Here is a 72,089-nt window from a genome sequence, read left to right as displayed (position 1 = left end):
AGCATATTGTTGGGTTTGCGAACAGCTCTGCCCAAATTTCAAACAATAATAGATGTAGCCTAGTCCATCACACAGACCAGACTTCCCACCATTTACTCCATCTACCTACCTTTCCTGCTCCCTTGGAAAATCAGCCAGTATAATCAAAGACCTGTTCTACCCTGGTCATTCCTTCTTTTTCCTGTTCCCATCAGGCAGAAGGTACAGAAGCTAGAAAGTGCGTACCACCAGACTCAAGAACCAGTTCTTCCCCTCTGTTCACAGACTTCTGAATGGTTCTTCCATAAGCAAGGGTAAGGTTCACCTCTACCCCATTGAGGACATTGGACTTTGTCTATGGAACTGATGCTGATAACTATATACTGCATTCTGTATCTTTCCCTTTGCTCGACCTATTGTACTTGACTATGAATTGATTGTATTTATAACATAGAACAAAGGACATAGAACAGTACAGTATGTAGGAAGAAACTGCAGATGCTAGTTTATACCGAAGATAGGCACAAAATGCTGGAGTAACTCAGCGGGTCAGCCAACATTTCTGGAGGAAAAAATAAGGTGACATTTCGGGTCAGAACCCTTCTGCAATACAGCGCTTCCGTTCACAATGTCTGTGCAGAACATGATGCATGTCCAACTCTTATCTGCCTGCACTTAATCCACATCCCACCATTCCTTGCATGTCCATATGCCTATCCAAAAGTCTCTTAAATGCCTCTATCGTATTTGTCTCAACCACCACCCTGGCAGCATGTTTCAGGCACACTACTCTGTGTAAGAGACATGGCACATCTCCTTTAAACTTTGCCTCTCTCACCTTATAAATATACCCTCTACATTAGACTTCATGGAGACAGTGCGAAATAGGCCCTTCGGCCCACCGAGTCCACGCCAACCAACAATCACACCGTACACTAACCTACGCAAACTAGGGACTATTGTTTACAATTTACCAAAGCTACTTAACCTACAAACCTGTATATCTTTGAGGTGTGGGAGGAAACTGGAGAAAATCCACCCAGTCAGAGGGAGAATGTACAAATAGCACCCATAGTCAGGATCGAACCCGGGTTTCTGGCACCATAAGGCAGTGACTACGATTGTGCCACTGTGCAGCCTAGTATTTGATTTCAATAGCCTTTCAAATGCCTCCATATCCTTCCTATAATGGGGCGGCCTATACTCCAAATGTGGCCTAAACAAAGTCCTTTAAAGCTGCATATTGACTTCCTGACATACTCAATGCCTGTCCTATGAAAGTAAGCATACCATATGCCTTCTTTACCACTCTATCTACTTGTGTTGGCTCTTGTCCACTTGTTATGGATTTGCACCTCAAGATCCCTCAATGCTTTCTAGGAACGGCACAGTGGCACAGTGGTAGCTTTGCTGCCTTACAGCGCCAAGGCCTGGGTTCGGTCCTGACCATGGGTGTTATCTGTACAGAGTTTGTATGTTCTCCCTGTGACCGCGTGGGCTTTCTATGGCTTCTCCAGTTTCTTATCACACCCCAAAGACATATTAGTTTTGTAGGATATTTGGCTACGGTAAAAATTGTAAATTGTCCCTTGTTTGCAGAATAGTGCTAGTGTACGTGGATCACTGGTCAGCGCAGACTCGGTGGTCCTAAGGGCCAGGTTACGCATTGTATCCCTAAACTAAACTAAACTAAATTGTATATTTTACCCTTCCACTGTCATTTTACCGCCCATATTTATGCACAGTACTACCTGATCTATTTGGTTAGCATGCAAAACACTTCACTGTATCTTGGAATACATGACAATAATATGCATAAACCTAAATCTAAAGTGTTGCATCAGTATCTTTCAATTGATATGGTTCAGGTGCTTGTAAAGGAACCCACTGTTCAGTTGAAGAGCAGTGGTTCAATAGCTCAATGTTTTTTTATTGTCACGTATGCACAGCACAGTGAAATTATTTCATACATCCCACAAATGCACAGTCGACATATTTTAGCATCGTTTGCAAAGAAAAGTCAAAGTCCTGTCTGCATGCTGGAAGTACTGGAGCACCCCCGATCCAGGTAAGTCCAGGTAAGCCGCAGGCTGCTGCAGACACTCGACCCGATATCACTCTCCTCGTCGGCCACCTCTGCGTCCCAAGTGGCACCTCCTGCAGTCGACTTTGAAGGCGATGGAGGCAATATCCCGGTCCCTCTCCTACCGGCCCACTCTTCATGTCTGTAGTCAACAGTAGCTCCCTCCTGGACTCTCCAATCTACAGGCCTTCTGAACTTTTCCCTGCAGGCAGTGGCCCGCTGGTCCCCCTGGCCTGCCGCCACACGTGGCCACATGCAGCCCGCCGGATCTTTGTTGTCGTCGGCCGCCAAATCTGTCATTGCATGGCTGCACGACAGCCGCCATGTCCGTCACAGTGTTGTGCCCAGTATTTTGTGCTTCAGCCAACATTGTTAAAAATAAATTATCTGATCATTATTTTACTTCTGTGTGCGTGGCTTGCTATACCCTGTTTAACTATTGCATTTCCTTTATTGCATCTGCAAAAACTGGTTTATGGACATCCTGAGATTATGAAAATCATAGGGTGAATGCTAATTCTTTCTTTCTCTTTCTCACACCGTGAAATGGATAAAAGGATGTTTTCGTCAGTTTATTATGTTCAATTTATGAAACTTACAACAACAAATTTAGATTGTTTTCTCTGGAACGTCGTAAGTTGATGGGATACCTGATAGAAGTATATGAGAGTCACAGGTACACAGGCTGGTAGACAGCCAGGCCCTGTTTCCCAGGGTGGGCATTTCAAAGACGGGGGGGCATAGCTTTAGAGTAAGAGGGGCAAAGTTTGAAGGGGATGTGCGGGCCAATTGTTTTACTCAGAGAGTGGCGTGTACATGGACCACGCTGCTAACAGTGGTAGTGGAGGCAAATACAATAATGGTATTTAAGAGGCTTTTAGATAGACACATGGGTGTGCAGAAAATGGAGAAATATTGATCACATGCAGGCAGAGAAGATTAGTTTCAACTTGGCATCATGTTCGACATGGATATTGTGGGCCGTAAGAGCCTGTACTATGTTTATGTTCTATGTTCTTAACACATGAGCATTCAACCCACTGGGTCTATTCCACCTTGTAAGAAAGCAAACGTATTAATCCATTTGTCCTTCTGTATTTACCTGTACCCTGACATATTATACTCTCGCAGATGCCCATAATTTCCACTTTTTTATTTTATTTCAACAGCCTTCACTCGGAGTTGAATTTCAAGATGACTATTATCTAAATGGTGGCCGACTAGGAAAAGGGGAGATGCAGCGAGACCTGGGTGTCATGGTACACCAGTCATTGAAAGTGGGCATGCAGGTGCAGCAGGCAGTGAAGAAAGCGAATGGTATGTTAGCTTTCATAGCAAAAGGATTTGAGTATAGGAGCAGGGAGGTTCTACTGCAGTTGTACAGGGTCTTGGTGAGACCACACCTGGAGTATTGCGTACAGTTTTGGTCTCCAAATCTGAGGAAGGACATTATTGCCATAGAGGGAGTGCAGAGAAGGTTCACCAGACTGATTCCTGGGATGTCAGGACTGTCTTATGACGAAAGACTGGATAGTCTTGGTTTATACTCTCTAGAATTTAGGAGATTGAGAGGGGATCTTATAGAAACTTACAAAATTCTTAAGGGGTTGGACAGGCTAGATGCAGGAAGATTGCTCCCGATGTTGGGGAAGTCCAGGACAAGGGGTCACAGCTTAAGGATAAGGGGGAAATCCTTTAAAACCGAGATGAGAAGAACTTTTCTCACACAGAGAGTGGTGAATCTCTGGAACTCCCTGCCACAGAGGGTAGTCGAGGCCAGTTCATTGGCTATATTTAAGAGGGAGTTAGATGTGGCCCTTGTGGCTAAGGGGATCAGAGGGTATGGAGAGAAGGCAGGTACGGGATACTGAGTTGGATGATCAGCCATGATCATATTGAATGGCGGTGCAGGCTCGAAGGGCTGAATGGCCTACTCCTGCACCTAATTTCTATGTTTCTATGTTTCTATGATCTATGTATGTGAAAAAAACCCGAAGCTCTCAGAGGGACCCACATAGTCATGGAGACTAACAATTCATCTGGTTAAACAATTCAAAGATCAGTGCGATATAAGGTTACAATAGCATTGTGACATATGCTATTACATAAATTAACTTTTAAGTTATATTCCTTTGTCTAATGTTGATAAAAGTTTTGAATTTATTCAAAGCAGAGACACGAGATTGAAGAAGAGTCCCACCCTGAAACATCACCCATTCATTCCCTCCACAGACACTGCCTGGCCTGTTGGGTTTCTTCTGCACTTTGTGTTTTGGTCAATAAGCAATAGTATTTAAACAGAGTTTATGAATATGGTTGAGAATTACATGACCCCACTCTGGCCTTGATGAAATATGTTAAGGTGCCTGTTTAGAGTCATAGAGAGATACAGCATAGAAACAAGCCCTTTGGGTCATCGAGTCTGACCGTACCAGCCATAAACCATCCATTTACACTAAATTTACATTAAGTACTTTCTTATTCTCTCCCATTGTCTTCAAGCATATTCACATTCTATCACTCGCCTACACAATAAAGCCTATTTAAGCCATTCAATTAACCTACCACACATCTTTGGAATATGGGAGGAAACCGGAGCACCTGGAAGAAACTCATATCATTAACAGGAGAACGTGCAAACTTCACTCAGACAGGTCTGGAGGTCAGGATTGAACCTCTGGTGCTGGTCTCTGGTGCTGTGAAGCAGTGGATCTACCAGCTGCAGCACTGTCCTTCCCTTTCTCTTTTCCTTCTCACTGGTACATCTTGAATTCTCTCGTAAACCTTCTACTTCCACAATCTATCAGATTCCACAATCTAGAGGTACAATCAGCACAAACCTTGAACCTTCTCTTATTTATAGCTTAAGTACAAGCTTTATTGTACTGAAGTAACCCAAGATCTTGTAGAAAATTAGTCTTACTGTTAATAAAACTCTGACTTTAATATACTTATTCAAAATCATAATAGTTGAAAAACCATACTAATTATGCAAATGTAATTATTTAATTTATAGTAGATCAATAATTTTATAATAATATTGAGAAATAATTACCATTGATGATGATTTAACAATTTGCAGTGTGACCATAAACAAAGCTGTTGGTATATCTGTGACTCTCCATATTTTCAAATGTACTTAATTATCTTAAAAAATATATTACTTTAAAAACAGTAATGCCACTGCCTCAAAGTGTCAGATACCCTTGTTTGATCCTGATCGGATGCTGTCTGTGTGGAGTTTGCATGTTTCCCTGAGACTGCATTGGGTTTCCCACTGGATCTCCAGTTTCCTCCCATGACAAAGATGTGAAGATTGGTAGTGTCAGTGTTGATTGCCCCTAGTGTGTATGTGGGTGGTAGAATCGGGAGGTGGAAGAGTTGTCAAGAAGGTGGGGAGAATGGGGTTAATGTAGTAAATGATGGCCGGCATGGACCCAGCAGGCCGAAGGGCCTGCTTCCATGCTGTATCTTTTTTAATGATTCTATGACAAAGCTATCCACAACTTTTTGGCAAATGTTAGAAATCAGAGGCAGTGCAATGCAGCAGGATAGCAGGAAGAAGGCATTATTGGAGTGGTAAAATCTTCTGCAGGGGTCAATTTGGCACTGCTGTCATCGTAATCAGAGAGGTATGCCGCTACACCACGTGCAGTGTCACACCAAAACTAAAGCTGCTGCTCGACAGAAGGAAAATTCTGTGCATAATTCATCCTAGAGTTGTCATACACAAAATTAATTGCCCAGGCTCTTCTGCTCTCCTACCTTTGTAGGTATGTTGCAAAACCTACCTTCAGCGGCGCTGCAGATCTGTCGCTGCCCGTGTGCGCGACTTTGGCGCCTTTGAGAGGGGGGCAGGTTTAAAACGCGATTTTCTCTCGGCTATTCAAATCGAGGTTGTTCAGCCTACTTAGTTGCTGACGAAAAATCGCTGCGAGGTTCGTTCGCTGCAGCTATTTTTAAACTAAATTGGTTAATTTAATTGTTATAGTAGGTTGAAAATCATCCTCTAAACCCGCGACCGCCACCAACAGGATGGATCTCATGTAAGGGACAACGCAAGGTAGGTTGTTTATTTTTACATTAAAAAGTGCTTCTTAAGATCCCTTTATACAAAATTTTATGTTGCGAGTAGCTAATTTGGGGCCCCATTAAATCCCGCAGTATTTTTCTGGGCATATGGGGTACAAATTCACCGCAATGGGAACGTTCCAAACCAGCGCGTTCCACAGAGTTCCACAGGATCCCACTCGAAAGCTGATTTAAATGGCCATTAATTTACAGCAATTGAACACTAAATTCCTTCCATTTGGCCTATAAATAGTAAGATTAAACGAGAACTTACCAGTTCGAAGTTTGATCATTATTTTATGAGGAGTACGTTGAGGGAATACGTGAAGAACCCCGCCAGGACGCATGCATGTCATTCTTCAAAGCAGCGGTGTGAAATCACAGATAACTGTAATGACTGAACATAGTAAGATTAGAGAAGAAAATACCAGTTGAGTATATGATCAAGGGTGGGAGCGGAGGGCACGTATTCCCTCAACGTACTCCTCATAAAATAACGATCAAACTTCGAACTGGTAAGTTCTCGTTTAATCTTACTATTTTACTTCGGAGTCACGTGAGTGACTACGTGAAGATTTCAAAGCTCTGTGATTTCATGCTGTGGAAACGAGTCCATGCATCACATCTACCTTAATTGACTGTGGGAGGAATTGTGTTAACATGTTTAGACATGAATCCAACATTGAAATCCATGATAAATTGATAACAACAAATTATAGCCCCTATTTATGGGGTGAAATTATATTACAGAACTTAAAATTGGCTCTGCAAAGTTCCAGTTTAACTACTGGTTTGTGGTAGAATAGTTGGAACATTTTCTTCTGATCCATCCTGCTGTCTCGAGGATTTGGTTCATTGGTACATCCAACTCCATAGCTGCCGATGTAGTTGCAGCCCTGGTGGAATAAGATTTGAATATGTTAGTATCCACCCCAGCTGTTGTTAAAACCTGTTTCAGCCATCTGGAAATAGTTTGAACCGACACTTTTTTGTGGGTTTGTTTGTGGCTGATTAGTAGTGCCATCTCATAGCCTCAGATGTTTTTGGTGTTCTCCATATAGAACAATAATTGTCTTATTATACAGAGACGATATCTGTAGGGTAATCCCTAAATTCTATTTTGAGGCCTGATGATCCTGGTCTGTTCTGTTTGACTAATTCGTAATATGAAACGTTATATTCCTGTTGAAGAAGTCATATAGTCCAGCCTTAACTTATGTACGACTGTACCCTTAGTGCCGTGACCAAAGCCATCAGCATGACTGTTTTGTGCGTCAGTCTTTGCAGGGACAGAGCTGTTGCTGGAGACCAATTCCTTAGCAACGTTAGAGCAATACTCATATCCCATTTAGAGAGTACCTGGTTCTTGGGGGATTGATATTAAAAATTCCCCTCATAAGTTTGGTTACCAGGGGTGAGTCTCAACAGAATGATGCTCTGATCCTCGCCATAGATATGTTGAAAGGGCACTTCTGGCGCAGTTAATGGCACTGTAACTGAGCCCCTCATCATAATGGAGGCCTGCCAGGAATTCGAGAACAGACGTTATGTTCATCAAACTGTGTTGTTTCTGTGACAATATATCTCCCATTTCCTGATGTATACCAGATATAGTCTTTTTTTTTTTTTGGTGGACTGTCTGTGGCCCACTGAGATAATGTTCAATGTTCGGTCTGCCAGTCCCAGTTGCAGTAGAGGTTTCTTTAGACTCTACAAATTGATATGTTTGTTGTTTTTGACATGGATGGGTTCCCCTGTTACAGGATGAACCAATAATCTGGTTGTTTCCGGATGGTGATGCATGGTTAAAACCCATGTTGAGTATCACAGGGAACCATGGTTAAGTAGGCCAATCAGCACTACCAATTAACAGACGCTGAGTCTTGTTGTATTTTTCGTAATACCCGACTGATGATGCAGAGAAGGAGAGAATGCATAGATAAACAATTGCCCCCTCAATGCAGTGAAAAGCATCTGTCCCTGCTGTCCCAGGGTCTGGTTCCCAAGAAACACAGTTTGGTAACTGGTGATTAAGTCTTATTTTATTGAATTTGCGTGACCTGATGTCTGTCACTGAATTTTGGATTACCTGGTAGGTAAGTAGCTGATATTTCAATATTTCTTTGGATACACCATTACCAAATTGTATTAGTCAGATTGTCACTCTGTAGTCTAACATGCTGGTGATTTATCCCAGAGCAGTATGACTTTAGGCCATAGAACGTACCCCACATTTCCAGGTAGTTTATGCCCAGTGTCTGTGATAATGATGCCTGCTGTGCCTTCATCTACCTCCACAGATGGAGATGGAAATTGGTAGTACCCCAACCAAGCGCACTGGCATCAGTTTGTAGCACCACTAAGGGTTTGCTGATAACGATAGGGTTGGAACAATGCCAAATGTTATCCCTCCACCATTTTAATTCCATAAGTTTTGATTAGTGTCTTATTGGTCTGTCGAAATGACCAGTATTAACTTTGAGTGTTTGTATTCTTGCCCTTTGTAGATTTTTGGTAATACAAAGGTCCAAATTGTGTGGCTGGAAAGGCAGACACTATATGCCAATTATACTTGCTACCAATCTGATAGACGGTTCACTGATGTCAGCGGGGTTGTTGCAGGCCTCAGTTAAGACTGTAGCCTTGTCCTTTGGTAAAGTCACCGACATGTGAGCTGTCAATAGTGAACCCCAAATAATCCATTATGTTGGTAGGCGTTAGTTTAGATTTAACTGGATGGATGATAACCCCAGTTTTCACCCAATTGTATGGTGGCTGTTACAGCTAGTTAGGCCAACTCCAAAGTTATGCCCACAATTAGTATGATCATATGATTATGTATTTGATAGAGCTCTATACTGCCAGAGCTGCGCCATCCAGTTGAATTTTTTAAAATAACGTTTGTGATCAATCCATGTAGGCACTGAATAGTAAGCATCTTTTAGGTCGATGCTAGCCATGGAGTAGCCTTTGGAAATCAGTCCTTTAGCAGTTACCAGTTCCCATTTTGTACTGAATATATAGTACAATGTATTCAATTTGGTCAATTCGATGATGATGCGACTGTCACCATCTATTTTGTTTTGGTAAAGATATAAGACACAAATTCCAGCCAATCGTGTTGGGTTTACCCATTACCCCTTTTGCACAATTCAATGGTATATCCCTGGATACTGCTTAGGATATAAGTGTCTGTAGTTAATATACACCATGTATCCAAAAGAGTGTAATCTCCCACCAATGTGTGTATTATCCACTCTTCCTATAATTTGTAAGGAACCAGACCCACCTACCTCCATTGTTACCAGTGGATGTTTGCTTCGTCTGTGTGGTCTTTGTGGAGGTTGAGACGCCGGTGTCTGGGTTTGTTTTTGGGTTGGGGGTTTGCACATCTTCCAGAAAGGCCGGTCTGGGCTATGGTCTAAAAGTCCGCTGTCCTGTATACCTGGCCTTTGAGCTTTCACCAGCTTCTCTTGTTCTGCTGGTGGGTGCATAAGGGTGCTGTCTTTGGCTGTAGGAGATCCTTAATGTTGTCGCCTTTATGAGCCCCAGGGCTTTCCTAAGTCCTGCTCCGACATGTTTCCAGATGCTATTCCACGACTGGAACATTCAGGGATGCGCAGTTTCCTGGTCCCAAGTATTTTTGCAGTGGTGTCCATCGTGGTCTGGCTGTATGTATTTGGACACCATGACCAGTAGATTTTGCCTTCCTGCACCCCCTGCACACTTGTAATTTTGTTCGTCAAACCTCTCTTCAGTGTCAGCCCAGAATTGACCCCCCAGTACTCCCCTCTGACGAGGGAGATGCACTGTTCAGCCCTACAAGAGGTGCTGCTGTGGGTTTTACATAGTGCCCACAGTGACTAGACTCCATCTCCCGGAGTCTGTCATGTTGGAGCTCCGCTCCATAAGCCGGTCCAACCGGTTCCAGCGCTCACGATCGCTGGCCGCTCGCGGCTGCTCAAAGTCGGACTGATCAGTCAACGACTCTTTTGGTTTTCTTCTTGCCTTCCCGCCCAGACGCAGTGTTTAATCTGGCCGGTGCGGGGGCAAAGTTGGGCACAGCTGTTCCCTTAAGGGTAATTCCTGTGCCACCAGCCGCTGCTAGTGTCCGCAACTCCGCGGTCTTCCCCCGCCAGCTTTGTCGCAGCTCTGGTCGACTTCTTTGTCTTGTGCATGTTTCCCCCACCTGTAGAACAGTATGGGAACAATAAAGACCGCAGTATCATTTACCTGCAGGTCCAGGTTTAAAACTTGCCGTTAAGGGGGAACGTCTTCCACCCCTCCTCCTGCCGTTTTGACTTGTCAAAGCCAACGGCTCCGTTCTGTATAGTCTCCCGCCCAGCCATGGTGTTTAATCTGGCCGGTGCGGGAGCGAAGTCGGGCACAGCTGTTCCCTTACTGGTGATTCCTGTGCCACCTGCCGTTGTTTGCACAGCTCTCCATGTTTCCCCACCTGTGAAACAGTATGGGGAGAATAAAGACCGCAGTTTCACTTACCTGCAGGTCCAGGTTTAAACTGTCACTACGGGGGAACGTCGTTCCACCCCGCCTCCTGCCGTTTCGACTTGTCAAAGTCGACGGCCCCATTCTGAATAGTCTCCCGCCCGGCCGTGGTGTTCTGGCCGGCGCTGGGACCAAAAGTCGGCACAGCTGATCCCACTTACGGGGCTTGTGCCTTCAGCTGCTGCTGGCTCCCGCAACTTCGCGGTCCTCCCAGCCAGCTTTACTCTCAGCACTTGTGGACACTATTTTGTCCAACTTCCCCCCCCCCCCCTGTGTAAAAACAGCGCGGGGACAAAAAACTACCGCAGAGTAAATCACTTACCTGCAGGTCGCGGTTTCAAACATTACCGCTGCGGGGGAACGCTCCACCCCGCCTGTCGTTTCACAAGCGTGAAAGCGATATGACACGCATGCGTCCTGGTGGGGTTCTTCACGTAGTCACTCACGTGACTCCGAAGTAAAATTAATGTCAATGAGATTTTAAAATCATGTTTTATTGTGAATTCTTGTCTGAATGTTCTTTGGACACTTAGGCTATTTAAAAATGTTAATCTTTCCTTAAGAAATGGATAGATGTTTAGATCTAGTAATTGAATTTTGGAATTTGCTACAATTGGGTAACTAACTAATTATATGCTTTAATTTCAGGTCATCCAAGTAAGATTGTTTAATATTTGTTTCAGCATGCTTCAATCTATAATAACTGAAAATTTCTTTCAGTTCTCTTAATTTTTAATAAAGTTATGGGCTTTAGACTGTACTCGATCACAGCTTTTGTGTTAAGTCAATGGAAAATCAATAGGGAACAAGATGCTAATTTCCGAGTATGAAAATGGCCATAACTTTTTTAATACTGAAGATATGAAAGGTGTCAAATTAAACTTCTTTTTAAGCTTTATCTGATGGATTAATTGCAGACTTGATTTTTTAAATCTCAAAATTTTGTAACATTGCTAACCTTTGCCTTCGGGTTTTAATGGTTGGTTCCATACTAAAAGACTTTACCTGCTCAACAGGTTGCAACAGTTTTGTACTATTTAAAAATGGCATTTAATAACACCTTTCCACTTTGAAGTGTTGTTTAAGAAGGAACTGCAGATGCTGGAAAATTGAAGGTAGACAAAAATGCTGGAGAAACTCATCGGGTGAGGCAGCATCTATGGAGCGAAGGAATTAGGCGATGTTTCGGGTCGAGACCCTTCTTCAGGCTGATGTGGGGGTGGGGGGGAGGGGGGAGGGAAGAAGAAAGGAAGAGGCGGAGACAGTGGGCTGTGGGAGAGCTGGGAAGGGGAGGGGAAAGAAGGAGAAAGCAGGGACTACCTGAGAAATTGGAGAAGTTAATGTTCATACCGCTGGGGTGTAAACTATCCAAGCGAAATATGAGGTGCTGCTCCTCCAATTTACAGTGGGCCTCACTCTGGCCATGGAGGAGGCCCAGGACAGAAAGGTCAGATTCGGAATGGGAGGGGGAGTTGAAGTGCTGAGCAGTAAACAGTAAATACAGTTTCTACATTAAATATGGTTTCCCCCCTCCTGGTGTGGATAGCGCCCTCTCCTGTATCTTCGCTGTGTCCCGCAGTTTTGCTCTCCCTCCTCCTCCCCCAAAAGTACCCCTGACTCTAACCTTTCACCCCACCTGCCCCCCCATCCATCACATTATTCTCTAACATTTGTGCATAACTCAATATAATCCCGCCACGGGTCACATCTTCCCATCCCACCCCTTTCTGCTGTCCATAGAGAGCACTCTCTCTGCAACTCCATGGTTTACTCATCCCTTCCCATGCAGCCCATCCCCTCCCCAAGTACTTTCCCCTGCAACCGCAGGAGATGGAACACCTGTTCCTATATCTCCTCCTCTAATCCATTTAGAATTCCAACTGTCTTTCTAGGTGAGACAAAGGCTCACGGGCACTCATCAGACTTTATCTACTGCATTTGATGTTCTCAATGTGGCCTCATTTACATCGTTGAGAACAAGCACTTGCTCTGTCCACCATGGCCTGCTGGATCTCCCGGTTGCTAACCATTTTAACTACCCTTCCCCTTCCCATACTGACATTTCTATCCTTGGCCTCCTCCATTGCCAGAGTGAAGCCACATGCAAACTGGTGGGAACCCATCTCATATTCCACTTGGGTGGCTTACAACCCAATGGCATGAACAATGAATTCTCCACCTTCAGGTAATAACTCCCTACAGCATCTTTCTCTTCCTTTCCCACCCCTACACTAGAGTGCTCCCTTTTCTCCCACCATCTCCCAGCAGCCACCCTGCTCCTTCTCCACCTTGTACACTCATCTCCCATCCTCGAGTTCCCTGTTTCCCCTGCATTCAGCCAGAAACCTGGATCGGTCTGCACCAACAATCCCACCACACGTGCTCATAAGGTCATAAGGAATAGGAGTTGAATTAGGCCATTTGGCCCATCGTCTACTCTGCAATTCAATCATGGCTAATATATCTCTCCCTCCTAACCCCATTCTTCTGCCTTCGCCCCATAACCTCTAATGCCTATAATAATCAAGAATCTTGAAGCCTTTAGTTTAGATGAGTTTATTGTCACATGTACTGAGTTACAATGAAGGTACAGTCCTCTAGACCAGAGCTTCTTAAAGTATTTCAGTGTCATTCTCCCTTGAGTCGTTATCACAAAATTTCATTCACCCTCGACTACATTTTCAAACGTTTTTTGGTAATTTTTTTCTTATTGTGTATAATAGTAAGATTAAATGAGAACTTACCAGTTTGAAGTTTGATCTTTATTTTATGAGGAGTTACGATGAGGGATTATGTGAAGACCCCACCAGCACGCATGCGCGACATTCTTCAAAGCAGCGGTGTGGAATCACAGAAATAGTAATTAAAATAAACATAATAAGATAAGAAGAACTAGGATACCATTTGACCTTTATAATTGAGGGTGGGAGCGGAGGGCACGTAATCCCTCATCGTAACTCCTCATAAAATAAAGATCAAACTTCAAACTGGTAAGTTCTCGTTTAATCTTACTATTTTACTTCGGAGTTTCGTGAGTGACTACGTGAAGATTTTAAAGATCTGTGATTTCAAGCCGTGGAACAATCCATGCTTCACTCACTGCCATAGTCATCCAAGGGAGGAAGCATGTTATCGTAATTAAACATTAATCCATTTTAAAAACAATAACGATTTTTACTTTTTAAACAAAGAAAATAACGCTCCCTCGGGCTAAATTATATATTTGCAGAACTTTAAATTCTTTCTGCAAACACCGCAGGTTTGGCAATCGGCTTGTTATAAAATATTTGGAAAGTCCTTTCCGTAGACCATCCTGCTGTTGCCAGAATATGGTCCATTGGTACCTCCATATTTCTGGCCGCCGATGTTGCTGCTGCCCTGGTGGAGTGAGATTTTAAAATGTCAGTATCCACCCCAGCAGCCCCCAGAACCTGTCTGAGCCATCTTGAGATGGTTTGTACTGACACCCGACCATGAGGCTGTTTGAAGCTAACCCATAATGCCATTTTGCTTCCTCTTAAGGCTTTAGTTGTCCTAAGATAAAGCAGTAGATGAGACAATACACATAAACGGGGGTCAGGTGGGTACGCCCAGAATTCCATAGTCAGTCCCGATGTTCTCGGTCTACTCTGTTTGACCAGCTCCAAGATTCTGAATGTTATTTTGTCAGATGATGTTACCATATTGTCCAGTCTTAATTTGTATAGAGACTGGACCCTTTGGGCTGAGACCAAGGCCATCAGCATGACAGTTTTTAGAGTGAGCTGTTCCAGGGACAGGGACCGGGCTGGTGCAACCCCTTAGTAATGTCAGGACGACACTGACGTCCCAGATCTGGGTGTACCTTGGTCTAGGGGGATTGGTGTTATAGATACCCCTCATTAGTTTGGCCACCAGAGGGTGAGATCCTATGGACTGCTGTCCTGGTGTCTGCCATAGGTAAGCCGACAGAGCGCTCCTAGCACTGTTAATTGTGCTGTAACTCAGTCCTTCATCGAAGTGCAGGCTGGATAGGAACTCCAGGACAATTGTAGCTGATCTGTATGCTACCCCAGTCCTCGAGCAGTACGCTTCCCACTTCCGTATGCTGGAGAGGTACTGCTTCTTTATCGATTCTCTGTAGGCCGCCGTGATCATGTTCATGGTCCTGTCCGATAATCCCTGATCCAACAGAGGCCGTTTCAAATTCTGCAAGCCAACAGATTTATCCTGTCATGGCATGGATGACTTTCGCCTGTAACAGGATGGGCCAACAGATCTGGTCTTTTGGAAATGGTCATGAGTGGTTCTGTGACCATGTCGAGGACCACAGGGAACCATGGCTGTGTAGGCCAGTCGGGTACTACCAAAATACCTGAAGCTGAGTCCATTTGTATTTTGTGTAGGACCCGACTGATGAGGCAGAAGGGGGGAAAGGCATAGAAAAACAATTTTCCCCAATTCAGCGAAAAGGCGTCCATCGCTGCTGCCTCAGGGTCTGGTTCCCAAGCGACATATGTTGGTAACTGGTGATTCAGTCGGGATGCAAAGAGATCGATATCAGGTGTTCCATACCGCTTTGTAATATCAGCAAACACTTTATGGTTCAACATCCATTCGGTGTTGTCATTAAATTTTCGTGACCTGGTGTCTGCCACTGTATTGAGCTTACCTGGTAGGTAAGTTGCTGATAGCCAAATATGTCTGTCGACACACCATTGCCAGATTGTGTTGACCAGATCGTCACACGATATCGATTTTATTCCACCCATATGGTTAATATTAGCCACCACTGTGGTGTTGTCAATTTGTAGGCGGACATGCAAATGGTGCATAGCTGAACAGTAAGCTTTTAGCCCATAAAACACACCCAACATTTCTAAATAGTTTATACCCAGTGTCTGTAGTAGTGATGATTCTTGTATGTTCCATCTGCCACCAGTACTGGATATAATGTTAGTTGCTCCCCAGCCCTGAGCACTGGCATCCGTTTGTAATGTGAATGCTGGGTTCTTGATAACGATGGGGCTGGAACTATGCCAAATGTTTTCTTTCCACCATAGTAATTCTGAAACTGCTTTAGCTGGTAATTGCATAGGTCGATCAAAATGACCTGCATTTGTTTTAGCGCTTGCACCTTTGCCCTTTGTAATTTTTGGTAATGCAAAGGTCCAAGTTGAGTAGCTGGAAATGCTGCTACTAATTTCCCAATCACTTTTGCCACCTGTCGAATAGATGGTTGATTAGTAACTATCAATTTGTTGCAGGCTTTCACCAATTCTGCTGCTTTGTCTTTTGGCAATGTTACAGACATGTGGATAGAGTTAATTGTGAATCCCAGATAGTCCATTGTTGTGGATGGTGTCAACTTAGATTTATCTGGATGTATGACAAACCCCAGTGTTTCAAACAGATGTTTGGTAGCTAATACCGCTGATTTAGTTAATTCCAGGGTTTTCCCCACTATCAAAATATCATCAAGATATGCCATGACAATATGTTTTTGTTTTCTTAGTATTGCCAATGCTGGTTTTAATATCTTGGTAAACAGTCTTGGGGCTGATGTTAACCCATTAGGCAACGCTTTATACTGCCATAGTTGCCCCATCCAGTTAAACTTTAGGTATCTACGATGATCCTTATGAATGGGTACTAAATAGTATGCATCTTTCAAATCAATGCATGCCATGAAGTATCCTTTGGAAATTAATTGTTTGGCAGTAACAAATGTTTCCATTTTTAAGTGTATATACCTGACAAAAGTATTCAGTGTAGTTAAGTCAATGATGATGCGACACCCACCATCTTTCTTGGTTTTTGTAAAAATATTCGATACAAATTCCAAAGAGTCATGTTCCGTTTTCTCTATGACTCCTTTCGCATGTAACCTCACCAGTTCTGCATGTCCCTCGCATTTTTCCCTTTGTGAGAGTACAAACTCCCTGTGATGTACATGTTGAACTGGTGGCATACCTTTTTTGGATGAAATCAATTTTGTATCCCTGAATACTTTGTAGTATATATTTATCAAGTGTGATAGTCCTCCATGCTTCCAAAAACAAGTGTAACCTTCCCCCTGTTAGTACAGGCCCTACACCTTTTATGTTCTGGAAGGAACCAGACCCACCTGCCTCCATGGTTACCGGTAGTGTGTTCATTTCTTCGGCCTCTGTTTCTTCCCGGGTCGAGGCGCCGGAGTGTGGGGTTGGCGCATCTTCCATGAGGGCCGCTCTGGGCCCTGGCCTAAAAAAGACCTCCTGGGATGATGTGCGGCCCCCATGCTTTCACCAGCACCCTGGTGTTGACGCCTGCTGGTGGATGCATAGGGGTGCTGCCGCCTGGGTTGTGTGGATTTACTCGTTCCTGGACCTGCCCTCATGAGTCCAAGGGCTTTCGACTTCGTTCAGATCTTTGACTTGTTTCGACAAGTCCTTCCCAAACAGCAGTATTTGTGGTTGTGCAGTTGCAGTTTTGCACACCCTGCAAATTTGGGATTGAGGGCAGGTCTGATGGCGTTCTTCCATAGGCAGTTTATCTCATACTGTGTGTTGCACAGTAGAGCCAGTGTGTCCTGCTGGTTATCGATCATTTCGACCCCATCCACCGAACGAGCATAGGATGTTATTGCTGACGTCAGGAGCTTTAAGACTTTCTGGAGCTTCACCTCCTGGGTCCTTATGCCCAGCCCAATGTACCCCCAGATTTAGCTGTTAACGGCCGGTACATTTAGTGAGATGCAGTTCTCCGGAGGTGTATATCTGTCCATAGCCTCATTGACTACCTGTTCCTGCAGCGGGTGGAAGGACGGGTAGTCTATACTGGCCTCCAGTTTCGACTGCAACGGCTGTCCCGCTCGCGGTGTTACTGCGAACCGGTTCACCACTCTCAGTAGCTCTTCCTGGTCCTGTACCCCCAGCACACTGCTGGTGTCTTCAACCACGAGCCCCTCTTCCAGGCCAGCCCAGCCCTGGCCCCCAACGCTCCCCTCTGTCGAGGGAGATGCGATGGACAGCTTGGCAAGCTTGCTCCATCTCCCGGAGCAAGTCTTGCTGGAGCATCTGCTCCATCAACCGCTCCATGCGGGATAAACGGTCACCTTTACTGCTCTCAGGCAGCGCGTCTTCCTGACCGGACTCGTCCGAGTCTATCGGCCAGACCGACTTCTACTTTGCCTTGCCTCCAACCCCCTGCGGTGGTTCGAGCTGAGCAGCTTGCGGAGTTGGGCTTGACTGAGCAGAGATTGAGTCAGTGACTGTGGACTGCAGCGAGTGCGGTCCAGGTGCCGCCGGTCGCCCTCCCACTGCTGGAACCCTCCTGGGCCATCACAGTCGTACGGGGCGTGACCTTTTTTAGTTTTTTTCCCTTGTCCATGTTCGCTGAAAGCACAGAACACAGCAAGAGTTGGAAATCACGACCTCAGAATAAGCTTAACTTACCTGTAGGTCCCGTTTTAAACTCTGTTGCGGGAGAGCTCTTTCCCCCGCCCGTCGCTGTTGACGTTATGTCGCGCATGCGTGCTGGCGGGATCTTCAAGTAGTCACTCACGTGACTCCGAAGTAAAATTTTATATATAACTTATTTTGTCACATGAGCAAAAAACATAAATTAACTAATTTCTTAAGTGTTTATTTTATTCAACTTATCGAACATCCTAAAAATATGTAAAGAAAACAAGGAGTGAAAAAAAAGTTTAATTACCAGTAGTTGGAAAATCATTCTATTAGAATGATTAAAAAACCATTACAGCGTCTAAACGCTGCTTCAGCCCCATCCAGCCCTTTCGGGCTTTGATTATTGCCTTTTTTTTCCTTGGAAAACTAGCTCAAAAAACCATGTAAATTGGCAACACAAAGTAAAGTTGCCTACGGCGATCCACCAGTGTTGCCATTAATAAATTTATGATCCCACTAGCTCGTCTGGTCTTCCCTAAAATGTTATATTACAGTAAATTTGGGAAATAATCTGCCACTTTGAAATTAGAAAAGCCTAGGTAGAGAGATAAAAACATCAAATTTCAAGCTCCACTGCCATTAAAACCAATAAGAGCTTACTAACCACTTTAATGGCAATGCCTTTTTTAAGTATGGAAAAAATATATATAAATATCTCAATAAATTAATGCCCCTGTCCCACTTAGGAAACCTGAACGGAAACCTCTGGAGACTTTGCGCCCCACCCAAGGTTTCCGTGCGGTTCCCGGAGGTTTTTGTCAGTCCCCCTACCTGCTTCCACTACCTGCAACCTCCGGCAACCACCTGCAACCTCCGGGAACCGCACGGAAACCTTGGGTGGGGCGTAAAGTCTCCAGAGGTATCCGTTCAGGTTTCCTAAGTGGGACAGGGACATAAGTCATTCACCCTTCATTCACCCCTCTAGGTTCATTCACCCCAAAATAATTTCATTAGCCCCTGGGTGAACCATTCGCCAGTTTAAGAAGCACTGCTATAATACTCGAAACATCTTCCAGGATCACCGGTCCCTTTCACCCATTTTGCTCAAGTCTCGCAGTGCCTGGCTCTGAGGCAGTGCAGTGCAGCGCGTGTGGTGAAAGCTTATTTAGGTTTCTGACTGTTTGCTGGGAAACAAGGGGACTTGAGGATGGGAGATGAGTGCACAAAGGTGGAGAAGGAGCAGGGTGACATGTGAGAGATGGTGGGAGCAGGGGCAGAAATCGCTACCAAAACATGGGGGCGACACAATTTCTTGTTGTCCCCCCCCCCATGTTTTGTAATCCGGTTTTGAAATTTGGTGAAAATAAAATCTATTTAAAATCTCCACTTTCCGCGAGACAGTGGGGCGGGAATGATGATCGAAGGAGACGAGAGAGACGTCGGTCAGCAGGCAGTGGGGGGGGGGGACATGATGATTCAGCGTGATGATTGGAGGAGGGAGGTGTCGGTCAGAGGCGGAAGTAGGGGGATGGGACTGAAGATAGAGCACAGTGATTGGAGGAATGAGACGTCCTGGTGGAGCAAAGATCAGGGAGCGGAGCTTGATTCGGCCCGTTCACGGGGCCTTTCATCGCCCGGCCGGCGCAGCCTAAAACCCCACGCTCAAATTGCTGCTAGAGGCTCCCGATGTTGAAGCCCCCGCCGGAAATGGAAGATCCCGCGGCCGATTTTAAGCCGCACCGGGCGATGAAAGGCCCCACGAACGGGCCTATTCAAGCTCCATGATTCAGGGCGGACAAGGCTGCTGTTGCTGGAGTTCGGAAACGGTCACCAACCAGGTCAGATGTTATCGTCCACAGGGCCCACGGCCGAAGCCTCACGTGTGTGTATGTGTGTGTGCGCATGCGCGAGCGGCCGCCAAGAAATTGTGTCCCCCCCATGTTTTGATAGCGATCTCCGCCCCTGCTGTGGACGGTAATATCGGGAGCTGACCTGGTTGGTGACCAACTCCGAACTCCAGCAACAGCAGCTTCGTCCGCCCCGTATCATGGGGCTTGAATCAGCCCGTTCGCGGGGCCTTTCATCGCCCGGCGTGGGTTAAAATCGGCCACGGGATCTTCCACCTCCGGGCGGGGGCTTCAACATCGGGAGCCTCGATCGCCTCGACACAGTAATTTGACCGCGGGGCGGTGGAAGATCCCGCGGCCGATTTTAAGCCACGCCGGGCGATGAAAGGCCCCGCGAACGGGCTGATTCAAGCTCCGTTCTATGATCTTTGCTCCACCAGCACTTCTCCCTCCTCCAATCACCATGCTATATCCTCAGTCCCACACCCCTACTTCCACCTCTGACCGACACCTCCCTCCTCCAACCATCCCCCCCCCCCCCCCCCTTCCGGGATTTCCGCCCATGAGTGGGATAAATTAGAGTGCTCCAGGGTCGGTGTGGGGAGAGTGGGGGTTAGGAGAGAAAGAGAAAGTGAGTGTACGGGGTTGCTACTTGAAGTTGGAGAATTTCAATGTCATGCCATTACGTTGTCGGCTACCAAGCGGAATGTGAGATGTGGCCCCACCAGCTTGCATTTGGCCTCACTCTGGCAACGGAGGAGGTCCAGGATAGAATCATCATCTTCATCAACATGCGATGGGAACACGGGGAGAGTCAAAAATAGGATCAATTTGGGATTAGTGTAAATGGACTGCGGGGATGGTCTGCGAGGACTCATTGGGTTGATAGACCAGTTTCCCTGCTGTACCTCTCTGTGATTCTATTCTGAGGCATGACAACATATTTCTGGCCAATGTCATAGGCGCTATCACCACGCACAGTTAGCACGCCCAAAGAATAGGGCGAGATCCAGATGCTTGGCAAGTGTCTGTTTCTGCTCCAGCTATGGAATTGCAGCCCACTCAACCTAAGGTGATTATCGGAAGAGACTGGGGTTGGCAGAGTACCTGTAGTCAGTGTGGATCTATCCCCGGCCATTGTCGTTCTGTCCGTCGATCAAATCGACCTCAGCTAAAGAGCTGCTACCTACATGCTTCCGCAAGCCGGAATACGCGAGCTGGCACGTTGCCCGAGCGCTCACTTCGCTGCCGTCCCTCTTCAACCAGCGCAGGGAAATAAGCGAGGCATTTTAATTCTGGTCGAACCGCAATCGATGGGACCGAAGGAGTTTTTGTGGTCGATCTGTTGCTGTGAGTGTCTGGGTGTCATGAGAGCTCCGTCAAAACAGCCGCTGCTCAGGTACAGTCAAGGTCAATGTCAGTCTGACTGGTAGCATTAACACAAGCGAGAGCATCCTCCTCGGACCTCGCTGCCAATGTCAACAATAGCAACGTTTCACAAGAAAACTAAACTACTCTCCCTACTCTCCCGGGCCATCCATTTAAATCTTCACGTTGAGGGTGTAAAGCGGCCTTTTCACGGGGCGAGTTGACGCAAGATGTCACAAGAGTGAAGAGGTCGTGGTCCAGCACGAGTCTCGCACGATATAACGGGGATAGATAAAGAGTTCCCACGGTACTCGGCATTTATGTTATTTGTGCGAGTGACTTGGCCGTTTCCGGAGCTTTCGCGTTAAATCTTGAATGAACATCGTGAACTACACGTGACACAAATGATGTAACTTTTTTTTTCACACACTATATATATCCTCCCTTGATTGAATCGGCTCATTTGGAGACATGCCTATACTAAATAATTTCGAGTACAGGATGTTGGTTTTTTTCATTGACGCGCTGCATGCAGCTGCCCACTATGTGCATCGAAAACGCTTGCTTGAAGGCAGAAGGGAGAGATTAATTAAAAAGAAAAGCATAAAAAGCTGGAGTAAGTCAGCGGGTCAGGCATCATCTCTGGAGAAAAAGAATAGGTGACGATTCGAATCGGAGCCCTTCTTCAGACATCCTAATCGGAATTGAGTCTGAAGATGTGTCTCGTCCCGAAACATCAGCTTTTTTTCTCCAGAGATGCTGCTTGACTCGCTGAGTTACTCCAGCTTTTTGTGTCTGTCTTCGGTTTAAACCAGCATGTGCAGTTCATTCCTTACACGGGTCTCTGTACAACATTGATTGGTAGCGTTCTGGACCCCTGGACCCGAGGACTCCGACCTGTATCTCTCAAAGAAGTACATGTGAAAAATTTCTCACGGACCATAAAAATGCGTAACCTTTCAGTAAAGTCCCTTTTAAAGTCCCTTTTAAAGATTATAGTTATTTTCTTGAATCTCATTAACATAACTCATGAATAAGTTGATGTCCATATGCGGATGTAAATCTTTATTTTTATTTATTTTTTAAATTCAATCCCACAGAAGATAATTTTTAATCACCTTCTGTCCCCTCTGTCCAGCTTCCGGGTTCACCGTTCGCAGGAGTTCCCACGGTACCGCAAGAGTTATTACGGATATCGCACTGGCCACTACGTTCATATAATGTTGCAATACTCAACCACAAGTGTACAAGTCACTCTTGGAGAAATTCAAACTTTCTTGAATTTTCTCCCGAGTGACCAAGTTACACGATGACCTGCCGTTAGCGCTACGGTGGTCCACGGTGGTCCACGAATGCCGCACTGTTATCGCACGAGGTTCCCACGATGTTAAACTCCGGTTAACTCTTGCGTCAAGTCGCCCCGTGAAAAGGCCGCTTAAACCAGTATCTGCAGTTCTTGTCTACGCATTAAATCTTAACGTTCACTGCGTAATTACATTTGATTATGAAAATGTTGGATTGATTCTTAATTTGTTCGTGTGTTTGTCGTAGTTTTTGCAAGTGAATATGCTGCTTCTAAGTTATTGGTGAAAATTACAACGTAGCTTAACCCGATCATTTTCTTGCAGTTCCGAATTTCATAAAATAGCGATCCTAACCTCGTTTCCCTCTGTCTCCCTCTCCCGATACTTGTTTGTCCACGATTGGTATTGATATTGGGCTATTATTGTCACTTGTACCGAAATACAGTGAAAAGCTTTGTTTACCTGCTATCCAGGCAAATCATGCCATACACAAACAGGTCAGGTATGCAAAAAGAGAAAGTAAGAGTGCAGAATATGGTGTCACAGCTACTGAGAAACTTGCAAATTAAAAAAAAAAAAGTGTAAAAAAGGTAGTTTGGGAATTCTTAAGTCTATAGACTTTTAACTAGAGATACAACATGGAAACAGGCTCTTTGGCCCACCGTGTCCTGGCCGACAGCTACATTAGCCCATTACACTAGCACGATCCGATAGGGACAATTCACAATTTTATCGAAGCCAATTAACCTACAAACCTGTATGTCTTTGGAATATGGAGGAAACCGGAGCACTCAGAGAAAACCCAAATGGTCACAGGGAGAACGTACAAACTCCGTATAGACAGCACCCATAATCAGGATCAAACTCGGGAATCTGGCGCTGGGCAGTAACTCTACCATTGTGTCACCGTTCCGTCCACATCATTTTTTGCATAGGAAAGATTAGTTCAAGAGTTTGATAAAAGTGGAAATGAGTTGTAAATATTACCAACAATTTGACCTAGTGCAACAACATCAACATCAACAATATAGCCAATAAACCACACCAATGTCTGTACTTCGAAGACAAGGGCAATTTGGCATGTCCCCAATGAATCAACAATTTTTACAGATGCACCACAGAAAGCTTCCTATCTGGATTCAACACAGTTTGGTATGGCAACTGTGCTGCCATAATTTGCAATAAGCTGCAGAGGGTCGTGGATGTAGCCCAGTCCCTAAAACAAACCGTCCTTGCCTCCATTGACTCCATCTACAATGTACACTGCCTCTTCCAATCTACCATGTTGTGGCCATTGCACCTTTATATCTGCACTTTCTCTGTAGCTGTAACATGATACATGTTCTTCCGGTGGCTAAACACTTTAATTCTCCTTCCCATTCCCACACTGCCCTTTTTGTCCTAGGTCAAAAGTCAAGTGTGTTTTATTGTCATCGTCCCAGATAGAACAATGAAATTCTTACTTGCTGCAGCACAACAGAATATGTAAACATAGTACACTAAACAATATGATAAACAAGAGAAAAAGTTCAGTGTGTACATATACACATGCTCACAAGTACACACACACACACACACGTGTATATATATACATATATACATACACATTCAAACTCAAAAAACAAACAATAGTAGTGCAATAATAATAATAATAATAATAATAATAATAATAATAATAATAATAATAATAATAATAATAATAGTCTATAGAAGTGTAGAGCTTATTTGAGGTTGTAGTGTTTAATACCTGATGGCTGTAGAGAGGAAGCTGTTCCTGAACCTGGATGTTACAGTTTTCAGGCTCCTGTACCTTCTTCCCGATGGCAGGGTGAAATGAGTGTGTGGCCAGGATGGTTTGGGTCTCTGATGATGCTGGCTGCCTTTTTGAGGCAGCGTCTCCGATAAATCCCTTCGATGATAAAGAGGTCAGAGCCGGTGATGGACTGGGCAGTGTTCACAATTTTTGCAGTCTTTTCCGCACCTGGGCTTTTAAGTAGTCAAACCAGGCCATGATGCAACCAGTCAATATGCTCTTCTGTACACCTCTGGAAGTTCAAGAGAATCCTCTCTGATATCTTCTCCTCCATCCTCCACTGTTTCTCCATTCTCCAAATTGGAGAAACAGCGTCACATATTTTGCTTACAGCACAGTGGTAAGAATATTGATTTCCCTCAAGTAACCACGGCATTCCTTCTCTCTCCATCCCTCCCCCACCCAAGTAGCACCAGCTTCTCGTTTTCACCCAACAAACAGCTAACAATGGCCTGTTTCCCTTATCATTGTTATTTTTTTGCATATTTTTCATTCATTGTTCTTTATCTCTCCACATCATCATCTTTCTCTCTCGTTTCCATTTCCCTTGACTAGTTTGAAGAAGGGTCTCGACCTGAAACGTCACCCATTCCTTCACTCCAGACACGCTGCATGTCCTGCTGAGTTATTCCACTTTTTTGTGTCTTACATGATATTTTACGCTCTGTTTATTTTCTCTTTTGAACTATCTATTACACTCATGTATAGCATGATCTGCTTGAATAGTATGCAAGACAAATGCCACATCTATGAATGAATCTGAATGTTAGTTGTATGTTAAAAGGCCCCATGACCTTTTTCAAAGATGAGCCAGATAATTATTCTTGGTGTTCTGGAAATATTTATTCCTCAACAATCCCACCAATATAGATTATTTGCACATTAACATATTGACTTTTGCAAGGCTTTACTGTATACAAATTAACTCGCATATTTTCAGCACAACCAAAAGTACTTTATTGGTTGTAAATGATGCTGAGATATCACAAGCTCTGGGGATGTCACAGAAATTAGTCCTCATTATATTTGAATAATTATTAACATGAGATTTTGGTTGCCTATGGAGGCAGATGTTTGTCAGCTCCAATCCTGAATCTGTTAGACAATGGGGTGAACTTGCAGCAGCTGGAACAATATTAAACTGCTGTATCTGTGCAAGCTTCACTTTGGACTGTTGATCTTCTGTCCTTGTTTGTGACTTGAGATCAAGAGCTCTCTCTGCAGAAAGGTCCCGAGTGACAGGGCATCATATCTGAGGAATGCTGCGCTGGCCCTGGAGAGGGTCCAGAGGAGGTTGACAAGAATGATCCCAGGAATGAGTGGGCGAACATATGATGAACATTTGACAGCACTGGGCCTGTACTTGCTGGAGTTTAGAAGAATGAGGGGGGACCTAATCAAAACATATCGAATAGTGGGAGAGTCTAGGACGAGAGGTCATAGCCTCAGAATTCCTTTAGGAAGGAGTTGAGGAGGAATTTCTTTAGTCAGAGTGTGGTGAATCTGTGGAATTCTTTGCCTCAGAAGGCTGTGGAGGCCAAGTCTGATATTTTTAAGGCAGAGATGGATAGATTCTTGATTAGTATGGGTGTCGGGTTATGGGGAGGATGCAGGAGAATGGTGTTAGGTGGGAGAGATAGATCAGCCATGATTGAATGGCGGAGTAAACTTGATGGGCCGAATGGCCTAATTCTGCTCCTAATTTGCTCCTGCTCCTACAATCTTATGGCACCCTGTGTGGCTCACATGGATTACTTATGATTGCCAACAGCCTGGAATCTCAGCCTACAACTCAATGGAAAGAGGTCAATGACTGATTATGTTGCTTTGGGATGTGGACGCTCATTCTGCCTCATGACATGCCATTTCCAATTACGTTCATTTGCAGTCGCATGTCCTAATCAACTGCATATCTTATTTGACGTCATATTCTTTGCCTTATGCATAATTTATCAAATAAACATAGATTGGTACATTTCCCAGCCCATTCAGTGCCTAATTACAATTATACAATTTATATCAAATCTCACCCATTACCCTATCCCATTCCTCATTTAAGTGGAATGCGTTCTTCCTTGTTCAATATTAGAAAATAACTACAAATAAGAATCAAGCGTATACACAATGAGATGTGATAAAAATCCAACGTCAAACATCATCCACAAAGAGAAAAATTGAGTAAATGTTTCCCGTCAATAACCTTTCATTGGGTGTAGCGATAATTCTGCACAATATTATATACACTGCCTGAGAGGGTGACAGGAGCAGATTCAGCCTTACTCAAAAGGAAACACGATAAATACTTAAAAGCCGTCAAGGTAACAAGGGGAGCGGAGATATCTGCATAAAACTTTCAAAGACTGAGTAGAAGAATGACGGGCTGAATAATCTGTTTCGGTATCTCTAATTCTCACCTTTGAAGGGTTAATTTGATTGTAATAACCAACATGGTTTCTGTACAGTATATTGAAAGAGTAATTGCTCTTCACAGTGGACTTAATTGGCTTGATCCATGTTCAATTATGAACGAGAATTATATCATCAATTGGGGATTATCATTTAAGCTTCTTGTGAAAATGAATGAGACAGAGTCTGATTGGAAGAACTAACCCGGTACACAATGTGAAAAACTGATCTTTACCAAGTATTTTAAGAACAAGTGCTCAGTCATATTTTCCGTTGTTTATTCGTTTTTGGGATCAGGATGTTGATGGAAAGGCTGCGTTTAATGCCCATCTGTATTTGGTTTTGAGAATGTGATGATAAGCCACCATCTTGAAGCATTGTAATCCTTCGGCTGATTTTACTCACACAGGGTTGTCCAGGAGAGGGACATGCATGCGGTTGTGTTCCCATATAACTGCCTCCCTGATCCTTGGTGGTGCAGATTACCAGTTCCATGGCAACTGGTGAATACGTGCAGTGTAATTTCAGTCTCTTAATGCACTTACTTTTATTATCCTGGGAAGCCAAAAATTGTGACACAAAATATGTTTTATTTTGCTTAAATTAAGCTGTAAAAATCCAGTTGGCAGCTGACATGGATTAATAGTCAGTTCCCATGCCCTAATCTAATTTTAAATAGTAAAAGAGAACCAGATTTGTTCTTAGAGGCATCTAAGGGGTGGGGTAGTGGACAGAGATAAACTCACGGATAATAGATTGTAACAAGTATGGTCAAAGATTGCTGTCAGAAAATCTACTGAGATATAGATTTAAGCAAATCTATGCCCAATAAGCCTATTGAAGCCTGTCAAGATTTGGGTGAAACTACATACTTCTCATATTTCCTTGCAACACATTCAGCTATTTGGCCCTTCAAATCTCAGATCTCAGAGCAATCCCATTTTCCCCATACTTTCACTTATTTTCTTGTAACTTATTCTTTCTTCCGCACTCCCCAATTCTACCATAATGCTCCTATCACTCATCTACACCAGGGATATTCTACAGTAATTAATTCACTTATCAACCATGTTATAACTCAACCTTTGCAAGCAGTCAACATCACTTTCAGTCTATGTTATTCTATCATTGCTGAAAATCCCTAATTTAATTTAGCTTGCAAATAATACAAAACAACACTGGCATTTTAAAATGTATTAAAATACCCATTCACCTCAAGTCTCCTCAGGACTATAAGGCAGAAGGTTTCTTCTGACACAGACAAGGGAAAAATATCAATTGCAATCACTGGAAGCAATTTTATTTCAAAGTCACGTGAGTGACTACGTGAAGAGTCCGCCAGCCCGCATGCGCATCAATACGTTGACGCAAGGCGCGGGGATCGGAGCAGTTCGAAACTGCTCTGGCAGGTAAGCCAATTTTGTTTTCAGGAACGGGCCTCTGCGGTACAGCGGGCCCGGAGTAGCTGATGGGCGCAGCCTGTGCAGCTGCCGCCGTTGGAGCTCCGAACGGGAGCAGGCGGCCGGATTTGGAGGCTACCATGGAGGCTCCGTAAGGAGCTGGCGGGATGGAATATTGCGGCTGCCGGCGCGGCCAGGTTAGTGACCGCTGCAAAGGATTAGCGGCAGTTGGGCGTTTTAAAAATAAGCCGTGGCCAAGACAGCGACCGCCATGGAAGCTCAGCTGCCACCCACCTGTGGGAGCAACACCTGGTTCAGGGTTGCATCATAATAAATTCTGCTCAGTAGAGGGGAGTGTTGGAGATTCTTTCATAAGTGACTCTAACTATGTGGATATCGATAAAGCGAACCCTTGAACTAATGGGGGATATGCTTCATTTTAATTATGTGAACAAAATATGCTCCATGCACCGAGGCATTAACAGGCGTCTCCAGCCATATGCCTGTGGCAACACCCGGCTCAGGGTTGCAGTATTACTCCCACTCTGATGAGGGGAGTATTGTAGAATATTACAGAGGTGACTCCGATTATGGGAATATTAACAGGATATCTGAATCCCATGATTTATCCATGATATGCGGGAGCTACCAGCTCTTGTCACATATTTGCCATCCCTTTGGGGATAGGAGATTCACTGGAGGAAAATCTGGCTAAAAGTATCCGGGACATATGCAGTCCACATAAACTGCCAGACTTTTGGGATATTCCATACGCCTATTCTATCTGTTGTGATATCCCAGTGATTATATATAGGCGTCCAATATCCGGTCTGGAATCATTATGGACTTTTGCAAGTCAAAAGATGGGTCTCATCTCTCGGAAGTGCAGAAAGCTGTATTAACACTTCTCTGTAATACACAGTTGGGGCTGTCACCTTTGCAAAATGCTCTAAGGCATGAGATGATTCCCAAAATGGCTCATTTTTTACAGGGCCAGTAATGTGCAGCCTGCATAGTATCTCTTCAGAAAGGACTTATGTAGCAAGTGGAGACTTGCAGGGGTTAGGCGGCTGCACGAGTGGAGTACCATCCTATGTGGGTAAACACCAATATTCCGGCGGGTTTTTCTCCCTGTTTTCATAGGAGCAGGAAGCGCCGTTGAAGACCTGGAAAGGAGCAGCCTGTTGATCCAGGCTGTGAAAAGCTGGCAGCTCGATCTGCACAGTCAACTCCAGCAAAGGCTCCAATAAAGGCAGAAGGCCGCAGGAGCAGGCTCGGAATTATGTCCAGAGTTGTCTTTCGAGGCAGGCTCAGAATTATGGCCGGAGTTGCCTTTCGGGGCAGGCTCGGAATTATGGCCAGAGTTGCCTTTCAAGGCAGGCTCGGAATTATGGCAGGCATGGCCTGTTCATTGTGCTCCGCTAAGGCTCTGATGGAGCAGAAGTAGTTGAAGGAACGGTGTGTCAAACCAGGCTGGGAATACCTGGTAGCGTGACCTGCACTGTAAGAATGGAATTAGTTCCATGGAGTATCATACAAACCAGTCTCCTCTCCATTGACTCCATCTACATTTCATGCTGCCTTGGCAAGGCCATCAGTATAAATGACCTGGTCACTCCCTCTTCTCCCCTCTCCCATCAGGCAAGAGGTACAGAAGTTTGAAAACATATACCTCCGGTTCAGGGACAATGATGAACAGGGTTGATTAATAGTAAGATTAAACGAGAACTTACCAGTTTGAATCTGTATTTTATGAGGAGTTACGATGAGGGATTACGTGAAGAACCCGCTCAGCACGTATGCGCGGCATACTTCAAAGCAGCGGTGTGGAATCACAGATAGACACAGTTATTCAAGTAAACATAGTAAAGACAAGGAGACATCAGTTTATGATTTGACCCATATTATTGAGGGTGGGAGCGGAGGGCACATAATCCCTCATCGTAACTCCTCATAAAATACAGATCAAACTTCAAACTGGTAAGTTCTCGTTTAATCTTACTATTTTACTTCGGAGTCACGTGAGTGACTACGTGAAGATTTCAAAGCTCTGTGATTTCAAACCGTGTAACAGTTATTACTTCATCACTGCCGAAGTCCTTGAGGGAGGAAGTGTGTTATCGTAATCAACCAATGAATCTGTTTATGAAAAACAAAACGGTATTTATTAACAACAACAACAAAAAATAATTGCTCCCCCGGGCTTAATTAAATATTTGCACTGTAAAATTGTTTCTGCAAATAACACAGGTTTTGCCAACGGCTTGTGATAAAAAGTCCTGAACGTGGTTTCCCTCGACCATCCTGCCGTAGCCAGGATGTGGTCCATCGGCACGTCCATTCTTTCCGCCGTTGACGTGGATGCTGCCCTGGTGGAGTGAGATTTATACAAGTTAGTGTCAATCCCGGCAGCTTTTAGTACCTGCTTGAGCCATCTCGAAATGGTTTGGCTCGTCACCCGACCATGAGGTTTTTTATGACTGACCCACAAGGCGTTTTCACTCCCTCGAATATTGTTAGTTGTGTCTATATAGGATAGTAGGTGGGTCATGACACATAACCTTGGTTCTGGTGGGTAAGCCCGGAATACCACGACTGGACTTGGTGTTCCTGGCCTGCTCTGTTTGATCAGTCCCTGGATCATAAACGAGATCTGGTCTGGAGCTGTAATCATGTTGTCCAGTCGTAATCGATGTAGAGACTGGACCCTCTGTGCAGATACAAGTGCCATTAACATGAGCGTTTTGAGTGTCAATTGTTCCAGGCTGAGGGATCTGGCTGGTGGCCATCCCCTGAGGTAAGTCAGGACCACACTGACATCCCATATATGGGTGTACCTTGGTCTTGGGGGGTTGGTATTGTAAATGCCTTTCATTAATTTGACCACCAGCGGATGAGATCCCATGGCCTGTTGTCCTGGTGCTAGTGTTAAGTAGGCAGACAGGGCACTTCTTGCTGTGTTGATGACACTGTAGCTGAGTCCTTCTTCGTAGTGAAGTTTGGCCAGGAATTCCAGTACGTTGGTGACTGATGCAGTTGTGTATCCAGGCAGTACTTTTCCCATTTTTTGATACTGGTCAAGTACTGTTTTTTAGTGGATGTTCAGAGGGATGCTGACATGGTGTCGACGGTTTGTTCTGATAATCCCAGTCCCAGCAATGGTCTGTTCAGAATCTGCAACCCAGTAGTTTGATTTTTTCATGGCATGGGTGGCTTATGCCTGACACTGGGTGTTTTAATAACTCTGGGCCACTGGGAAATATCATCGGAGTTCCAACAACCATGTCATGGAGTATCGGGAACCATGGCTGCATAGGCCAGTCGGGTTCTATCAAAATACCTGAAGCAGAGTCCATTTGTATTTTGCGTAGTACCCGACTAATGAGGCAGAAGGGAGGAAATGCATAGAAGAAGAAATGTCCCCAATCCAGCGCGAACGCATCTACCGCTGCTGCCTCAGGGTCTGGTTCCCAAGCGACATACATAGGTACCTGGTGATTTAGCCTTGATGCGAATAAATCGATATCTGGCGTGCCATATTGCTTGACAATTTTTGCAAATATTTTGGGGTTTAACATCCATTCGATGTTGTCATTAAATTTACGTGACCTGGTGTCTGACACTGTATTTAGCTTACCTGGTAGGTAAGTTGCTGATAGCCAAATATGTCTTTCGACACATCATTGCCAAATTGTGTTAACCAACTTGTCGCATGATAACGATTTTATGCCGCCCATATGGTTAATGTAGGCCACCACCGTAGTATCATCTATTTGTAACCGAACATGCAAGTGATGCATATTTGATGCATATGCTTTTAAACCATAGAAGGCACCCAACATCTCTAGATAATTTATGCCCAGTGTAAGTAGTAATGACGACTCAGGGTTAGTCCATCTACCACCTGTGCTGGATATGGCGTTAGTTGCTCCCCAGCCTTGAGCACTGGCATCTGTTTGGATAACTAACGTAGGGTTAGTGACGATAATAGGGCTGAAACTATGCCAAATGTTTTTTGCCCACCACTGTAGTTCTGATATTGCTTCAGTGGGTAACTTCATGACACGATCATAATGACCTGCATGTCGTTTTAGTGCCTGTACCTTTGCTCTTTGTAAGTTTTGATAGTGCAAAGGTCCGAATTGCGTAGCCGGAAATGCTGCTACCATTTTCCCAATTACTCTTGCTACTTGTCGAATAGTTGGTCGTTCGTTGACCATTAGATTGTTGCATGATTGTGCCAATGCAACTGTTTTGTCTCTTGGCAAAGTTACAGTCATGTGGACTGAATTAATTGTGAAGCCCAAGTAGTCCATAGTTGTGGATGGCTTCAACTTAGATTTATCTGGATGTAAGACAAATCCCACGGTTTCGAACAACTGTTTGGTAGCTGATACAGCTGACATAGTCAATTCCATGGTTTTGTCTACTATTAAGATATCATCAAGATATGCCATGACAATATGTTTTTGGCTTCTTAATATTGCCAAGGCTGGTTTTAGTATCTTGGTGAATAATCTTGGGGCTGATGTTAACCCATTGGGTAACGCTTTAAACTGCCATTGTTGCCCCATCCAGGTAAACTTCAGGTATCTGCGATGATCCTTGTGAATAGGTACTGAATAGTAAGCATCTTTAAGATCAATGCTTGCCATATAGTATCCTTTGGAAATTAGTTGTTTGGCAGTAACAAACATTTCCATTTTGAATTGTATATACTTAACAAACATATTTAGTGATGTTAAGTCAATGATGATGCGACATCCGCCATCTTTTTTGGTTTTAGTGAATATATTTGATACAAATTCCAAGGGTTCATGTTTTGTTTTTCAATTATACCCTTTGTAATTAGTCTCATCAGTTCAACGTCCCTCTCGTTTTTCTTTCACTGAGAGGGAAAATACCCTTTGGGGTAAATGTTAAACTGGTGGCAATTTACCTGCTATGAATTGTATTTTGTATCCACTAATGCCATTGAGTATATACTGATCACTCGTGATAGACTCCCATGCTTCTTTAAACTGGTGTAATCTCCCCCCTGTTAGTATTAAGCCCCTTCTTTCTATATGCTGGTAGGAACCAGACCCACCTACCTCCATGGTTATGGGTATTTCCTCTGGTTCCCGCCGGTCCAATGAGGCTTGCGTGTTGTCTGACGTGGCGTTGACGTTGGGGGGTGGCGCATTTTCCATGGGGTCCGCTCTGGGCCCTGGTCTAAAAAAGACTTACGGTGATAGAATGCGGACCCCAAGCTTTCACCAGTCCCATATAATAATAATAATAATAATAAATTTTATTTAATGGGCGCCTTTCAGACATCTCAAGGACACCTTACATAGTAATCAGAATAAAAACATATAATCGGAATAGAACAGGTAAAAAAGACATCACAGAGACACAAATTAAAAACAGAATTCAATCCAAAAACAGAAAATCAAAAACACAGTGTGAAGAGAGAGCAGCGGCAGCCAAAGCGCGCCAGCGTCCACTCTCTCTTCACGGCAGCCATCTTGGACACAGACCTACAGGACTACAATTAGACAAAAAAATCATCCCCCCACAGTGGAGGAAGGCACAATGTCCAGTCCCCACCCCATGTTCACCCCAAAGTCAGGCCTATTGAGGCCACCGCAATTGCCTCTACGGAGGCCCGATGTCCCTGGCCGTTCTCACCGGGTGGTCTTGCCCCGGCGTCGGGAGAGTCCTCTCGGCGGCTGGGCCACCTGGAACGGCCGCTTCCTGGATGGAGCCCGCGGCTGCCGAAGCCGACAAGGCCGCGCCGGTTTGGAGCTCCCAGGCTCCCGATGATAAAGTCGGCGCCGCCTCTCCGCAGACCCGCAGCCCGGAGATGTTGCTCTCGGCGGTCCAGCGCGGCGACCCAGGCAAGGCATCGCCCGCTCCACTCCGTTCCGCTCCAGCGCTCCAATGCTGTGCCGCCGCCGAGGCCGAGGTGCTGGGCGGTCCCCGCCAGGAAACGGCGCTCCAAGCCCACTGGTAGGCCACGAGGACGGGTCGACGGGCAGCCCGGAGAAAAAGCTGCCACACCGACCAGGTAGGGACCTAGAAATAAAGTTACACCTACCCCCCCACATTAAAAGACCATATCCCCTACAAACAAAAAAACAGGACTCACTAAGAACTATAAAAAAAACGAATTTAAAACGGACGGCTGCTAGCTAGCAGCCGTTCACCAAGATGGCTCCTCCTCCTCCATATGGTGGACGTCGACTGGTGGACGCGACGGGGTACTGCCGCTTGGTGTTTATTGTTCTAGGTTTGCTCATCCCCGGCCCTGCCTTCATGAGACCGAAAGTTTTTGAGGCCTCTTCCATATCCATCATTCGCTTAGAGAGGTCATTGCCAAAGAGCAGTATGTCTGGCTCAGTGGCTGGGGTTTTGCACAACCCCGCAAATTTAGGATTGATGGCAGGTTTTATTATTTCTTTACGCAGGTTGTTGATCTCAAATTGCGTATTGCACAACAGCGCGAGAGTATCTTGTTGATTGGTGGTCATCTCGGTGTTGTCCACGGACCGAGCAAACGAAGTGATGGCTGCAGTTTTAGCTCCTGGTGTCGGATGTTTGCCCCAACGTGCCCCCAGATTTGGCTGTTTACAGTTGGCACTTTGAGGGACTCACAGTTCTCTGGAGCTGTATATGTTTCTAAAGCATCATTGACCACCTGCTCCTGTAGGGCCCTGTTGGAGAGGTGGTTGATGCTGGCCGCTAGTTTGGCCTCTAACGGTCTTCCTGCACGTGGGTTGCCACGTAGCGGTCCACTACACCAAGCAGCTCTTCCTGTTCCTGCACCCCTTGCATACTCCCGAGATCTTCAGCCATCGTCCCCTCTTCTTGACCAGCCCAGTCCTGGTCACCAAAGCTACCCTCGGGTAAGGAGGAAGCAATGGACAGTGCACAAGGCACTGTGGAGGGAGTGCCTGACCTCCCCCTGCGAGAGCGCCCCTCACGAGGCGCACCTCGCTGGAGCACCTGCTCCAGGAGCCGCTCCAAGCGGCTCAGGCGGCTGTCTCTCCCCCGCCCGGGTGGAGAGATGTCCCCGTTCGACGTGTCGGAAACCACCGGCCGGACGCTTTTCCTGGTAGCTTTACATCCAGCCCGCTGCTCAGGCGCTAGCGGGGCTGGGCTCGGCACAGTGTCGGGAATAGCGGAGCGCTCGGTAAGCGTTCCTACCGCCTGTTGCTGCCCCCCCCCTGATGGAACGCTCCTCTGGTGGAGTCGAACGGGGGACAGATTTCTTTGAGAGCCTTTTCTTGGGTATACTCATTCTGAAAGAAAAATCAGACGGCTCTCCTTTCGCAAGTAAAGCCGACCTCAGTTCAACTTACCTGACGGTCCGTCTTTTAAATTGCAGCGGGAGCGCCTGACTCCCGCTGTTGCCGCTGTTGCACTACTGGCGTAATGCCGCGCATGCGTGCTGAGCGGGTTCTTCACGTAGTCACTCACGTGACTCCGAAGTAAAATTAGCCAGACTGCCTCTCATATAACAACATACCTTGCTACTCCTCTGCCTTCTCCTACTTTGCCAAATGATGGTCTCCTGATATTGGAAGAGTCAAGCTCACGTTTCAGGCTGTGCAGGAATCAACAGACACTGATTTACAATTCTCACCATTGTTCTCCAGTCAATGGAAGCATTGCTTGAGAGGCCAGACTGCTCTTCTGACCAGGCAGTTCTACTGTGGGGCAGATGTTGACCCTCGATGAAGCTGATGCAATGGTGGACGCAAATAATTTGCTGTGGGCTTCTCTTCTTCCTACATCCTACGGTAGTCCTGCTCTCCTCCTCTGCCTGCTGATGCTTTAGAGGCAGATCTTTCTAGAATGGCTACAGCTTGATAAGGTTAAAGTACACCTTAAAATACAGAGCTCCCCACTGAACCATGCGCTCAAACAGTCTAACTGCAGCATAACCAATGCCCCTTCCAATCAATTGGCAACATTCCCAGAGGTTTTTGGAGGTAGAAGGTCCCTTTTAATGATTGCAGGATCAGTGGAGGGTGGTTGCCACATGGGAAGAGTTTGTCATGTCAGCTCCTCACAGATACTTGACAATCAACGGTTCAATTTACAATAGACAACAGACAATAGGTGCAGGAATAGGCCATTCGGCCCTTCAAGCCAGCACCGCCATTCACTGTGATCATGGCTGATCATCCCCAATCAGTACCCCATTGCTGCCTTCTCCACATATCCCTTGACTCCGCTATCTTTAAGAGCTCTATCTAACTCTTTCTTAGCAGTGGCAAAGTTAAAAAGAGAATCAACTTCACCATGTGCCTCCGCTACTGATTACTGATTTTCTTATTTGACACACTACCGCCTTATCGCTGGCAGACAACATGAATCACATGAAAGATGGGTAATTCTGATATGTGCAAAAATATTCAAGCTAAATCAGGACCTATGTTATCATCCAAAATAGAGAATTCAGGGGGTCCATTCTCTCAAAATTCACCTGTAGCTGAATATAGGAGATGCCTCATGGGAATGGTCATTTGGTGTTAGTTATAGTCTACACATCTATAGTCTAGGATGGTACAGAGGCACAGTGATAGCATTGCTGCCTTGCAGCACCAGAAACCCAGGTTGATCCTGACTACAGGTGCTGCCTGTGTAGAGATTGTATGTTCTCCCCATGACCGCGTGGGTTTTCTCAGTGTGTTCCGGTTTCCTCCCACACTCCAAAGACGTACACGTTTGCAGTTGAATTGACTTAGGTAAAAAATGGTAAATTGTCCATGTGTGTAGGATAGTGCTAGCATATGGGGTGATCGCTGGTAGGTGTGGACTCGGTGGGCCGAAGGGCCTGTTTCCGTGTTGCATTTCTAAACTAAACTAAAGAAAGCAAAAGTTTCCATGTAAATCCAAATCTTTCTTTTTAACAGTAATGCACTTTAATCAGTCCAAAGACGCACAGGTTAGTAGGTTAATTGGCTTCAATAAAATGGTAAATTGTCCCTATTGTGTAGGATAGTGTTAGCATACGACGTGATCGCTGGTCAGCATGGACTCGGTGGGCTGAAGGGCCTGTTTCCACACTGTATCTCTAAAGTCTAAAAGCTTAAAGTAAAGTAAATAGTTCCAATCATGCACTTTATCCTTTCTGGCATCCCTCAAAATTTCCTTTCCTTCAATCACTGAAACCTGATTCCAATTGGTTGCTGACTCAATCCCAGTGAAGCAAGTTCTACAATCATAGGTCTTTATAAAGACATACCTCTTTTTAATTTTGATTAGAGACACAGCGTGGAAACAGGTCCTTCGGCCCATCGAGTTCCTGCCAACCAGCGATCCCTGTACACTAATGCCCCTGTCCCACTTAGGAAACCTGAGCAGAAACCTCTGGAGACTTTGCGCCCCACCCAAGGTTTCCGTGCGGTTCCCGGATGTTTTTGTCAGTCTCCCTACCTGCTTCCACTACCTGCAACCTCTGGCAACCACCTGCAACCTCCGGGAACCACACGGAAACACTATTCTTCACACACTAGGAACAATTTATAATTAGCCTACAAGCCTGTACTTTGGAATGTACGAGGAAACTGGAGCTCTTACTTTCACTTTTAAAACTAATGCATTTAATTTTATAAAAAGGCCCCCTCCATTTGGTCCATAAATTCTCCTGGTCCCATCCTTCTACTCTCCCTATTTTATAATTCCAAATCTACAATTCATTTAAGTTGGCCAACAACATTTTCCGCTTCGCTCCTTATGTATGTGTATCCCCATGCACTCTCCATAGTTTAAAACAATTCCTCATTTATAAGACTTAAATAACTCAATCTGATATCTTCTTCAATGCTGGGAGTTACAGATTCTTAATGGTTCAATTTATTTTATGCAGAAACAGCTGCATCACATTATCTTGACAATTTCATGAATTGTGAACTCCATCATCAAACTGAGCATTGTGAAACATTTTTTTCGATTAAAATCAGGTTAAATTAGGTCTGTAAATGCAGAATAAAATGTAGTTTGTTTTTTTCAAAATCAATTTGTTGATGATTTTCCAGTGCATACATCCCCTATATCTATATTTGCTTGATAGTTACAGTAAGGATATAATTTAGGCCCAACTCCTTCAATGCCTTTAGGCTTTACACACAGTGTATGCTGTTCCTGAAATTAAGAATCATACTCCTGCGCTCTTGAATGCACAAATTCCTGCGCTCTTGAATGAGCCCGTCAGCAAGTTTCACTTATGAATATCGCCTTGCACTGCAAGACCAAACATAAACTTCATTAATAAAAAATATATACAACACATACAAAGCAGTGCAAGGCTTTCTCAACATCCACAGTGCCGTTCAACCTGCACAATCATAGTGTTAATGGTTCTACAGGTTGTAGTGTTAGCATTGTGTGTGCCCGAAGCTCCATTGCCACTCAATGGATCAGTAGTTCTTTATCATCTTATATGCACAGCACAGTGAAATTCTTTTGCACAATCCACAAATACACAGTCACCATATTTTGCCGTTGTTTACAAAGTCCTCCTTGACGATACAACCTTCAAATGGTTTTACAGTGGGCCCAGTAATGTCCTATGGCAAAAAGGTCTGTAGTGTGTAGTCCTTCCCAACAGACTTTTGCACCGCCTGCACATAACTTCAGTGCATCCATCAGCAAGCATTCCTGCAGCCTGGGCTGTGTCAGTTGACAGACCAAAGAACACATTTCGCCGACTTGATGATCTTCCTGAACTACTTGATGTCTGTCTGCGTGTGTATCCCTGGGAACAGCCCATAGATCGAGTCCTCCATCACGCAGTTGTTCGGAATCATGATATGGCACCTAGCATCCTTTTCCGGATCTTTGCAAATTTATTATGCACAAAAAGGTAGGCGATCGTCTCATTCTCATTCCAACTGTCTTGAAGACAGCATGCACTTGAGGGCGAGATGCTGACTGTATAGAAAAGATGTGACAGGGAGGATCCTTCTCACTGCCAGCCAAGGGAGGCCTTGTTGCATGGTGGTGCTGAGTTCTGGTGATGGGGCATTCCGCCAATTGTTCTGACTGTCTGCTCGGGGAACCATCACACAGGATCCATCACATTGTTTACCCACAAGGTTTGCAAGTCATTTTATGCTTACCACTGCTGATGTAGTCAAAGGTGTTTTCCTGAAGAAGTTTCCTCGAAGAACAGGTAGTGTGGAAAGGTCCAACTAAATGGAAGATTGCACTGACCAGACAGGATTTAGGCAGACCACCTTAAAGGTCAGGCAGGGCCTTCATTTAACAATTCATTTTATAGCCAACACCATAAGAAGTCCTTTGAATTGCACTGGAGTGTCAACAGGTTTTTTTTACTCGTATAAATGGAATGGGATTTGAAACCTCAACCCTCTACTTCAAGGGCACGATAAGCTAAGCCTGACAGACACTGGCTAAATCATACAAGTCCATAATAAGCAAAGTAGATAGAAGCTAGATCATTTTCAATTCAGTTAAAGGGAATAGATACAAACTAATACTTTTGGATGTCTCAAAGACACAATGCAAGAGAGACAATTTGCATTGCGATCTAGGGGTGCACTAACATGATGCTCAGCTACTTTTTATTTTAAAACAGTTGCAGCAAAACATTCATGGCATACCGTGCATTGGAAAGCCCCAGGGACTTTGAGATGAATTTGTGGAGCTCTCCTTGTGATTCGTCTCACACTCAAGCAGATGATGATCGGGAGCTGTTGAATCTGCTGCACAAACGGGAGGAAGCAGATCAAGGTTCAGAGGTATGTGAGCTTGCGTTACCTGGGAGCAGAAACAAATGAAGGAATGAGCACAAAGTTATCTATTGTTAATTTTTTGAACGATGAATGTGCTTCAGGCTCAGAGCCATGGAAAGACAATGAAAGCAGGCAGCCCTGTTCACCCATCAGATTAATGACCATAAAATCCAACCTGGAAAAAATAGATACTCATCCAGGAGAGAAACACAGGGGATAGGGTGAAGAGAAGGAGAGAATACATTTTAAAGTGATTGGGTGTGAGAAAAGTGATAAGACCACATATAAAGAGACACTGAAAAGAGTCGAGATGAGGAGTACGTGGAAGTGACAGGATTCTTGCTGAAAAACGATAGCAGTGATTTAAATCTGGAGGTTGCAAGTATCTTAATGTTGGGACCCTTTGCAGAGGGTAGAGAGGACATAAAAGAGAAGATGGAATAACTCCTACACCATCACAGGAAGAAGGTGAATTATTTCACAGAAGCCATGAAAAGAGGGAATTTGGGGGAATTTGGAAACGGAACCAAAGTGTTATAGGGAAATTAGTCCGTCTTAGGTGGGAAAGTAAAGGTATGAAATATTCTTCCCCTTCTTTCACAAGTAGACACCAACAAACTCCATATGTTAAATGAAAGAAGAGCATTTACATATCATCTTTCCACTCCAGTAACATCCATAATGTCTAATGGATAACCATTGTGCAACCACTTCGCACTCAGAAAATGATTTATTGAGTGAAGTTGGGAGAGTAAGAAATATTGTCCAACATACTTGGTAGAACTTTGCTGCTGTTCTTTGAAACAGGACCACCGAATGGTTTTAGACAATAGACAATTGACAATAAACAATAGGTGCAGGAGTAGGCCATTCGGCCCTTCGAGCCAGCACCGCCATTCAATGTGATCATGGCTGATCATCCCCAATCAGTACCCCATTCCTGCCTTCTCCCCATATCCCCTGACTCCGCTATTTTTAAGAGCCCTATCTAGCTCTCTCTTGAAAGCATCCAGAGAACCTGCCTCCACCGCCCTCTGAGGCAGAGAATTCCGCAGACTCACCACTCTCTGTGAGAAAAAGTGTTTCCTTGTCTCCGTTCTAAATGGCTTACTCCTTATTCTTAAAATAATTTTCATACCCACCTGAGAATGTGCTGGACTTTGGCTGAGGTTTTCATCTGAATGTCAGAGAGAGCAACACTCCATTACTATTGCAATGTATTTATGTGCTCGTCTCTGAAGTGGAGATTGAGCCCCTGGGTAAGAGCAGCAAGATATCCGGATACCAGCAATGGGGTAGGAAAAACAACTTGTTCAAAGCCATTGGTCTTAAGAAGGGGGGGGAGGCTTGAAGGGTTCTGATTTTCAGGGAGTTGAAAGTGGCCAGCAATCAGATGATTGAATTATTTCTTGTCAGTGGCGAGAAAAGGGAAAGAAAATGGGGTTGAGAGGGAAAGATAAATCAGCCATGATTGAATGGCGTAGACATGATGAGACAAATGACCTAATCCTGCTCCTATCACTTATGAACTTATGAACGATAGGCAAAACTAGACAGAATAAATTCTTCCCATTAGGAACTCTTAGTTTTCCTTGTTGGAGAAATCATGTAGAATGAACATGAAAGAACTCCACCCATCAATGCCCTGCACCAGCGATCTATTGTTGACCAAACCATTTCACTCTGTTACAGGGTGTTTCTACTTTATAGGCTGACGTCAGTGATTATTTCCCATCGAATACATTTTCACTGCATTTTGCATGAACAATTACTTGCTGGCATTCAGTACAGCTCTACCTCAGTAGCTCCCCCGAAGATACTGAAAAATGGTCACAGATTCAATAGAAGTAATGAGGGACTAGATGATTGCCTCCAGACAAACAAACTAATTTCAACATTCTACATGGATATTACAAGCCCAGAAATTGCAACATTTGGAGTTTGCTCTGAAGTGTTGGAGGGGCAAATTGACACAAGATAGAAAATTATGGAAAGCACAGGCAAAGTAGACAGTAATGGGCCTGTCCCACTTAGGCGACGGGGTGGGTAGAAGGAGTGGAGACAACTTTTATGAAGCCAGAGATACACGGCTGTGAAGCTCAGCGGACATTAACATTACCGGTGGGTTATCCTTGGTTCTGAAAACTACTGTTTACGTTTTATTTTTCCAATGAGCCAATGAAATTCGCCGGTCAGCACCGGCAACAACCTACGAGAACCTACGACCTCTTGGCGACCCACTACCACTGCAGCTATGGCACGAGAATTCTCGCTACTCTCCATGGTGTCAAAATTCTGGTCGCCACTAAGCGACCAGAATGAAGCCGCGACTAGTTCCGAGAATGCGGGAACTACTCATGACCATGAAGGTGACTCCCCAGCAACCACAACATGTGACGACCATGTGGCGACCGCATAGTCTCCTGTAGTCGCCTAAATAGTCGCCTAAGTGGGACAGGCCCATAAGCCATTTCCGCTTGGTGGAATTGTCAAATACTGACTCTGGATCAAAGGGCCTATTCCTGTGCTGCACCACTCTTCGTTCTATGTTCTTACAGCTCACATACAGCTTCTTGACAACTCTAACCATCCATAACAAATCTGTGATTTTACATTATAAATCCAATGTGGTGTGTGTTGTCTTGCCATCTCCAAAGTGGGTTTGCAGAAATAAAAGCAAAACAATTTGCACCTTGCACAACTTCCAAGTGTATTTACAAGCAAAGATGCACCTTTTGAAATATACAGCTTGCCAATTTAATCACAGCAAGGTCCCACAGCGAGGTCCCACAGGGCGGCACGGTGGTGAAGCAGTTGAGTTCCTGTCTCACAGTGCTTGAGACACAAGTTCGATCCTGATTACGGGTGCTCTCTGAACGGAAGTTGTATGTTCTCCCTGTGACTACGTGGGTTTTCTCCCGGTGACAGAAAAATGCATAAAGTGTTGGAGTACCTGAGCGGGTCAGGCAGCATCTCTGGAGAAGATGCATAAGCAACATTGTGGGTTGGAACCCAACACTGGTTGTGTTGGGGTTGGGAGAAAGCTGGAAGAGAGGTAGGGGTGGGAGAGACAGTCTTGCAAGTTACAGGGGGGGGGGAGGGGGGGGAGGGGGGGGGGGGGGAGATGGTTGGTTAAAAGGCCAGAGATGAAAGGAGACAAAAAGTGTGAGATAAGATCAGGAAAGAAATTTGAAGCCAGAGGAAAGAATATAGGTGTAAAGAGAAAGGGGAAAGGAAGATATGGATGCATATCCATATGGGGCACAGGAACAGAGGGGGGAAAAGTAGGTGAAATGATGGGTGTTTGTAGGCTAGTGGCCTAAAATTGGACAAATTCGATTGTCATGCCATTGGGTTGTAAGCAGAATATGAGGTGCTGTTCCTTCAGTTTGTATGTCATGTCAAGTCAAGTCAAGTCACATTTATTTATATAGCACATTTAAAGAAAACAACTCTTGTTGGCCAAAGTGCTTTACATTGGTTATAAGAATAGTATAAACAAACAAACTACATACATATATACATGTAGCCCTTGCTCAGTGGACGTCAGGAAAGGCTTGGGAGTATAGATAAGATTTTAGTCTTGACTTAAAGGAGTCGATGGAGGGGGCAGTTCTGATGGGAAAGGGGATACTGTTCCACAGTCTAGGAGCTGCAACCGCAAAGGTGCGGTCGCCCCTAAGCTTATGCCTAGACCGCGGGATATTCAGCAGCCCCAAGTCGGCCGATCTGAAGGACCTGGAGGTGGAGTGGTGGGTGAGAAGACTTTTAATGTAGGAGGGGGCAAGCCCATTGAGGGCTTTGTAGACATAGAGGAGGGTCTTGAAATGTATACGGAACCGCACAGGGAGCCAGTGGAGAGAGGCCAGGATCGGGGTGAAGTGGTCCCTTTTTCGGGTGCCCATCAGGAGTCTCGCTGCGGCGTTTTGGACCGGTTGCAGGCGGGACAGGGAAGATTGGCTGATGCCAGTGTAAAGAGAGTTGCAGTAATCTAAGCTGGAGGAGATAAATGTGTGGATGATCTTTTCAAGGTAATCAAAGTAGAGGAATTGTTTTATTTTAGCTATCGTCCGAAGCTGAAAGAAGCTAGCTTTTACCACGGCATTGACTTGTTTGTCAAATTTCAGTGCTGAGTCAAATATCACGGCGAGGTTTTTGACGTGAGGTTTGAGTAGTGGGGTAAGGCTTCCAAGACTGCCTGCTATCAGTTTGATTGAGTCCGAGGGGCCGAGAAGGATGACCTCAGACTTACTCTCATTTAGTTGGAGGAAGTTCTGGGCCATCCAGCACTTTATATCCTCGAGGCAGTGGGTAAGGTTAAGCAGATTTGATTGGTTTTTGGGCTTCAGGGGGAGATAGAGTTGTGTATCGTCTGCGTAGCAATGGAAGGAAATGCCGTGCCTTTCAATGACTTGGGCTAAGGGGAGCATATACAGGGAGAAGTGAATGGGGCCAAGGATGGAACCTTGTGGAACCCCACAGCAGAGATTAGCTGGGGAGGAGAAAGAGTTGCCTATGTTAGTCGAGAAACTCCTACCTTTGAGGTAAGAGATGAACCATCTCAGGGCAGTGCCATCAATACCAACCCCGTACCGGAGACGGTCAATTAGGATGGTGTGGTCGACAGTGTCAAATGCTGCGCTGAGGACAAGAAGGAGCAGGATTGCACAGTCGCCAGAGTCAACGGTGAGCAGTAGGTCATTATGTACCTTCAACAAGTATGTGGCCTCACTCTGGCAATGAAGGAGACCCAGGACAGAAAGTCAGTATGGAAATGGGAAGGAGACTTAAAATGGTGAGCAACCGAGAGATCCAGCAGGCCTTGGTGGACCGAATGGAACTATTTGGTGAAATGGTCACCTAGTCTACAGTTGATTGATTGATTGATTGAAAGATACAGTATAGAAACAGACCCTTCGATCCACCGAGTCCATGCCTACCACTGATCACCCATTCACACTTATTTTTGTTATCCAACTTTTGCATAGTAATACGTTGTATCACGTTCACTCTTGATATTATTCCCTGTATTCTCTATGTTGGAGGTGAATCACTGGCTTAGACATTGTCCTTTGTCTCTTGAACAGGAATGGCAGAAACTTAACTACGACATACACACTCTGCGACAGACTCGAAGACGACAGGAGAACCGCTGGAAACGGATCTTGGAAGAGTTAGGTATGGCACGTTGCCGAGCATAGATGGAGAGGGATTGCAGCAAATTACAAGAGGTCATCAGCAAAACTACAAATGTCCAATCTTCATTCACTGCCCCAACAAAGGCAACCTTCTTTTCCATTCTATGCTTGTGTTGCCGCTTTCAGGGAGCTACGGATGTCGCCCCAAGATCCCTTTGTACACCAGTGGTGTTAAGGGATTAACTGTATACTTACCCCTTACATTCGACCTCCCAAAATGTAATACCTTGCAACACTTGCTCAGATTAAATTCCACCTAATATTTCTCCACCGATTTCTGGAGCTAATCTATATCCCACTGTATAGTTTGACAACTTTCCTCACTCTCTTCAACTCTATCAATTCTGGTTTTGTCTGCTTCTTTTTCTTCTTGCATATGGCGTGTACAGCCTAAAGTTGTTGGACAACTTGTTCTATTTGATCTTATTTGATTGTGCACGCCAGGTTGATTGCATTCGTCGAAACAGGGCGGACCACGTGAAGGTTGCAATTTTCCACCCCGTTTTGTCTGCAAAGTTATTAAACAAGCCATCTACATTTATGTCCAAGACATTTATATAAATCACAAATAACAGAGATCCAACCACTGCAGAACTGCACTGGTCACAGGTAGAATATAGTAAGATCCTTCCACTAAAATCCTCTGAGTCCTATAAGTAAGCCAAATCTGAATGGCTTAAATCATCATGGACCCCATACATCTTAATCTTCTAGATCATCGTATTGTGAAGGACTTTATCAAATGTCTTACTAATATCCATGTAGACAAAAACCACCGCCCTACCTTCATCGATCACCTTCATCACTTCCTCAAAAATCTCAATCAAGGTCATCAGATATGACCTGACCCTAATAGGAATAAAGGCATAGACTATTTCTAAATGGGGAGATGATTTGGAAATCGGAGGTGCAAAGGGACTGTGGAGAGCTGGTACAGCATTAATTTGCAAGTTGAATCGTCCGTAAGGAAGGCAAATGCAATGTTAGCATCTATTTCGAGAGAACTGCAATGTAAAAACAGGTATGTTATGCTGAGGATTTATAAGGTATTGTTCAGATCACATTTGGAATGATGTGAGCAGCTTTGGCCTCCATATCTGAGGGGGGATGTGCTGGCATTGGAGATGGTCCAGAGGAGGTTTACGAAAATTATCTCAGGGATGATTGGGTTAATGTATGATGAGCTTTTCTGGAGTTATGTAGTTCACCTATGTTCTTCAGGAAGGAAATCTGCCAACTTTATCCAGTCTAACCCACATGTGACTTCAGACATTAATATGGTTGACCATTAGCTGTCAGGAGCATTTAACTATAGGCAATAAATGCAGAGATATCCATGCATTTGAGGCGAATGATATTGATCGAACTGGGGAATAGATAATAACAAGAGAAGGAAGAAGGGGTTTTGCTTTAGCCAAAGTTGAGAGGAATTTGAGTGGAGTTTTGTGCATATATACACCCTGGTCTCTATGTTCCTATACCCTATATGCTATATTTTGTAGCCTCTTCGTTCTCCTAATATAAATTAATATTTTGTGTACAATCACTATCCCACTATTCTGTCTACATCGTCTTAAGTCGATCATTATCCTCCTCACTATTCAGAGTACATTGGAGTTTAAACTCATCTATAGATTTTGAAATGGTTGCCAAATCATCTGCTGGTATCAAGAAGAGCAGCAGTCCTATTATTAACCATTGGAAATGTGAGCATGATGTGGGTCTTTGATGATATTCAGCTTATTTGAAGCAACGCCTCCTTAGATCCCTTCGAAGGTAGACACACACACACACACACACACACACACACACACACACACACACACACACACACACACACACACACACACTTTTCCTACCCCATCCACTTCCCTATCTATCCTCAATAAGTCTTCCTACCTCCCCATCAACTACCTTATTCAGTCTCGTAAATTAAATATATAATAACATATTGATAGATACTTGTTGAGTAAAAAGGTACAAATGATATTGAAATAATGAGAATGTTAAAGTGCTTTGTTAGACAACTGCCAGATTTAACTGAGTGGCAGAACAGAGTGGAAGGGCAGAGTGATTTACTCTTGGCCTTCATTTTCATTAATTCTTTCTTAAGGTTTTCAGAATGAAGCCAGCACCTTGCTGGCAGTGACAAAATCAAGCATAATCCATTCCCAGAACCCGAACCCAGCTCAGCAGATGCTACAGCGACTGACCAAGGAGACCAGCATCTTCCTGAATGAATGCCAGGTGCCAGAGAGATACCTCTTTGTACTGGTGAGTGCTTCTCATTATAAAAAAGGGAACCGAAGAAGTCCTCAAAATTTTGCTTTAAAATGTGCAACAGGATATTTCTCACATTAAATACTGTGCCAAATAAAAGCCAAATGCCATCCCCATTTTCTACCTTATTCAGAAATGCCACTCAGTGATAGGAAAACGAGGTCGAGATGGAAAATACAAAGAATGGCCTAATCTGCTCCGATCACATGAGTTTATGAACATGAATTACCTTTCAAACAGAAAGATTAAATGCAATGATTCCTTCACATGGGACATCAGTTAAGCCTTGGTGCGCTTGTCAATATGGTTATATTTTACTGTGTGCTATATTGAATATGTGCTCTCTGTTTACTTTTTATTGATGAACAAGAGCTTGCATTCATATAGTGATTTTTAAATAAAGGCAGATATCCAACTATCTTCCCTGAGGCAGGTGAGAAATGCGGGCATCAGGCAAATGAAGGACAGTTTAGGGAGTGGCAAGATTTGGGTGATGGGAGGTGCATCCAAGGTGAATTTGAAGTAGCCTAAAATAATAGCAGCACATGGAGATGAAAGAGCCCAGTAAAATCACGGAGGAAGGTAATTGTTCTCAATGAAGGCAAGAGACTGCGGTTGAAAGCGATACCAGGTTGTGGTGAGAGTGTACATGCACTTTCATTAAATTACAAATTCAAATGCCAAGCAAAGTCACTCAAGCTAGTTCTGCTTCATTAATATTCTGGTATCAATTTGTCTATTTGTGTTGATTTAATGTCTGTGGCACAAATCAGTTTATGCCCTTAATAAAAGCATTCAACACAAGCACTAAACTGCCTGTACTGATTCTTTGAAAGACCCATCCACAACTCTCAATTCCCAGTTCTCTCACTTTAGGCTCGCAAAGCAATTTTTTCAATCACCACTGAATTCTCTGCCATCTCTTCTTCTGGCAATCCTTTTTAGATCACCAGCGTGTTAAAACTGGGCCTTACTGGAACTGGCCAAGCTAGTTTTTGAGAAGGTAAAAAGCAAGCCGGCCCTGTGTGTTCATCCCTACGGATGATACAATGACCTAGCACAGGCACAGGTGTTACTTTGTAGAATAGCAAGGAAGCTCTGCCATTTTCTGTGTTCCTGGCTAATATATATACAGTGAAAATATTCAAATACTTTATTACACTTTCTTGGACCTTCCTGTGTGAAAATTGACTACTGTAGTTCCAACATTGCAACAGAAAGGAAATGGATTTTGTAGTATTTGCATGTAATGTAATTTCACCACCGTGACTCACGTGTCCTCATATACCTCTGCACTCTATGATGAATGCCAACTCTTTATAACCCAATGATACCTGTATTTTAATTAACTGAATTGCTATCCATAGGACCGGTTGCTTGTACTCGATGCTGCCGAGGATTTCCTTTGGAAGGCAAGCCAGAAATATCCCAGAAACGATGAATAGACGACCGTACCAGGAATGCTGGATCCTGCATATGGAACTCAGCCGCCCAACATTCTAGGAATGTGGCCACTCTGTTCAAGTACCACAGCTCATCATGTTGCCACTAACTGCTTCCAGCCCAGGCCCTAACCAGACTAGTGTGACAGCTTTAGCTACCCAAAGATTGTAATGTGAGAATCTTCCTCACGTTTGAGGAACCAGCCACCAGCTAGCGACAGGGCTTTCTCTCGACCTTTGTGTAATAGTGTTACCGTCATGATCACACGGTTCTCACTGATGTCCCCTCCTGCCCCCTCATGTAATACACATGAAAATCAGATGGAGGTTGAGGATATAGAGTAATTCAGCACAAAAACAGGGTCTTTGCCCCAACTTATCCATGCTGACTATGCAGCCTATTTGAGCGAGACTCATTTGCCTTTATTTGGCCTAGATCCCTCTTTTCTCCCCATGTACCTGTCCAATTTATTTTAACCATTCTAAGTATATTTGCCTCTACCATTGCCTCTGGCAGGAGATGTATAAAATCATGAGGGACATACAGTATATTGATTGATTGATTGAAAGATAAAAAGCATGGAAACAGACCTTCTGTCCACCGATTCCTCACTGACTAACCATCATCCGATCACACTAGTCCTATGTTATCCCACTTACGCATCTATTCCCTACACGCAGGTCTTTGGGACGTAGGAGGAAACCTGGATCTCTAAAGGAAACCCATGCAATCGCAGGGAGAACGTACAAACTCCACACAGGCAGCACCTGAGGTCAGAGTTGAATCTGGGTCTCTGGTGCTGTGAGGCTGCAGCTCTACCAGCTGTGGTACTGTGGTGCCCTGTATAAGGTTAATGGTCACAGACCTTTTCCCCAGGGTAGTGGAGCCTAAAACTAAAGGGAATAGATTTAAGGTACGAGAGGAAAGGGGAATTATTGGAATGTTCTCTTGAAGTCTGGATCACTGTGTGATAAGCTCTGCAGCTTCCTAGGACGGAATGGACTCTAAAGCCTAATCTGTTTTCCTCCCTTCACCTCCCACTTGCATCGAGTCGAGTCAAATCATAACTGTTTTATTGTCATATGTCCCAAAACGGAACAATGACATTCTTACTTAGACCAGTGTATACATACATAATATATATAGTATATTAAAAAAACAACTAAGCAAAAGAATAAACAAATAATAATAATGCAAAGTCAAAAATAATGCCCCCAAGCTGATGTAGTTCAGTGCTTATTTGGAGGTTTCCAATATTTAATAGCCTGATAGTTGTAGGGAAGAAGCTGCTCCTGAACCTGGACCATACAATTTTTAGGCACCTATCCTTTCTTCCCAATGGCAGGAGGGAAATTAGAGTATGGCCAGCATGGTGTGGGTCTCTGATAATGCTGGGTGCCTTTTTGAGGCAGTGACTTTTGCAGAGCCCTTCAGTAGCTGTAATGGACTGGGCAGTGTTCACCACCTTTTGCAATCTTCTACGTTACTGGGCATTCGAGTTGCTGAACCAGGCCGTGATGCAACCAGTCAATATGTTCTCTACTGTACACCTGTAGAAGTTCACGAGTGTATTTGTTAACATACCAAATCTCCTTAATCTTCTCAGGAAGTGGTTGTTGGGCAGTTTGGTGGAATGGGAAGAGGAAGTAAAAGGGTATCACAATATCTTGTGAAGCCAACTTCATTGATGAACCCACACGTTTTAAGAGCTAACATCTTGTATATATGCCAGAGTTCATAGAGTAATTCTCTCATTTCTGAGAAATGGTTCTAGGCTTAGACCATTCTCATCACCTTCGAGCACAAAGTCCAGTGCTGCAGTCCCATGCAACAATGTAGTTTTTCAGGTTAAACTGAGACTTTATCCCTGCTCTTATGGGCACTAATGATCCTGTTGCTCTCTCCGAAAAGCAGAGAAATATTCCTCCTTTCCAACAGCATATTAACCTGTGACCTGCAACACTAAAACTGCTTAGTGGATCGTGATCCAATTTCTGATTGTGGAATATTGTTATGTACAAAATGGCAGTCACTGTTGTCACGTTGCAGCAGTATGTTGGGTTATTTCAGGCACAACATAAGGCAAATCATACATTGACTTCACGAGAGGCACAAAAAAAATGTTTATTTCCTGTCGCAGTAACAGTACATAACCACAGGATGGCGATACATGACCATTCCACAGACTCCTGGCATTAGAAACATAGAAAAATAGGTGCGGGAATAGGCATTCGAGCCTACAAGCCAGCACCACCATTCAATATGATCGTGGCTGATCATCTAAAATTAGTACCCCATTCCTGCTTTTCCCATATGTCCCTTGATTCCTTTAGCCCTAAGAGCTAAATCTAACTCTCTTGAAAACATCCAGTAAATTGGCCTCCACTGTTTTCTGTGGCAGAAAATAGTAAGATTAAACGAGAACTTACCAGTTTGAAGTTTGGTCTGTATTTTATGAGGAGTTATGATGAGGGATTACGTGAAGAACCCCGCCACGACGCATGCATGTCATTCTTCAAAGCAGCGGTGTGAAATCACAGATAACTGTAATGAGTAAACATAGTAAGATTAGAGAAGAGATACCAGTTAAGTATATGATCAAGGGTGGGAGCGGAGGGCACGTAATCCTTCATCGTAACTCCTCATAAAATACAGATCATACTTCAAACTGGTAAGTTCTCGTTTAATCTTACTATTTTACTTCGGAGTCACGTGAGTGACTACGTGAAGATTTTAAAGCTCTGTGATTTCATGCCGTGGAAACGAGTCCATGCATCACGTCTGCCTTGATGACTGCAGGAGGAATTGTGTTGACATAATTTGGACATGAATTCGACATTGAAATCATAAAATTTATTAACACAAATTTATAACCCCTTTTTATGGGTTTAAATTAATTTACAGAACTTAAATTTGTTTCTGCAAATGTTCCAGGTTTCATTACTGGTTTATTGTAAAATAATTGGAATGTTTTTTCCCCCAGACCATCCTGCTGCCTTGAGGATTTGGTCCATTGGTACATCCAACTGTATCGCTGCCGATGTAGCTGCAGCCCTGGTGGAATGAGATTTAAAATATTAGTATCCACCCCAGCCTGTGTTAGCACCTGTTTCAGCCATCTTGAGATGGTCTGGACCAGTCACTCTTTTGTGTGGTTGCTAGTGGCTGACCAAAAAGTGCCTTCTCATTGCCTCTTAGGATTTTCGTTTTCTCCATGTATAACGACAGATGTCTTATTATACACAGACGGTCATCTGTTTGGGTATGACCTAAATTGTATATTGAGGCCTGCTGATCCCTGTCTGTTCTGCTTACTAACTCATAGATATGAAACGTAATATTTTCTGTTGAGGAAGTCATGTTGTCCAGTCTTAGTTTATGCAGTGACTGTACCCTCTGTGCCGTGACCAATGCCATTAGCATGACTGTTTTTAATGTCAGTCTGTGTAGGGACAGAGCTGTTGCTGGAGACCAATTCCTGAGCATCTTCAGGATAATACTTACATCCCATATTTGGGAGTACCTGGTTCTTGGGGGATTAGTATTAAAAATTCCCCTCATAAGTTTTGTTACCAGTGGGTGAGTCCCAACAGAGTAACGCTCTGTCCCCTGCCATAGGTAAGTCGATAGGGCACTTCTGGCGCAGTTGATGGCACTGTAACTGAGCCCCTCATCATAGTGGAGGCCTGCCAGATATTCCAGAACAGACGGGATGTTCATGTCTCTGTAGGTGATGTTGTTTTTATGGCAGTGCATCGCCCACTTCCTGATATAGACCAGATACTGTTTTTTGGTTGACTGTCTTTGGGCCGCCGAGATCATGTTCACTGTTCGGTCCGTCAGTCCCAGTTGTAGTAGAGGTGTTTTTAAAACTCTACAAATTAATAAGTTCAAATGTTTATGGCATGGGTGGCTATCCCTTGTTACGGGATGTAGCAATAATCTAGGTCTATGTGGGATGGTGATACATGGTTCTAATACCATGTTTAATACCACTGGGAACCATGGTTGAGTAGGCCAATCGGGTACTACCAATACCAGACGCAGAGTCTTGTTGTATTTTCCTTAATACCCGACTGATGAGGCAGGAAGGAGGGAATGCGTAAATAGACAATTTCCCCCCCAATGCAGCGAAAATGCATCTGTCGCCGCTGCCCCAGGGTCTGGTTCCCATGAAACATAATTTGATAACTGGTGGTTAAGTCTGGATGCGAATAGATCGATATCTGGTGTTCCATATTTTGCTGTAATATCAGCAAATACTTTTTTATTCAACATCCATTCGGTGTTTTCATTAAATTTGCGTGACCTGGTGTCTGCCACTAAATTTAGTCTTCCTGGTAGGTAAGTGGCTGATATCCAAATATCTCTCTGGATACACCATTGCCAAATTGTATTAGACAGATTGTCACATGATGTCGATTTGTTTCCACCCATGTGATTAATGTATGCTACCACGGTGGTATTGTCTATCTGTAGTCTAACATGCTGGTGATATGATCCAGTACAATATGACTTTAGGCCATGGAATGCACCCAACATTTCCAGGTAGTTTATGCCCAGTGTGAGTAATAATGATGCCTCCTGAGCAGTCCATCTACCTCCACAGCTGGTGATGGTATTGGTGGCTCCCCACCCAAGTGCACTGGCATCAGTTTGTAGTACCATGGAAAGGTTACTGACAATGATTGGATTGGAACAAAGCCAGATGTTATCTATCCACCATTTTATTCCATTTTAGCTTGATTGGTAGTTTCATAGGTCTGTCAAAGTGACCTGCATTAATTTAGAGTGCTTGTATTTTTGCTCTCTGTAAGTTTTGGTAATGTAGAGGTCTAAATTGTGTGGCTGGAAAGGCAGCCACCATTTGCCAATTACTTGTGCTACCAATCTGATGGATGGTTTGCTGATGTCAATGAGGTTATGCAAGCCTCTATTAAATCTCTAGCCTTTCCCTTAGGCAGAGTCACCGACATGTGAACTGAGTCAATGGTGAAACCCCCAAATAGTCCATAGTAGTGGAAGGCGTTAGTTTAGATTTAACTGGATGGATAATAAATCCCAGTTTTTCAAATAACTGTTTTGTGGCTGTTACAGTTTGTTTGGCCAATTCCAAAGTTTTGCCCACAATGAATATGTCATCTAAATATGCCATGACCATGTGTTTACGTTTCCGTAGAGACGCTAGGGCTGGTTTCAACATTTTTGTGAACAGCCTGGGGCTGATGACCCATTTGGCAGTGCTTTATACTGCCAGAGTTGCCCATCCAGTTGAATTTTAAGTAACATCTGTGGTCACCTCGTATAGGCACTGAATAGTAAGCATCTTTTAAATCGATGCTGGCCATGAAGTAACCTTTGGAAATTAATTGTTTAGCAGTAACAAAGGTATCCATTTTGTCAGATGTATGGTGATGCGACAACCACCATCTTTTTTGTTTTTGATAAATATATTGGACACGAATTCTAATGGTTCGTGTTGAGTTTTCTCAATTACACCTTTTATGTAAAGCCGCTCCAGTTCAGCTTGCACGTTTGATTTTTCTTTATCAGAAGGCACGAACATTCGGTTTGGTATATGTTGAACTGGAGGGCTGTACTTGTGTATAAACTCTATTGTATATCCCTGGATACTGCTTAAGATGTAAGTATCGGTTGTTAACATGCTCCATGCATTCAGAAAAGAGTGTAGTCTCCCCCCAACCTCCATGCTCCCTGTATTTTGTAGGGAACCAGACCCACCTACCTCCATAGTTACCAGTGGCAGGTTTACTTCTTTTTGTAGGTTCTTCACTGCTGTTGTTGCGCTGGTGTCTGGATTTTCGGTTTGGTTGGTGTTGGACGTCCCAGCATCTTCCAAGAAGGCCGGCTTGGGCCATGGCCTAAAAAGACATGTTTTGAATACCGGGCCTTCGAGCTTTCACCAGTTCTGCTGGTGGGTGCGTAGGGGTGCTGTCTTTGGCTGTAGTGTTTGTTGGAGTCCATTTTATTAGTCCAGTAGGTTCTTTTGTTCCTGCACCCCTTGCACACTTGTCTTTCCTTCTGCGGACCCCTCTTCCAGGTCAGACCAGAACTGACCCGCAGTGCTCCCCTCTGATGAGGTAGAAGCACTGTGCAGCCCTTCAAGAGGTACTGCTGTGGGTTTATCATAGGGCCCACAGTGACCCGACTCCATCTCCCGGAATCTGTCACATTGGAGCAAATGCTCCACACACCGCTCCATCCGGCTCCAGCGCTCTCGGTCGCTGGCCGCCCGCGGTTGTTCAAAGTCGGACTCCTCTGAATCCACGACCTTGTTTGTTTTTGTGTCTAGCCTTTCCGCCTGGCTGCATGGATCTGGCTGGTGCGGAGGCAACATCGGGCACAGCTGATCCCACTATCGGTGATCCGAGTGCCGCTGGCTGCTGCTGGCTGCCCGCTGCTCCGCGGTCCTCCCTCACCAGCTTTGTCCTTACTGCCGTGGAGTGGTGCGGAGGCGACATCGGGCACAGCTGATCCCACCTAGCCCACCAGCTTTGTCGCAGCCCGTTGGTTTCTCCACCTGTAAATGGCATGGTAAAAACACAAAAATTGAATTGAATTGAATTGAATCCTTTATTTGTCATTCAGACCTTTCGGTCTGAACGAAATGCTGTTGCCTGCAGCCATACATGTAATAATAACAAAACACAATAAACACAAATTATCATCCACCACAGTGAGTTCACCAAACACCTCCTCACTGTGATGGAGGCAAAAGTCTTAGAGTTACAGTCTCTTCCCTCCTCTTCTCCCTCTGCGCCGAGGCGATACCCCACCGGGCGATGGCGGCCCGGGGGGTGGTCGAAGCTGCCCGCAGCTGTTGCAACGGGTGCTCCGGAAAACAGGCACCAGCCTGTGACCTGCGAGCTCCCGACATTGTCCTCCACCGGCCCGCGGCCGAGCCCAGGATCCAGGTCGCCGCCGCCAGAACGCCGCCTCAGCCGCCGTAGCACCGTCTCCGCTCCGCACCGGGCCGCCCACAAGGCATCGTCTCAGCCCCGCACCGGGCTGCTCACACGGGAGCGCCTTCCAGCCGGTAGCCGTGCCGGCCGCACAGGAGTGTCTCAGCTCCGCACCGTCCGCCCTCACAGGAGCGCCGAGTCGTGCCGCTGCCCGAACGCCGCCGCAGCTCGAAGACGGCCAGCCTCGCGTTGGTGAGTCCTGGCTGGCTCTACCTCCGGACCCTCGAGGTCGGTCGCAGGTTGGAGGCCGCCAGCTCCGCCATTAGGCCTCAGCGCAGACGGGGGAAGAGAAGGGGGATACGACAAAAGTCGCATTCCCCCGAAGGGAGAGACAGAAAGCTCTGTTTCACCCTCCCCCCACACACATAACACCACCTAATAACCAAAAAAATTACTAAACTAGACAAAAAAAAACGACATAAAAAGTAAAAACAGACAGACTGCAGGCGAGCCGCAGCTGTATCACAGCGCCGCCACTTCCGCAGCTCTTACCTGCAGGTCCAAGTTAAAATTGTCGCTACAGAGGAACGTCGTTCCACCCCGTCTCCTGCCGTTTTCGACTTGTCCAAAAAGTTGACGGCCCCATTTGAATAGTCTCCCGCCCGGCCGTGGTGTTCTGGCCGGCGCGGGACCAAAAGTCGGCACAGCTGTTCCCTTACGGGGCTTGTGCCTTCAGCTGCTGCTGGCTCCCGCAACTTTGCGGTCCTCCCCAGCCAGCTTTACTCGCAGCACTTGTGGACACTATTTTGTCCAGCTTCCCCCCCTGTGTAAAAACAGCGCGGGGAACAAAACTACCGCAGAGTAAATCACTTACCTGCAGGTCGCGGTTTCAAACTTACCGCTGCAGGGGAACGCTCCACCCCGCCTGTCGTTTCGCAAGCGTGAAGCGATATGACACGCATGCGTCATGGCGGGGTTCTTCACGTAGTCACTCACGTGACTCCGAAGTAAAATTCCACAGATTCCCAACTCTCTGGGTGAAAAGGTTTTTCCTCATCTCAGTCCTAAATGGCCTACCCCTTATTCACAATCAATCACAATCACAATCATACTTTATTAGCCAAGTATGTTTTGCAACATATGAGGAATTTCATTTGCCAAGTAGGTCGTACAAATAAAAAGCAACAGAACACATAAAACACATTTTAACATAAACATCCACCACAGAGACTCCTCCACATTCCTCACTGTGATGGAAGGTGAAAAAAAGTTCAATCTCTTCCTTCAGCTCTTCTGCGGGTTGAGCGCCTAGAGCTGGCGGTGTTGTGGGCCCTCCGCGTCAGGGCGATCAGCTCCTGTATCAGAGGGATGTCAGCTCCCATGCGCCGGCAACCACAGGGACAATTGGACACTTGCGATTGGTCTGAGTTCACATTGAGGCAATTGGCTGAATAGCCTCCTTTTATGTCAGTGAAATTATGAGAGAAAGAATTATGACCAAAGAGTTGGTAAACTGACCACATTTCTGTGTTGCACGCCTCCACATTTCCAGTGCAAGCGATGAAACAGCTTCTCATGAAGGCACAACATCCAGTTTATCAACAGCAAGATCACACAAATTAAACCTCGTCATCTCCAACCATCTGTGACAAGGACAGTTTGTGCACAGGGAAGGATGCAGCTGCCTTTAATAAAATGTTTCTGTGGGGCCTTTAGGTTTAGTGAGTGCAATAGGGCCTGAGTCTAACACTGCAACTGCAAGCCTGTCCTGGAGTAAAGGGGGAGACGATCCCTGTCCCAGAGTGGAGGAGCTGACAACTCATAGAAATTAGCAGCCATTTTTTATATTGCATTGTTTATTGCCTCTGTTGTAGCGAGACCATTCAGGTAGAGCACAATGTTCTTTATTATCGAAAACAACACTTGAACTACGTGCGCACTTAGTCGGGAGTTAACATTTAGGCTCTTGTCGTCGTGAAGAGCACTAGCTACTGAACACACTGAAAAGCCCGCGAATGAACCCCTGTCACGTGATAGTCCCGACCAATGATGAGAGTTCAGCATACACAGTTTAACCACTAAGTGCCGCTACACTGTATCTATTTGCATACTCGTGGATCATTATTTGACCAATTTAAATTCCTATTGCGAGGAGCAGGAATCAGTGGGTGTTAATTAATTCCTTCCATTACTGTTCATTGATAACCAACCTGTTTACTTCAGACATCTGCATTTTGTTGCGTAGCAAGTTTCTCTTGACATTGACTATCCCTGGTCTTACTCATCTTCTTGATTAATGTTCCTGTAAGGACTGGGCTATGAAATGGATTCTCAGTTACACATCCGACCGCTGCATCTGTCTATTCTGGCCAAGGACTTGCACAATCCAAGGCTCGGAGGCGGCCATTGCCAATCCGTGACACCATACCTTGAATAGAAAGGTAAGGACTCCAGCCAAGTGCTTGGAGGCCTACGGAAGATGGATGAGTCGTCGTGTCCACTTTCTGGCAAGACCACACTTCTATTCTGGTTTTATTTTACTAATTTCCAAGGATCCAGGAATAGTTGTAAACCTAGCATTTATTCCCCCCCCTCCCCCCCCCCCCCCCCCCCCCCCCCCCCCCCCCCCCCCCCATCTGCCCTTGATAAGGTGCTGATTAGCCTTTGCCCTTGAACTCCTGCAATCGTAAACTAAACATATTATGGTAAAGGTACGTGAGTGGGTTCCTCAACCATTTAAGGGGCTATTTACGACATGGATGTGTCTGAAGTCATGTATATGTAAGGCCAGATAAGAACCAGATGTCTTCTGCTGGAGAGCATGAGTGGACTTCCAAGAGGGTTTTGCAACAATCCAGTAGCTTTGGTTGTCATCGTTACCATGGTCAGCTGTTTATTTTCCTGAATTCTGTATTATTAACTAAATTTGAGATCTGACCTCTGGATTGTTCGACCAGGTCTCTGGATTACCAGTGCGGCAACTTAATCACTATGCCACCACCATCTCCTTTGATTGTCAACAGTATATTTAGGATAAACTTTAGGGATGGCTCTTTTGTACCTACAACCTGTATTTTACCATAAAAGGCAGCTTCAGAATCAAATAGAAGAAAAAATCCAGAAGCAGAAACATAGAAACATAGAAAATAGGTGCAGGAGTAGGCCATTCGGCCCTTCAAGTCTGCACCGCCATTCAATATGATCATGGCTGATCATCCAACTCAGTATCCCATCCCTGCCTTCTCTCCATACCCCCTGATCCCTTTAGTCACAAGGGAAGCAAACATGGGAAGATATGATGACTAAAAATGTGGTTGAAAGGATAGGTTTCAAGGAGAGACAATGGATGAGAGAAGAGTCATGTGATGAATGGAGAATTCCAGAAATTGGGCCTTCTTACAGAAACTGTGGCCAGTTATTGTGCAGCCTGTAAAAATCAAGATGTGTAAGAGACTGGAGTTTCCTAAGTTAGAGCTCGAAGTTGTGAAGATCACTCAGTGTTTTGGGTCAAAACATTTATGATATGGTTGTCAAAGATGGAGGAAGCTGCAGACTTAATTATCACCTACTTTTTTGCACCTTGTAAGCAACTTAAGTTTGCATCTTGATTCTGAAGTGTCTGCATTCCTTTTGTCTGTTAAATAAAATAAAATAGTCTGACAATTCACGTCTGGCCTCAACCTACCAAGGTGTACTTTAAATTTATCACAAGGTACACAGGATGGCCAATTCAGCTCAAGGAGATCAGTCCCAGTGAAACAACCTCCTGACTAGGAAACAGGAACAAGACTGGCTCACTCACTCCACATTCAATAAGATATGACATTCAATAAGATCCTGGCTGCTCATCACATACTCCCTCTCCGTCCTCTCCTTCCCAGCAGAAGGTGAGGCAATCAGTTATCTTATGGAAATGGCTGGTGAGCAGCAGTATTCTGGAAATAGGCTGGCTCAGTAGTACAGACATGGAAATAGTTAAGGGGATCCTAGTTTCAAGGTTTGATTTAAATACTGTACTTCATCCAACTGTTTTGGTTTGTGTTGTGAAAGAACATGAATTCCTTTCCTGCACTCAGACTCATTATGTGACCGCGGCCACAGTAATACATTCCAGCTGCTCCGCTAAACATTGGGAAACTGGTCATTGGGGAGCTAATGAGACCTGCAGGCCACAAGCTGAGTGTCAATGGCCCATGCAGGGATAAACACTGCAACACAATGGTCCGCTCACTTGGCTTGACTTATTCAGTTTAAGTGAAGAGACTCTGGTCTCTCACATATATATGCACACTGAACACACATACACATACATGAGTGCACATTTAGATATTCACTTTGAGGGACAGTGTGCCTCTCTGCCACTCACACAATGCTTCTGCCTGTTTCTGACGCAGGGGCTTCACAAATTCACAAGTTACAGGAGTAGAATTAGGCCATTCAGTCCATCGAGTCCACTCTGCCATTCACTCATGGCTGATCTCTGCCTCGTAATCCAATTTCCTGCCTATTCCCCATAACTGTTGATACCCATTCCAATCAAGCATCTGCTATCTCTGCCTTAAAATGTCCACTGACTTGACCTCCACAACCCTCTGTGGCAATGTTCCACAGATTAACTACTCTCTGACTAAACAAGTTCCTCCTCACCTCCTTTCTAATAGAGCGCCCTTTAATTCCTCACTACCACCCAAAATGCTTCTTTTGCACTTGGTGAAGTTTGAGCCAGGGATTCCTCGTAGTCGGTGGGATTATAGCAATTCTTTGAGAAAGCCTTAGCACATTCTTGAATCTTTTTCTTTGTCAATCTGGTAATCTCATACCATAGGAAGAGCTCAGAACAGATGGATAGTGTGACATTTACTCAATGGACAATAGACAATAGGTTCAGGAGCAGGCCATTCAGCACTTCGAGCCAGTACCGCCATTCAATGTGATCATGGCTGATCATCCCCAATCAGTACCCCGTTCCTGCCTTCTCCTCATATCCCCTGACTGCTATTTTAAAGAGCCCTATCTAGCTCTCTCTTGAAAGCATCCAGAGAACCTGCCTCCACTGCCCTCTGAGGCAGAGAATTCCACAGGCTCACCACTCTCTGTGAGAAAAAGTGTTTCCTCGTCTCCGTTCTAAATGGCTTACTCCTTATTCTTACACTGTGGCCCCTGCTTCTGGACTCCCCCAACATCGGGAACATGTTTCCTGCCTCTAGCGTGTCCAAACCCTTAATAATCTTATGTTTCAATGAGATCCGCTCTCATCCTTCTAAACTCCAGAGTATACAAGCCCAGCGGCTCCATTCTAACAGCATATGACAGTCCCGCCATCCCGGGAATTAACCTTATAAACCTATGCTGCACTCCCTCAATAGCAAGAATGTCCTTCCTCAAATTACGGGACCAAAACTGCACACAATACTCCAGGTGTGGTCTCACTAGGGCTCTGTACAACTGCAGAAGGACCTCTTTGCTCCTATATTCGATTCCTCTTGTTATAAAGGCCAACATGCCATTCGCTTTCTTCACTGCCTGCTGTACCTGCATGCTTAGTTTCATAGACTATTGTACAAGGACCCCCAGATCCCCTTTTCCCAACTTGGCACCATTCAGATAGTAATCTGCCTTCCTGTTTTTGCTACCAAAGTGGATAACCTCACATTTATCCACTTTAAACTTTATCTGCCATGCATCTGCCCACTCCCCCAACCTGACCAAGTCACCCTGCATTCTCAAAGCATTCTCCTCACAGTTCACACTGCTACCCAGCTTTGTGTCATCTGCAAATTTGCTAAAGTTACTTGAATCCCTTCATATAAATCATTAATATATATTGTAAATAGCTGCGGTCCCAGCACCGAGCCTTGCGGTACTCCACTAGTCACCGCCTGCCATTCTGAAAGGGACCCGTTAATCCCTACTCATTGTTTCCTGTCTGCCAACCGCTTCTCTATCCACGTCAGCACTCTACCCCCAATACCATGTGCCCTAACTTTGCCCACTAATCTCCTATGTGGGACCTTATCAAATGCTTTCTGAAAGTCCAGGTACACTACACCCACTGGCTTTCCCTTGTCCATTTTCCTAGTTACATCTTCAAAAAATTCCAGAAGATTAGTCAAGCATGATTTCCCCTTCGTAAATCCATGCTGACTCGGACCGATCCTGTTACTGCTATCCAAATGTTTGGCTATCTCACCTTTTATAATTGACTCCAGCATCTTCCCCACCACCGATGTCAGGTTAACTGGTCTAGAATTCCCTGTTTTTTCTCTCCCGGAGAATGGTTAGGACTTCAATGCTGTGATGTTGTCCTGGGAGATGAGTGGCAGTATCGGTGTCTGATTCAGCAGTATTTTTCCAATATATTAGGCAGCCTCCTGTAGATAGTCCAGGTCATGCAATCTACAGGGCGTACCAATGCTACACAGTAGACCATGAACTACCTCTGATGTCTTGATATTTTCCTCTATCAACAGAAGCTGTGCTGGTGCATTGAAGGCAATGGCAAAATTCATCATCGATGTCTTTGCTGAGAGATGGTTCCCAAGATGTAGGAAGTGATCAACGCTTTCTATGATTCACCAGAGCCTATGAGGGGGTGAAGCTTACACTCAACATCCACAAAACCCAGGTTCCTCTACCAAACTATCCCCGATGCACCATATTGCTCACCAACAATGAAGGTTTACAAGATGACAGATATGCACACATACAAATATGTGTATGTGTATATACAGACATATGAAACCACACATGCTCACAAACACACAATAGGCAATTCCCACCCAATGTAAAGATACCAAATGTATGTATCAGGTCTTCTGAGTTGATCTGTGCTCTTGGGAATCAAACAATGCTGACAATAATAAACCATGGAAGAGTTGCTGAGCATGGCAGGCAGACCTGACCGGCTGATTTCCCTCCTGGCAGTTTCCCCAACTGAGAGCAGATAATTTAGCCCAGACTAGGACTGCACTACTTGGCATCCTGCCAATCTGTTTAGAGCCTTTACACACTTCGCTGCCAACAATGTGCTCCTCTTCACTTTGAATGTCTGACAAAAAGCAGACTGGAGACCTTGGTTCCTGACCGAATCAAGCTAAACATTTTTTTTCCAGCAATCAGTGAATCTGTAATGGCGCCAGCAGTGGAGTGGTTCTGCCTGTGGCCACCTCTCTCAGCGCAGATGCCCAGCTGTCTTTGTGGAAAGACGAAGGGACAGTGATTGCTGATAAAATGTGGCCTCAAACAGCAGGGAGAAACCGTATGGTTAAATGCCCTGCTAACATTCGAAAACTGTGTCTGAAGAAGGGTCTCAAGGTTTCAAGGTTTCAAGGTCAGTTTATTGACACATGTACCAGTTACAATACAATACAATACAATACAATACCGTTTATTTGTCATTTGAACCTCACATGAAGTTCAAACGAAATTTGGTTTCTGCAGTCATACAAGAAAAGAACCAAGACACACACCAACACAATTTACACAAACATCCATCACAGTGAATCTCCTCCTCACTGTGATGGAAGGCAAAGTCTTGTCTCTCCCCTGCTCTCCATTCCTCTCCCGAAGTCAAAGTCAAAGCCCCTGGCGGGCGCTAGCAAGTCCCACGGCGACTTACAGCCGCGCCGGGTGATGTAAGGCCCTGCTCCGGGTCCCGATGTTGGAGCCCTCGGCGGGCGCTAGCAAGTCCGCGGACATTTAAAGCCGCGCCGGTCGATGTAAGGCCCTGCTCCAGGTCACTTTCAATCCCGCAATTCGAGCGGGAGAAGTCGCCGTTGCCGGTGCCCCGCAAAGCGGTTTCCCACCGGGGACCCGCGATCTCCCGGTGTCACCATCCACCGGAGTCGGGTCACAGCAGCGCGCCACCACAGCTCTCCACGTTCCGAAGCTGGCCAGCTCTACGATGGTAGGTCCGCAGCTCCGCAGGCTCCGTGACTTGAGCTGTCGTTCCGGTTGGAGGCCACTCCACGGTGCTAGGCACCAACGGCAACGGAGACCCGACAGGAAAAAGGTCGTGTCCCCGTACAGGGAAGAGATCTAAAAGTTTCCCCCACCCACCCCCCCCGCCCTCCACACATACACAGTCAAAAACCCACTACAAACTATACACTCAACAGGACAATAAAATAAAAAAAGACAGACGGACTGCAGAGGCCGCTGCGACGTCGGTCGCGCCATCAACCCACATCACCAGTTAAGGTGCAGTGAAATTTGAGTTACCATACAGCCATACTAAGTTAACAGGAACAAGACACACACCCACATAAAATACAAGTTTACATAAACATCTATTACAGTGGATTCCACCTTCCTCACCGTGATGGAAGACAATGAAGTTCAATCTTCCTCTTATTCTCCCACGGTCGGGGCAGTCAAACAATCTGCAGTCGGGGTAATCAAAGCCCTCATAGCCGACGATCAAAGCCCCCGTCGGGGTGATCAAAACTCCCGCGTCGGGGCGGTTAAAACTCTCTCCGTAGCATGGAGCTCCCAAGTCAGCCTCCTCCTACCAGAGACCGCAGGCTTCACAATGTTAAAGTCCACAATCCCTGTGGTTGGAACTTCGATCCCTGGCAAAGGGTTCGCAAGCTCCATGATGTTAAAGTCCCACAAAATTGGTTGGTAGACAGGAAACAAAGAGTAGGGATTAATGGGTCCTTTTCAGAATGGCAGGCAGTGACTAGTGGGTTACCGCAAGGCTAGGTGCTGGGACTGCAGCTATTTACAATATACGTCAATGATTTAGATGAAGGGATTCAAAGTAACATTAGTAAATTTGCAGATGACACAAAGCTGGGTGGCAATGTGAACTGTGAGGAGGATGCTATGAGAATGCAGGGTGACTTGGGCAGGTTCGGGGACTGTGCAGATATGCATGGCAGATGCAGGTTAATGTGGATAAGTGTGAGGTTATCCACTTTGGAAGCAAAAACAGGAAGGCAGATTATTATCTGAATGGTGTTAAGTTGGGAAAAGGGGAAGTACAATGGGATCTGGGAGTCCTTGTTCATTATGCAATGAAAGTAAGCATGCAAGTACAGCAGGCAGTGAAGAAAGTGACGTATTGTAAAGAATGGCATGTTGGCCTTTATAACAAGAGGAGTTGAGTATAGGAGCTAAGAGGTCCTCCTGCAGTTGTACAGGGCCCTAGTGAGACCACACCGGGAGTATTGTGGGCAGTTTTGATCTCCAAATTTGAGGAAGGACATTCTTGCTATTGAGGGAGTGTAGCATAGGTTCACAAGGTTAATTCCCGGGATGGTGGGACTGTCATATGCTGAGATATTGCAGCGGCTGGGTACTCTGGAAATTAGAAGGATGAGAGGGAATGTTATTGAAACATATAAGATTATTATTAAGGGTTTGGACATGTTAGAGGCACGAAACGTGTTCCCGATGTTGGGGGAGTCCAGAACCAGGGGCCATAGTTTAAGAATAAGGAGTAAGCCATTTAGAATGGAGATGAGGAAACACTTTTTCACAGAGAGTTGTGAGTCTGTGAAATTCTCTGCCTCAGAGGGTGGTGGAGGCCGGTTCTCTGGATACTTTAACAAGAGCTAGATAGGGACCTTAAAGATAGCAGAGTCAGGGGATATGAGGAGAAGACAGGAACGGGGTACTGATTGTGGATGATCAGCCATGATCACATTGAATAGAGGTGCTGGCTCGAAGGGCCGAATTGGCTACTGCTGCACCTGTTGTCTATAGTCTATCATCTATTGTTTATTGTTTATTGACTCCTGCGGCCTGGAGCACCAGGTCAGTCTCCAGGAAAGGCCGCCAACTTCACGATGTTAGACCGCAGTGCGGACAGAGATACTATATGGTAAAAAATCGCATCTCCGTCAATGTAAGAGATTGAAAAAAAGTATCCCCCAACACCCCCCACCACCCGCCATATAAAACAAACCAAAGAACACTAAAACATACTTTTAACACATACTTAAAATAACTAAAACGGGACAGACAGACTGTTGGTAAGGCGACACCCAGTTCGTCTCTCCACAGATGCTTCCTCTCCCGTTGAGTTACTCCAGCTTTTTGTGTCTAACTCACACAAGAAGAGTGGGTCAAGGACCTTTGGGCAATTGGCAAAGTCCGCAAGGGTGGGAGGACAAGACAACAAGCATTTTGCCTGTGACTTGTGGTTGGAATGAAAGTGAGATGGAAACGGATTGAAAAGTTGTATTCAGAAGGAAATTGGATAAACAATAATTGCAAAAAAAGAGTGAAAGCAGAGAGAGGAGGGTCTGACAAAAGTGCTGGAGAAACTCAGCGGGTGCGGCAACATCTATGGAGCGAAGGAAATAGGCAATGTTTCAGGCCAAAACCCTTCTTCAGACTGATGTAGGGTGGGGGGGCGGGGTGGGAAGAAGAACGTAAAAGGAGGAGCCAGAGGGCTGAGGGAGAGCTCAAATGCTGAGAGAGTTGAAGTGCTGAGCCACCGGGAGATCAGGTTGGTTATTGCGGACCGAGCGGAGGTGTTCGACGAAGCGATCGCCAAGCCTTCACTTGGTCTCACCGATGTAGATCAGCTGACATCTAGAGCAGCGGATGCAATAGATGAAGTTGGAGGAGGTGCAGGTGAACCTCTGTCGCACCTGGAATGACTGCTTGGGTCCTTGAATGGAGTCAAGGGGGGAGGTAAAGTGACAAGTGTAGCATTTCTTAGAGTAGAGGGTGTAATTAGATAGCACTCTCATACAGTCAGTACAGACATGAGCCAAGTGGCCTCTTTCTGTGCTCTACCGCAGCATGAGTCCATCGATATTCAAGGAATCTCACCTCAATAGAGAATTAAAATAGCAGGAGAGGAAACCTGAAGGTTGGCAAAGCATTTCCCATTTTGATAGAACCATATCTCGGCTTAAAACTAATCTGCACCAAAAATTAATTGGGGAAAACTGATAGGACAGGAAACATGTTTTAATTTTAGAATTCCTATTTCCTTCAGTCACATTGCAAATAATCAGGAAAAGAGGCTTCACAGGACAGACATTTAGGGAAATGGATATGGCACGAAGGGATGCTGAGAGGGAGGGTATACCTCATTTTGAACACATTGGTGCAAGCAAAATACATGAAAACCATGCCTCTGTAGTGTAATGCCAAGCTGATGTAGGTTATTGGGGCAAATCCTCCAAAATAATGGAAGAACTCGGATAAGGACATGGACATTTTTTAAAACAGATTTGCTGGCTGCAACGGAAAAACCCCCAATCCACAAAGGAAGAACCAGTTTCGAATCTGTCTGTGGGCCTGGGCATTACACCTCTATGCGAATGGTGTGAGCAGGAAAGGCTGAGACGGAGATAACGAGATTATCTTAGAAACACAAAGGAAGGTACCGAGCCTCAGCAGACGGTGGTAAACAGGCCAGCAGCAAGCACAATCACCATCGTGGATGACCCATCCATCGGGACAATGGGAGTCCATCTAGGCGATGGGATAACGATCAGGCTGAGGGATCATGACATCAGCAAACCCCGTATTATCGGAAGCCTATTGTTCATGCCAGATCGAAACTGGGAATCATCAAAAGACCCTTTTGTCCAGAGGACCACCTGGGGGGTTTCAAGGGAGAAACTCAGGTATAAAAAGCAGGAGTCAAGCCAGAACTCGCTCTCTCTTTCTGCTCTGCTGGACGGCTCGTGAGCCTGCATCAATCTAGCTGTAAGTACCCCAGTGACCTGGTGAAGTTCCCGAAATAGGATAGAGGTTGCGAGAAGAAGGGGAAAGGGGGATGTACTTGCAAGTAAAATTGTGTAAAGTAAGTTTTACGATGTGCCCGATAGTTTTCCTTCCATAGTCTTAGTTTAAAGCATAAGTTTAGCCACGTATTATGTAGTGTTGGTGAGATTCGATTTCTCATTGTTTAATAAAGCCTGTAAATTTTAGACTTGCTTTGAGTCCATCTTGGTTTCTGTTTTCTCTCATCAGCACACTCTGGTCAAGTCAACCTTTTATCATATCCCACCATAATTCTGAGGTCTAGAACCCAGGGGAATCCCTTTTGTTGTATTCTCTCTCTTGGGAACCGCTCGAGTGGAGTGGTGGCCATTTTACCCTCCGACAAGGGAGAGAATAACTCGGGCAGCTGGGCCCGAAGTGGAGTAAAGGGAAACTAAACCCCTATACTGGCAATGGGGACCGTTAAATAATCTTGATCTTATGTCGGGAGAGATTGAGAGGAAACATGAAAACGTTGAGTTGTAACTGGGGCAGAAGGAATGACTGAGAGGGCAATTTTAATTATAGTTTAGGAATGAACCTGCCTTGTCTTTCATTGAGGGATGGCACAGTGGCACAACGGTGAGTTGCTGCCTTATAGCACCAGAGACATGGGTTCAATACTCACCATGGGTGCTGTCTGTAGAGAATTTGTACGTTCTCCCTGTGACCACATAGGTTTTCTCTAGGCACATTCATTTCTCGCACTATCCTGTCCCCCATTCCTCCCAACCCCCCCCACCCCCCCCCCCCCCCCCCCACACACACACACACCTTCCCATTACCTTTTACCAATATTCCTTCCTCTGGCTTCACATTTCACGGCTCTTTTCTTATCTCACAGACTTGTCTTCTTTTCATCTTAGGTCTTCATCCACCTATCAGCCAATCAAACCCTTGATCTACATTCCATGTGCAGTAGGGAAGCTGGACCATAGGCAAAGGAAACTGGCGGTAGTAAATAGACAATAGATAATAGGTGCAGGAGTAGGCCATTTGGCCCTTCAAGCTAGCACCGCCATTCAATGTGATCATGGCTTATCATCCTCAATCTGTACCCTGTTCCTGCCTTCTCCCCATAACCCCTGACTCCGCTATCTTTAAGAGCCCTAAGTAGCTCTCTCTTGAAAGCATCCAGAGAACCTGCCTCCACCGTCCTCTGAGGCAGAGAATTCCACAGACTCACCACTCTCTGTGAGAAAAAGTGTTTCCTTGTCTCTGTTCTAAATGGCTTACTCCTTATTCTTAAACTGTGGCCCCTGGTTCAGGACTCCTCCAACATCGAGAACATGTTTCCTGCCTCTAGCGTGTCCAAACCCTTAACAATCTTATATGTTTCAATAAGATATCCTCTCATCCTTCTAAACTCCAGAGTGTACAAGCCCAGCTGCTCCATTCTCTCAGCAATGACAGTCCCGCCATCCTGGGAATTAACCTTGTAATCCTACGCTGCACTCCCTCAATAGCAAGAATGTCCTTCCTCAAATTAGGGGACCAAAACTGCACTCAATACTCCAGGTGTGGTCTCACTAGTGCTCTGTACAACTGCAGAAGGACCTCTTTGTTCCTATACTCGACTCCTCTTGTTATAAAGGCCAACATGCCATTCGCTTTCTTCACTGCCTGCTGTACGTGCATGCTTACTTTCATAGACTGATGAACAAGGACCCCCAGATCCCATTGTACTTCCCCTTTTCCCAAATTCATGCCATTTAGATAGTAATCTGCCTTCCTGTTTTTGATAGCAAAGTGGATATTTATCCACATTAAACTTCATCTGCCGTGCATCTGCCCACTTCCCCAACCTGTCCAAGTCACCCTGCATTCTCATAGCATCCTCCTCACAGTTCACACTTCCACCCAGCTTTGTGTCATCTGCAAATTTGCTAATGTTACTTTGAATCCCTTCATCTAAATCATTGATATACTAAATGAAGGGGTTAATAATGTAATATACAACAGCCCAAAATGCGTGGGAAATTGTGGTTACCTGATGGGGAGCACATGGGCAAGGAATGCAGATATCTGTTTACAGAAGTTCATAGAGTTAAGATGTGACATGCAGAGAGTCAGCCAGGCTAGGCTACTGATAAAGCAGGCATGTGCTGAGACTGGGAAACCCTCAGTAACATTCTCCACTTGGCCAACCCTGTCAAACTTACAACCAATTCTACAGCAGAGATAACAGACAAGTCAAAGCAGCACTTAAACATTTAAAGCCCAACCATACGAATAACAATAATTTGTATTTATCAATAACCCATGTATCTTGTCTAAAGTGAAAAAAAATGCAGCGTTAAATTGCAACTCCTCAGATGGTGAATCACGTAGACATGCATTCAGGCATGGGATGATGAGTCTGACGAAGGGTCTCAACCTGAAACATCACCCATTCCTTCTCTCCAGAGATGCTGCTTGGCCCGCTAAGTTACTCCAGCATTATGTGTCTATCTTGAGTGGCAAATGATGCTTGCATTATAAAAGTGCCAGGCCATAATCATTTGTAACTAGAGAGAGTCTAACCACCTATGTTTGATGGTCAAGGACATGACCATCACTGATGCTCCACCAACAACATCCAGAGGTGACCTTTAACAAAAAACCTTGCTGGGAAACCTAAACACTGGGCGACGTGCAGATCACCATTAACCCTGATACTTTCTACAAAGTACAAGTCAGGAGCATGATGGAAAGCTCTCTACTTGTCTGGATGAGTGAGCTCCAACAGTTCTCAATAAACATAACAGCACCCTGGACAAAGTAGTCCACATGATTGAGAGTGTTAAAGGTAACAGAAATTGGATTGACTTATTGCCGCTTACAGCTTGGATTCAAAAATGTTTTGTACAAATTGACTGTTCATAGGGGGACTACATTAATAAAACCCACACAAACCTAGCAAAAACTCTCAGGTTCTGTGTAATTGCCAGCTGTTGCCTTTCATTTTATTGTCCTGAGTATTGAACAATTGCTTGAAAAACAACAGAGCACATTACTTTCCCATTTGTAATAACTGGGGTCTCCAAGATCTCTCCGTCCACACAAATGATTCATAGCTTGCTCACTTGATAACAAATGTATTTATGGTACATTATGTAATGCCTGCTCTACATAAATTCAAAACATATCAAATAATGAAAATTGACTTTAATTTCCAATATTCCCTCAATACAGGGGAGTTCCATTACATTGAATAAAGAAACAAAGGAATTATATTTGCCATTTTCCAGACAAATAGGGAGGTTAACAGAATGCAGTAAACTATAGGCTGGATCTGCCATTTAGTACATTTTAGAAACTATTAATAAATGAGATTGCCGGCTACATATTGTAGAAACATTAAGGTTTTCAGGCAAAAATCAAGTTTTGTGAAAAATAATTAATGTTTGACCAATTTACCGGAGTTCTTTGAAGAAGTACAGGTCTTTCCTGGGTTACAGCTGGGTTCTGTACATGAGAACAATTGGTAACCTGAACAGTTCACGTCGGAAATCTGGCTGTGAGCCATGTCCCAAGCGGCAGAAGATGGCTGCAGAGGTGGGTCGTCACATAGGAATATATAGTCTGGAAAAAGCTATTAAATTTTGTTATGGCATTCTGAGTAATGAAACTGAAATCAACAAATTTATCCTGCCTATCTCAGGCTAATAATAATATTCTGTTCAAATATTTTACAGGAGATGAGGTTTTAAATGCTTTTGACGATTTAAAAAAGGACAGTGCTGCCTGTCTGGATGGTGTTTCTCCAGATAGAATTTGCAAAGTGGACATCAATGTGTTAACTAGGATATATTCTTCCTGGGTTCAATGTGGCAAAATTCCAGCTCGTGTCATGAACAATCGCCTGCAGTCCCACAGCAGCCAGCAAAATCCATCTTGTCGGTCTCCCAAATACTCGTTTGTCTTTGTGGGCTCTGCATAGGCCGGGTGCTCATAATCTGGGGACTATCTGTAAAAGGTGATGTGGATGCAGATTAAATCAGTGAACATACTATATTTAGATTTCCATAAGGTATTCGAAAAGGTGCCACACCAAAGATAATTGAATAAAGTAAAGTCTTGCTGTGTGGAAGATGACATATTGAACTTAAGATTGACTGGCTAACTAAAAATGGTTGATTTCTCTGATTGGCAATGAGTGGCGTAACATAGGGATTGATGCTAGGACATCTACTGTGAATGACTTGGTTGAAGGCACTGAAGATATGGTTAATAACATTGCTGATGAGATAAGGGTAAGAAAATTAGGTCCAGAGTAGACATAAAGAAATTGTAAAAGGGCTATGGGTAGGTTAAGTGAGTAGGCAAAGATCTATCAAATTACTATAATTTAGGAATTTACTGTAAAAGCTATCTAAATCGTGAGGGACTGCAGAGCTCTGAGATTTGTTAAGGGAAAAAGAGTAGCAAAGTCAAATGTGGGTCCCTTGAAGGCAGACACGGGTGAAATTATTATGGGTAACAAGGAAATGGCAGAAGAGTTGAACAGGTACTTCGGATCTGTCTTCACTAAGGAAGACACAAACAATCTCCCAGATGTACTGGAGGACAGAGGATCTAAGAGGATAGAGGAACTGAAAGACATTTTCATTAGGCGAGAAATAGTATTGGGTAGGCT

At 44.8% G+C, this 72,089-nt stretch overlaps 1 protein-coding gene across 1 annotated transcript; it reads left to right on the top strand.

The window, feature by feature from the left end:
- The first annotated feature begins 20,891 nt into the window (after positions 1 to 20,891).
- mreg (melanoregulin) lies at positions 20,892 to 49,277 on the top strand. The gene is made up of 5 exons (XM_033024333.1): positions 20,892 to 21,255; positions 39,747 to 39,903; positions 44,985 to 45,075; positions 47,209 to 47,369; positions 48,743 to 49,277. The coding sequence occupies exons 1-5, from the start codon at positions 21,047 to 21,049 to the stop codon at positions 48,818 to 48,820; spliced, it is 696 nt and encodes a 231-aa protein (XP_032880224.1). The 5' UTR covers positions 20,892 to 21,046; the 3' UTR covers positions 48,821 to 49,277.
- Positions 49,278 to 72,089: the final 22,812 nt, after the last annotated feature.

Source organism: Amblyraja radiata, chromosome 7 (assembly GCF_010909765.2).
Source record: "Amblyraja radiata isolate CabotCenter1 chromosome 7, sAmbRad1.1.pri, whole genome shotgun sequence".
NCBI classification, from domain to species: Eukaryota; Metazoa; Chordata; class Chondrichthyes; order Rajiformes; family Rajidae; genus Amblyraja; species Amblyraja radiata.
This window is presented reverse-complemented; position numbering and strand designations above follow the sequence as displayed.

Excerpts from the sequence above, each read along its gene's own strand:
- mreg (XM_033024333.1), top strand. The coding sequence starts at position 21,047 with ATGCTTCCGCAAGCCGGAATACGCGAGCTGGCACGTTGCCCGAGCGCT. Across the intron at positions 21,256-39,746 it reads TCAAAACAGCCGCTGCTCAG|CAAAACATTCATGGCATACC; the intron begins GTACAGTCAAGG and ends AAACAGTTGCAG. Across the intron at positions 47,370-48,742 it reads AGAGATACCTCTTTGTACTG|GACCGGTTGCTTGTACTCGA; the intron begins GTGAGTGCTTCT and ends TGCTATCCATAG.